The following is a 60,948-nucleotide window of genomic DNA, read 5'->3' as shown; positions in this document are numbered from 1 at the left end:
ATGCTCTCTCTCCCTCTCTCTCTTGCTCGTCCTCTCCTACACGCCCTACCACAATTCAAGCCGCATGAGCCATTGCGAATTGCGCTCACACCCGCGCGTGTATACAGTGGTTGACGTTGCATATTAATGCAGGCATAAAAATATTTACAACTTTTTTATGCAGCTGAAATTCGGCAAATTTAATATAATTTCTGACGGTTTAATGAGACCATTCAAAATACAAAAACAAAATTGTAATATGCGTACTTTGGCGTCGACTCATCAGAAAAATTGTTACCTTGCGGGCACAACAAGTGTTTCAGCTATTATGCGCTGTAAGTCCCGTTGCCCGTTGGCCAACTCATAAAAATTGGCACAACAACAAGCATTAAACATTATGCAAAGTGAGCAAAGGGGCGGCGGCGTCGTCGGCGGCCATAAAACGTCGAAGGTTGTGGTTGAGGGAAAATTTTGTCTTTTCGTTCAATTTTATTGCCCGCAGCGTAAAGACTTTTGACCACTGTGCGCCGCACGTTTTGCATAGGTCGTTGCTGAGAATTCTCTGGTTGTCTGGTTTTTGTCTTTCACTAATCCAAGTGGCGGCTCGCAAATTCCAATGCTGCTTTCTGTCATGTGCAAATGTTGTTGGGCGGTGCCATAAGCGAAAGGATTATACAAATAAAAATAAAAGCCAGCCCATGCCAGAGCTGCTGGCTTGGGCCTGGTTAGGCCAAGAGAGGTGTTATAAATTTGGGACAGCAGGTGAAAACAATTTGGTGCATAAACTTTTCGCTTAGCAGCTTCGACCCTCCGACCCCGGATATCGCACAAGCGAAACCATTCTGGACCTGACTTGTGTTTTTCGACCATTCGGTTTGACACAAAACAGTGCAAGGAAGCCAAGGAGTACAATGCTGTAAAAAGTCCTTTTGCTTTTGACAGGCATATTTTTATTTGCTCTGTGCTTGTTTTTTATTTCTTTGTTTCGTAAGCACTGCAAACTTATTGAAAAAGCAAAAATAAGTTCCATAACTAAAATATTTAAGAATGAAATATTTAAGTTGGCTAAGCCGCATGATCTGTGCGTGATTGACCCAAACCAGAGCAGAGCTTCCGGAATTAGCAGCAATAACAGTGAAAGCTCTCTGACATTTGCTAATACCCGAAAAGTACTCTTCAGAGGGCTTTTATTATTTCAATGGATCCCATGCTATAATCTAGAGTGTAGGCTGGCTACGTTAGCAAGAGTTATTACTTGGGCAGTATAAGCTGCAGCTATCGGAGCAGTGGTCTATAGGTTAAGAAGATGAAAATATAAGTGCAGATCGAAAATTGAGTAAGAGTAGGAACGATGTTCAAAACTTTTATCAAAAACTTAAGCGTTTCACAATTTTCTAGCAAGGAGCAATTGCTTACGAGAATTCTGGTCAAATTAAAGAATAAATATTAATAAGAATAATAGTTTAATAATAAATATGGTATAAGAAGATTGCTTATGAGCTTGCTGCATATCTTTGCGATGGGAAGGGCTGGGTGTAAGTTAACAGAAGCAACCTAACACTCAATAATTACATAGAATATAAAGGAGGCAGCTTAACATAGAGAGTGACGCATGCGAAAGAAGTGAAAATTGAAGAGTGGGAAAGAGAAAGAGAGAGATAGAGAGAGAGAAAGAGAGAGAGAGAAAGATAGAGAGAGAGAAATAGAGAGTGGAGATTGTATTAAGCATTACAATTACATTAAAAATAAGAAATCTTATCACCAATTTGACTTAATTTAACTTAAGCTTTTGCGAACTTCGATCCATAATATTTTCTTTTGCTTTTGTGACTGACTAGTCCGCGGTAATTTGAGAATCGCCATCGAAAATTTAATTCTTATACGACAAACCAAGTTACAACTTAAAACTTTACAAGACGTTCGTCAGGGCTAAAATTATATATATAATATATAGAAAGAAGAGTAGAGCATTCAGTAATTTTTAAAAATAAAATATGAAAAATTGTGCATACCATTTTTATTTAAATTTTCATGCTATATTGCTATATGTACTAAAAATAATAAAAGATCAATTGTGCACTTAAAGCGAACGAAGCAGAGCAAGCATTTGAAAGAAAGAGCCACAATGACATCAATTTCTTATGTTAGACGTGCTTTTTATGTGAACGGAAATTAAAGTAATCATTTTTTATTGCGCAAGCAAACAAAAGCATTAAGAGTATATTTTACAACAGAGAGGAAAAGTGAGCGCCTGCAAACACATACACACATACACAGAAGAACAGCAGCAGCCGCAGTAGCCGTTGTTGGCAGAGATGTAAAGAGTGCAATGGTAAAGCAACTAAAGCAAACCACAAAATGCGCTGAAGGACAATTGAGTGGAGAAATATGGCGCGCTTGAGAAACTTTGCAAGCGGATACGTTGCAACGTCCAAACGCAAACGCAAAACTCGAACTCGAACCAAAATCCAAAAACTAGAAACGTCCAACGGTCGCTACGAATCGGACCTAAGCAAGAACAAAGACTTTGGCAGCTGCGACAATGACAACAGCGAAATAAAAACATATAAAACCCATAGAAAATTGCATTAAAATCTATGGAGTGTGCATAGAAAACGCGGGCAACGTTGCCCCAGTCCCATTTTCAGTCCCACTACCAGCTCCAGTCAAAGAAGGAGGCAACGAGAGTGAGCACTGGAGACGCTTGCCCATTATGAACTGAAGCACTGCAGTAGATTTTTTTGTTGGTGCTGGCGCTAGCGCTGGCTTGGTTTTGGTTTTCGGAACTACGAAACGACGAATTCGTGAAAAATTAAAGGAAAAAGGATATGACGCCACATTGCAACATGAACGCAAAATTGCGATTTTATTATATTTTAACAATGCACTTCGTTACGTGATTCCCACTAGAAATTGTCCTTATCGTGCTCAACATTGTCCTCTTGCCGTACGCCGTACGCCGTATGCCAAATGCCGTAACTTGCCCCGTCTGGGGACACTCAACAAAACGTCGAGCTGAGCTGAATGGCGACTGCAGTGCCTAGCACCAATGATGGCTATGCATGCGATCTGCACTCCTGGCAGTTAACTTCGGAATAAATTCACTCACACAATCATATTTTTATTTGGCTCGAGAGTCGTAAATTCATTTCGCCTCTTGCATGCACTCTGCATATTTATTAGAACGCATTGTTTGTACAAAATTTGTTGTAATTTGTTTACCAAATTGTGACATGCTTAACATAGGCAGACATGTAGGTGGCAGGAGTTAATTTGCTCGTTGTACACGTATTCACAAATATTTACATTGATTGAATGCACTGAGACCCCCCATGGTAAAAGTTAAGGTACTACAAATTTATAATAAAAATGCAGAGAGTCGGATGCAGCCGACATGACGAGACTCCGTACATGCAGTGACTATAAGCAAGATACTCATTTAACTTATTAATAAAATAAAAATACAAGTCCCTAATAAAAAATAATTTTTAACTTTTATTGAATTAAAAAATATTTTGAGTCGACCACCAGCAAGCACTCCCTACCTTAGTTATTATATTATTTTTGTATGAAAATAAATAAAAATATTAAATTAGTTACAAGAGAGACAAGATTAAATATAGTTAACATCAAGCTGGATAAAAAAGTAACTGCAATGAAACATTTTGTGGGCTTTATTTTTAACAGAAATTGTTTCCTTAATATCTTCTAACGTATCATGACTATCAACATTACCAAAAAGTTGTGGATATACACAGACCTACATAAGTGAATACTATGTTTGGTATCACTAGGATTACAGTTACTAATAAAAATGAGAGGTAGACAGACATCGCTATATCGGACAATGGGCGATTGAGCATTCCTAGCGGAATAAGTTTAATAACTTCCAAAGTAAGCTTAATATGTCCATTCGATTTCTTTCCAGTTCTTTTTGACATCTCGCTGCTGTATACCGCATGTGTTTTGCAAAAAAAATTCATAAAAATATTTTAAAACACGCGTTTACATATATTGTTTTTGTATCCAAACTGTTCACACGTTCAGTGCATGCCTGCTGTGCATGTACACTCATTTGACTTACTTACATTTCTCTTTTTATTACCGGCTGAAATGAAATAGCTTAACATGAAATTATTTGGCAATGTAAACAAAAATGAATTGAAAAAATTATATTTCTTGGCATTTATGCTGATTAATTGAGAAGTTGAGCTAAGCCATTTGGCATAAATCAAAACGAAAACGTGTCCTGTCATTCTGCTCTATTCTATTTGTATTTTGGCAATGCTGGGCACGAGTCTGTGTTGCATGTTGCAATTTGTTTACATGGGCTCGTATTTATGCACCAATTAATTGTTTGCCAAATGCTTTAAAATGGCTGCCAGCTGTCGGCCAGCTTTTCAACTATAAATGACAAACCATGTGAGCTATAAATAATGGCTCAGGCACACACACACACACACACACACACAGAGACACGCACACACACTTGTGTATATGCACACATACTAGAGACGCATTTGCTGCACTTTGCATTTACGCTTGAAAAATTTTATTTACATTTTATGATTTCTTTATTTAACACTAATTGCTGCCTTTTAAATTTTAGCACACATTGCTCTCAGCTCTCAAGTCCAAACACGATCAAAATAAAATGCAAAATGCAAACAGTGTGGCAAGAAGAATAGAGAATATAAATTGAATATTTAATGCATATTTAAAGTATTTAATATATAAATATAGTTATTGAGCTACTATTTTTATTAAAGCAAAGAGCATAGGCTTTATCTTGTCTAATTAGTTAGCATCAACTATAGTCTAATAAATTTAAGCTGTCAACTTTGTAATCCAAGTCCAAATACACACATACAGAAGAAGCTCTCTTTACACACACACACACACACACTCACGCATATGCAGATAATATCAAAAAGTTGCATGCTTTCTTATTCTTTGGTTTATTTTTATGCGTTTGCCTCAGCATATGCTTGTTTATAGCTGTTGCTTCACTCGTTGCGTTCGCTGTTTGCAAAGTTTATTTTTCTTACTTATTATTATTATTATTATTCTTTTGACGCTGAGCTGCTTGCCTTTATACATATCGTACATATGTATGTGTGTGTGTGCTTTGACTGTTTTTGTAATTAATTTCGTGCTTCGAAACATCTGCAGCTGGATTTTTACTGCAGCATTCGCTAAATTACGCATACGCCCTGTCTAACATGCGACTGGCAGACTTTGCCCAAGCTTGATGACTTGGCTTTCTTATTTATTTTTATTCAGTATTGTATTTTTCTTTTTATTGTTAAGCTTGTTGTGCTATAAGTTTTGCACAAGCCAAACGCCAATTTGTCTAAAGGAATTTAATGCTGTAAATAAATATTTACCAGACAGACGACGGGCACATAGTAACAGACAGACATGGACCTAGACGTAGACATAGAGACAGACACACAGGCATGCAATTGACACAAGAACTTCTTCGAAATTTCATAGGCAAATTGTTGCAAAATTCAACATCACTTGGCTTGGGTTTGACTCAGACTATTTGCTACACACGGCGTATGTGCAATGCGCCGTAAGCGGCAATGGTAGGAGTGAAAACCACAGTAAAGACGAGTTCTATTCTTGGAACAGTTGTCTGCCAGCAAAAAGAGTAAGTAAATATAATACAAGCCATTGAAAATTGTTAAGCAAATTAAAACAAATTGAGAATTGTAAATTTAAAACTATGTTAAGACTCTTATTATTGAAATGCATGGTACTCATTTATCAATAATTAATTTGTCACACTATAAACTGTTAATTAATTAAAAAAGCTCAAAGAATTTGAGTAAAATGGCTTTATTATTTCTAAAAATTTGAGTAGACTTTACCCGATTTAGGATCAAGGCAACAAAGATTGCGCTATCATATGCCGAATTGCTGTCAAGCATGGTCGGGGGCAGGGTAAGGAGTAGAATGGCAACAATTGGCAGGATGCGATGCGACCGTGGCGGACTAAATCAGAAGGGGAGCTGCAGAGGCTTGCGCCGCATTCGCACTTCAATTTCCGTGCGATTGTGAAAGGTAAGAACATGTTATTGTGGCGAGAACGCTCAAGTTATTGTTGTGGCAAGTATGTGTCGTGTTGCATGTCGTTTTTGCATTTCGATTGTGTCAGTTACATGTTGTACACTCAACAAAGCAGTTGCGCATAAGCGCAGAGTAAAATTGCCAATGATTGGCAAAGGGCGAGGCTGCAGCTGGGCTGCATGGCTGAGGATGGAAGCGCCCAAGCAATTGCACATTGGGCACGTATGCAAACACCAAAGGCAATGGGCGAGGCGAGGCGAGGCAAGGCAGGATGGGGCTGGAGTTGGAAGTTGGTTTTAAGGTTTGGCGTTTGTCAGACAAAACTGTCGGCTGCAATTTTGTCAGTCGGGGCGGCATAAACAAAAACGTTTCAAGCCGACAAAAGCCCCAAAACTGAAAATGACAAATTCAGCTGCAAGGTTGCACTCTATGTTGGATTTTTGGTTTACAGTGCACCTCTCGAACAATTTCGAGCAATTTCCGTTGCATTTTGTGACTCAAAAATTGCACTCGTATGCCTAAATACAAAGTAAGCAGCAATCAGAATAGCTTCAAGGCTTCCACAGCAGAGATACAACAGCTGCAAGGGCAGGGGAGAGATCGAGCTGCTGCTGCTGCTCCTGCTGTTGTTGCGGGTTTCGCCCCAAACGTTTTGCAACGTCGAACAACAATTCCAATAAGCAACAAAGGAAGTGAGCATTGTGCAACAGGAAGCGACTGTAATTCTCATAGAATGAAAGCTGCAGCAGCAGTTCTCTCTATGCAAAGCATTTAATCATGCATACCCATAGTGTTAACTAACAAATTGCCACAGATTTTGGCCAAACATTTTCGGAAACAAAAGCCCGCTCTAGGCAAATTACTCTAACATTTGTCAACTTCATAAGCCACTCTACATAACCTATTGCTTTGATTTAAGTGAAGAATAAAAACTCTTGAATGAGCTTGAATTGTTTCTTCGTGGATCTCTCCAGCTGTCGCATTCTCCAGCTTGGCATTCCTTTAGCCGACTGCATTCTTTCACCACTAATCCTGATATGTTTTAGCGTATGTTTCTCCCACTTTATGCTTAATAAACGCATACCATGTCCACAAGCCAACAAAAACGAGTGTAAAAAGCAGAAAACACCACAACCGGAACGCGCTGTAAAATATCACACGTTGAAAACGCGTTTTGCGCCGCATTTGTGTGCCATTTAATTAAATGCATTTTTTTTGACTTGCCGTGAATTTTTTGAATCCATTTTTTTTTTCTTTTTGTAACCATGACTTCACATAAAATATGTGCTTGCGAGAAGGACCAGGAGCAGGAGCAGGAGCAGGAGCTGGAGAATGAGAAATGTAGCGCTCACTGTTGCGGGCGACTTTGCAAAAAGGTGTTAATGGTGACTATGAAATTCCATTTGCATTTGTGTCCACGTTGAAAACCAAAAAAAGAATGTAAAAGAAAATTCATATGAAAATTATAAAATTAAAATGAGCATTGTATGCGAAAAAAATTTCAAATTTTTAATGCAATCTTTTTTTCATTCTAGCATGTTGTAGTTTTTATGCCAAGGTATGGTAATTAGGCGTGGCAAAATCCATTAGTCTGGTCGTACAGGTGCCAGCAGGTAAAGCAACAGACGGCAACAATTAACAATGGTTTAGCCGGAAGCAGGAAATATGGTGAAAAAGGGAATATAATGTATGTATGCCACTGGGTAAAATATAAATAGACTGTAGCTACAATAGAAACCTAGAGTTTACTCAAAGGTACGACTTTCATTAATTGGTAATAAATTGCACTTAAGCAAAAATATTCCCAATATAAAACGAAATCAACGAAACAACAAAGATATTTGTATTCGAGTATTTTTGACAAGTCTTTATATATTTTAAAATTATATATTCTACCATTAAAATAATCACACAGTATTCGAGTAATTTTGACAAGTGTTTATATATTTTTAAATTATATATACTACCATTCAAATATTTACACAGTCGATTAAATAGTTTTTATTAAAACTTGTTATACTGAAAGTATAAAAAATACCTTAAATTATGACTGCATCTTTTTCAAAAAAACTTTTATTGGTAAAAATCGGTTAGTACAGTCGATAGAAAAGACATATACTTAGACAGTAATTTTATACGCTTAGCTAGATGAGCAATTAAAAAATATATGAGACATATGCTCTCACACTAAAGTTGCCTTTACTTCATTCTAAAGACAGAACTTGAACCTGAAACTTTTTCTTAACAAAAATAATTTATTTATCAAGACTTTCTTATTAATTTTTGTTGTCTATATATATATCGATATTTTTACAGTCTTTGTTTGCTGACATTCGCTGGTTAACTGATTAATTTCAATTAGCTTCTGTACCAATGATAACCCATTTAATGCTATGTGACTTAAGAATCACTAATTAACTTTTGCCTGGTCTGCCATTTTAAATCATCCATTAAAAGTGTGCCCAATAATTGCATAACACTTCAACTGAAAAATATGCGGTTGACAGGCGACATGTCATTTTACCACAGAAGCTTTTTTCTTTTTGTTTTTTTTGTGTGTTAAATTTCTGCTGTTGTTGTTTGCCGCTGCTCGTTGTTGTCTTTTTTTTTTTGCGTGTTCTCATTATTTTTGTACTTTTAGCTGGGATGCCAACATAATTGTTTTAAATTAATTGCAAATTGTGTATGCAAAAAGCATAAAGTGCACTTCAAATATGTAAAGAGAACAATGAGAAAAGTGCCTCAGTGCACAGCTGGTAATTTATTGACCGCAACAACAACAGATACTCGGGGTATAACAAGCAGCTTAACTCCAATATGCCGCCGGTATGCAACAAACGCAAGCGCATAAATCAAATGAAATTAACTCAAAAGCGCACTGTAAGCAAATAGAGTGTGTTGAATTTTTATAAGCCTTAAAAGGCAATGCACAAACACGCACTCACACACACACAAACACACACAATCATGCTTCATTCATGCTATAAACATGAGCAAGTCGCACTAACACAATGACACTTAAAGTAGGCTATGGAACATTTGGCTTAGACATCGACACGGCGACAATTTCTTACATTGTTTGGACAAATGAGTATGGAATAGAGGCAACAAACGAAAGCAGCAACAGCAAGTTGCTGAATCTACTAAAAGGTATTACAAGCCTGACAATGCTCTTGCCTACATAAAAGTTACAAATTAAAATTTAAACAGTTGGTTTGAATAATATAAGGCATATATTCAAAAATATGTAGCTGTTTTTCAATAAATAGAAACTAATTTAATTTATAATATTTTATTAATTAATATTTAATATAAGTGGGGGGCATGCATCTAATTTTATCATTCTGCGTGACTTACTAAATTCTTATTTTAAAGAGTTTTCGAAACTTGCAAAAACTTTCTAAGAAAGTGTATGAAAATTTTTGCAAAATAAAAAGCAAAGCACAAAAAAACAGCGAAGCGTTTTACGATTTGACATGTGTGCGTGTGCGTGTGTGTGTGGACTATAAGACGTACACGCATACAATGGCAAGTGCTGATGAGGACGCAACGTGTTGCGGGGTACCGCCAAGTTCAGCACTTTGGCGAGTCAAGTGCTTTTCATTTTCCGAGCACGTCGTCGCGTCATAAAACAAAAAACGCAAAAACGAAAAGAAAAAAAAACAACGTAAAGTAAAACGCATGAAGCGCAACGGGGCGGGCACGTTTAGCATATATATTTTCACACTTGCAATCATACTTTAAGCAGATGAATAAGCACACACATACAACCACATACTTGCACACACACGCACACACAATAGCATGTGAATATAGTGATGACAGCATTAACATTAGCATGACCGATAGTTTGACATGCACTGGTAATTGCAGCAGCGCATAAAAGTATGCTATAGAAATTTGTAGCGCATTTGCTTGCGTCACTTTTAAGTTTTCCAAATATTTAATGTTGGCAGTGGCTCCGCTCTAAGAATATGATAAAGAGCGTGCTATCTTCATTTTTGCTCGCAAGTAAAGTCATAAAAGTGCGACGGGATTGTCGCCAAAAAAAAAACTTTTGCTTTCTTTGTTTTTTCGAAAATTTTTGGTTTATTTTTTGTCTCTTCACACTGATAATAATTTTCGTTTTATTTTATTAGTTTTTTTTCCTTCATTCACTTTGTTGCGGCTGAAAGCCGCCAACCCACAGATTTTTAGCTTTATAAGATATACATATATGAGTGAGTGAGCTTTATATAGGTGTGTGTGTGTGTGTGTGTAAGCCATAATCATACTCGCGCTGTTGTTGGCGGCAAGGCTCATTTTGGCTGTTGGCGCTGCTTTAATTAAAAAGTCATAGACCGACGCGCATCATAATTAACAAAAATGACAAAATTTCAAAAATAATTTATACAAATAAATTAATATTAATGTTGTCGGCTGGCTTCACTGACAGGACAAAAGCACAATATGCTGGCAACGGCAACGGCAACAATTGAATAGACGTCGGGTTCAACAAACGAGGCTAGCGCGCGAGCCTGTTTTATGTTCATTATGTTGATTGACATTATGAACTGAATTGACTTAGCAGCAGCAGCAGCAATGTTTTTGACTTTGACACTAAAAGGATTTTGGCGTGTGACACTAATGACAGACAAAATCTGTAAATCTAAACATCAAATGAGAATTTGCTAAAATATGCGAAATAGTTTGAGAGCATTGTAAGCAACAAAAGTTCCAACACGCTGCTGCCTAATGGAACGAAAACTCCACAGCACTCACACCCACATCATCCGGACCCACCTCCATCCAATTGCCACCCAAGAGGCAACTCTTGAATGCGCTCAGCTCAAACTTTCGCAACTGACGTTTTCAGGGTTGCTGGTACGTGGTTACATCTGTTTTGGTTATGTTGGCAACTTTGCATGCGGTTTGCCTTTGGTTTTTGGCATAAACCTACAAGCTCCGTGCCTCCGTCCTGCATTCCCCCTTCGTCTTGGCTTCCTAATGATCCATGCCGCAAATGAATTGCAGGGCAGTTGCAATAGCTGCACTTGATTTGCGGTGCGACTTAATGGTTAACAATTATCTGACAACTGTTTGACGAGCTTGCAACAACTTGTGGCAGCCTGCCATGTGCCTTTAACTTTAAAGACGTTTAAGCTTTGGCACATTCGCACACTCGCTCAGCGGCAAAGTGCACATCAATCAACGGTTGCCGATTCATTTATCAATTAAGCGTAATTGGAATTTTATTTTCATTTACTTTACTTTTAGGGCCAGCGCCTGATTTTATTGCGCTAATTAAAGGCAACCTCTATTAGCTATAAAATAAAAAAAAATCTTCGTGGGGAGTACCAAAAATTGTAAAGGCGTGACTCGTTAACCCCATTTGTGATTCAGCTCCCTTTGTTGTTGTTGTTGTGCTTGGGGATAATTGCGCCGGTTTTTCATTCGCAGCAAGCTGTCAATAGAATATTTTCCTTTTCTATTATTTATGTTAATTTTATTGCAGCTCTCTCATTCTCTCGCTTACGCTCGTTTGGCTTTTGTGTGGATTTTAGAGTAAGGTTGCGCTCAATTGCTTTCGCAATCAATCAAAGTCAAAGCGTGTGAGTCACTCAAGCATATAGAGAGCTACAGATATGCAGCCAACTCATCTTGCTCTCTCTCTCTCTCTCTCTATCGCTGTTGGGTAGTTGGGATCGCCAGCTTGTGCTGGTCGAACACGTTGATTGTCATATGAGCTAGCCCCCGCTTGATGTTTGTGGTGCTGACGTGACACTTGAGCGACACTTGACGCTCGATAATTGATATTATACTGGATGGCATGGGCGTTGCGGCGATTACCTCGACTGACGCGTGCAGCTGCCAAACTGCCTGGCTGCCTGACAAGATGTTTGTAATTATCGCTGACATAGTTTGTGGCTTGCAGCATTCAAATAAAGTTCATTAAGCTAATTTAATTGCTCTTGCATTTATTCCAAACTTAAAGCAACATTTGCAGCTTTGCATTTTGCTCTCTAAATATACAATTCATAGTTAAGCTGCAGCTTTAACAGCTTTTAGCTTGCAACGTTTGCTGCAGCCTCATTAAACCTAACAGTAAACAGTCTTACATCACACACACACACGCACACAGAAACACAGACACATTCACACGGTCATTTAATGCGCAGCATCTATGTTTGTAGCTATACCTGCCTTTTGCTTTACTTTTAATTACCAACTGCAATTACACAGCCAGGCACACAAATACAAAAAGAAACACACACACACATACACATACACACACACAGATACATTTGGTAGCTATTTTGCAATGGCTAACACAAAAACGTAACAGCTGTTTGGCTTGTAGTTGCCAACAAGACTGCAATAGAGAGTTGAGAGCATGCATACGAGAGGATAGCTTGGCTGGTTGGCTGGCTGGCTGCAGTCGAGGATGAAAGCACATAGTAACCAGTTGCAACGGAGCCGAGAGCAACCGCAGAACTAAACTTCATAGCAGTCGCCATCGTTTGCTGCACATTTCATTACAATGCCATTGTATTCAAATCCTATTATAAAACGCAAAGCACTGCTGGGGAACTGGCAACGGGGCTGGCAGAGACTTCAAATTGTGAGCGGAGCTAGTGCGTGGTGGTGGGGGATAGAAAAGTAGATGTTCGTGTTTGCAGCACGTTTCCACTTTCGCACTTGGTAAACATAAGTTGGCCACGCCAAGTGATGCCGGAGCAAAGAGCAAAAAGAGCAAGAGCGAGAGAGAGCGGCAGCGACTTCATAAAATAATTACCAACACCAATGCAAGCTTAACATTAAATATTGCTCTACTTGAATTTTCACAATAAAATTTGTTTCTTTTAAAAAATATATATATAGTATATAATTAATTGCTGAACATTGTTGCACTTAACAAAAAAAGAAGATTAAACGGCTGCTCCTAATCAATATCCTGCTGCTCAATTCCATTCAACTTGCTGTCCTCCAGTGTGGCCCCCTGCAGCTTAATGAAGCAAGCCTTCTGGAGAGTGGTCCAGGGTCGAATCCAAGGTATCGACATTAGCATCATAATTTGGGATGGCACATATTTGCTGGACAGCAATCCGGGCTCGTTGTCCACGCTAACATTATCTGAAGCTCTGTCCAGCGGTTCTGCCGCTTGCACTGGCGTTGCTCTTGGCTCTGCACCTGACGTTGGCAGCTGCAGTTGCTCCTCGCAGAGCATCGAGAGCAGCAGGTGTTCGGTAAAGAGCGCACGATGCTGTCGCCGCTTGCTAACACGCAGGGCACTCTGCAGATCCAGTTGCTCCTGTTCGTGCATCCACTTTTGCAAATGCAGGCGATCGGCATCGGAGCGCTGCATCTCAGCTGGAGCTGCATTGAGAGCTGGCAGCTCTGCCGGGGCAATGGCTAATGTATTAGGGCGTGGACGTGGCTCGCCCTCAAGATAGTTGACAGCTGCTGGACTGGCACGGAATTCGGGACGTAAGCGTCGCAGCTCGGACAGTTGATAGAGCATATCGATGCCCGCCTCAGAGTCTAGGCGACTGCTAGAGCGCGCCAAGCTGCGGCCGTTGTTGTTGTTGTTGGTGTTGGTATTCGGGTTGCTGTTTGTGTAATTCGTAGTGGGCGGTTGTTGACGCCGTCGTCGTCGCGGCACGCGTGCTAGGGAATGCCGTAGAGGCGGCGTATGCGGATCCAGCAGATTTGCATGCTCGATGTGATTGAGCAGCAGATGGCGCGCTAGATTGCGTATTGCCACGAGCTCGATGCCCGGCAGGCCGGCACACATGGGACACACCACATGGAGCTCGGCCTGACGGTGCTGGCTGACAACGTGATCGATCAGCTCCTTGGCCGTGTGTCCAAAGGTACCGCAATACGGGCAGGTGTAGCAATTGGGCAGGTGCATCATGTCCAGCAGCTCGCCGTGCAGCAATATTTCGGGCTGTTGACGCTCCGGCTCCAGCCCAGGCAGCAGCTGCATCGGATGCTCCACCCGATGGTCCAGCGTCTCCACATGCTGGTCAAAGCAATAGCCACAGAGGTCATAGTTCACGCAGCGCAAGCAGTGAAAGCGACGGCCCTGAAAGTTGTGTGTCTGGCAGCCATCGCAGCAAAAATTTCGATGGGCCATAAGTAGTTAATCTCGAGTCAATCTATGTTACCCACTTCGCGCTCGACTTGCCTGTGTACTGCAGAATATCTTGCCGCGACTCTAAAATGTGAATTGAGAAAATACGATCGAAAAAATACTTGGCTAAGCGTTTTGAATTTCTATTTTATGAAATTAAATGACAGCTTGCGCATTAAATTAGTCACAAATTTTATAATGTGAGACTCTATACACAAAGATATGTAATTGTTGCAACTAATACTATACAACTGTATCTATTTTATATAGACAATTTTAATACGCATTAATATTGATAAACATTTTTAGATTTTGTTTTGTTTTGATTGTATATCGAACAATTTTCATTGACTGACTGAATACAACTTAAATACAATTTTTTTTTTAGGTTTGTTACTGACAATAAAAAATAACCTGGCAAGGATTTACTTGAATACAAAACGCATATAACATCTTGAATTTATTCCAAGAAGAGCTTTGTTATTTATAGAACTGCTTCTAAACAGAATATTTAGGATTGGACACTTACTGAACTGTTTGGAAGCCTGTGCTAATCAATTTCCACAAATGACGTCAATCAGCTTCCTATCAGGCTCAAACAATGACGGAAGGTTGAGATAACTCGGATTCTTGGAACTTGGCAGTTTGGAGCGCAGTATACAGATGATAGCCCATTCAATAGTTTATACGAGGATGATGTGCTGATAGAAGAGGAACGAATACAACATTGAGGACTGTGTTGCAAAATGGAGTCCACGAGCTTGTGTAGCAATGAATATACAAAGTTCTGGTGCATAAAACGATTCATAAGTACTTTGCCTTTATTCCTAATAGAAGACTGAATTTCCAGAATTAAGTTCTCATTGGAAATTGTACGCACGGAATTGTAGCTAACAAAAATCGAAGTAAATTAGTTGCTTAAACCAAAATAGTTGGAGTTGTTTTCATGCGTAGAAAAATATTGAAATATTCATATAATAAAATATAGAGTTGTTTATTTAATTTAAATATTTCATAATTTATATTTCATAATTTAATATTTCATAATTTAGGTTAAAAAACTAATGGGTTTATTTGAAGGTCAACCTTGAGTTTATTTTGTGTGTTCTCAGCTTTGCTTTATGAGCTTCGCTGGAGCCTTTAGGCCAATTTATTCATTTCATACAAGTGCAAGCTTACTTATACATATATTTTATATATAAGTTTAATTAAATTCACTTTTAAATACTTTATCTTTGAGCTGCACTCAGCTTGTGATGATGCTGCTCTTCCCTTTTTGCATGTGTTTATAAGGCAGTCTCAGCTTGTTTGACTTTGGGGCTGTTTAAAAATATTTTAATTACTTCATTGCCGGCGGCATTAAAAAAGTTTATTGTTGCACCATTACATACTTACTGCTGCTCTGCTGGCGCCTGCCAGCAACAGCCAGAGCGGACCAGCAACAAAAGCAGTCAAAATGTAAACACAACTCAGTACTCGCACTTATAATTATGTAGGTATAGCATAAAAAAGTTTGGCTTAGCCTTAAAGTTGGTATAAGATATATAAAAATCATTTGCTGTTAATAAATACTTGCTGCTGAACTGCTGATTCCAGCTGAAGTACATTAATTTCAATTCCTACAGCGCAAATCAAGCCCTGGCACGACAAGCAAACAAATTGTAAACATTAAAAACACGACGACGCGACGCTGTCGTTGTTACAACGAATCCCCAATTGAGGATTGCTACAATTGTAAAATCCGCAGCAAAGCTGTGCAACATTTTCTTACAATTTAATTGGCTAAGGTTTTAATTAGCTCGCTCTGTTTTGCGGCTCAACGTGCTAACCCCACTAGCCCCCCAACCCAACCCAGCAACCCACTCCGCGCTCAAAGAGATTTATGCAAACGCATCAGCTGCGTGAAATTATTTGAAAACAGTTTCCTTAACGGGTTACCCTCGTGCCGAAGTGAGCCACTAGCATTATAGCCATGGATTTGAATAGTCAAAATCCAGTCAGTTTGAGAACTTGCTCATCAATCTTAAAAGCTTATCTACTTATCAAGCTGCAAACAAAGTACACGAGTACGTGGCTTGTTAAATACAACGGGGTGTACATTTTATTTTAAAGTGGCTTTATAAAATGTTGAGTACCTAAGCTAAAGTATTTGAGGTATAAAACAAAGCTCCAAACTCCTGTTAAATTCTGAGTATTTTTATTTTACATAAATCTAAAAAGTTTTTATTTTACTTTAACAACTTTTGACTTAATGATGATTATTATGACTAGCCTTAGTTGTTTATGCGTTTTGGTATAGTATTTATTTATAAATTTACCGCAGCTTGGCAAGTTGACATGAATAAAGAGTACGGCGGACTTAAGTTTAATTAATATTAATTTAATTAAACGCAGACACGGTGGGTGATTCAAAATAAAAGTTAATGTACAGAGCAATGAGTGCAAAAGGCAGATTCAAAGCTTAAGCCATGAACTTGTTGAGGAATAGATTACCGGCTCGGGGTTTCTTGAGATTGACTATGTTCCTAATCGGGTGTGTGAAAGCAAAATTAAATACAATTATAAGCTTATTATGCCTCATACGCATTGTCAGCCCGAGCCGTCGGCTTTGACAGATAATATTAGTAATGTAAGAAATTGTTTAGTATCAACGTTGCCCTTTCGGTCGTTATTATCATAAAAACGATTTATTTCGATTTTATTTGCTTATTGTTTTGGCTTAAGCAAAATGAAAACTGCGGGGTTAAAATTAACAAGTAAAAATACCAAACAGTAAAAATGTATTATAAGTCAAAATAAGGCCGTAATTAAATTAGATTTCTTTGATTAATAGGATAATATAAAACTATTTTCAGCTACTTCTTGAAGTAAACAGAGAAAAAATCAATACGATGCTCAATTGATTAATTAAAATAAGCTTGAGATTACACCTATTGTATAATATATACCATAAACTATAGTATATAAACATATTATTATCGGATTCTCACACCCTAAAATAAGTAAAAATTTACGCATGTACAAAATTTTGTTGAGATGTGTAATCTAAAGTCCACCGATTCGAGTGATTAAACCAGTTCCTGAAAGATTTGAAAGTCTTTCGCTTCACAAGACTTCAAGATATAAATTTTTTTGTGCAAAACAACAGAACTTAAATTATATTAAATGAATGACTGCATAGCGAATCAGATGCGTTCGACTTCAATCTAAATTTTTGACTAACTACAAGCATTAAAATATAAACAAATATACAATAATCTTAGGTTCAAGTTTAAGGTTAATCACAATCGGAAATTATTTCGAAAAAATAGGTTTCGGCTGATAGTATGCCAAATTAATAAATTAAATTATAATCTACTCTATATGCAATTTAGGTTGATGTGATTGTATAAAACGGCGGCTCAACTGAAACTATTTAGTTAGTACAAAATTAAACGTGCACCAACAATATTCAATATGAAATTCCTGGTAAGTTGTGCTTAGAAAAGATCCTTGGAAATATTAATGCTTATAAAAATATTTCTGAAGATTGTTTTCGTGGCTCTGATTGCCGTTGTTGCGGCACATGGATATAGCGGCAACCAGGGCGGTCATGGCCAGCAAGGACTTGGTCAGGGTGGACATGGTCAGCAAGGATTTGGCCCGGGAAAAACTGGCCAGCAATTCGGTCAGGGAGGACACGGTCAGCAAGGACTAGGCCAGGGGGGCCATGGACAGCAAGGATTCGGTCAGGGTGGACACGGTCAGCAAGGAGGACGTGGCCAGCAAGGATTCGGTCAGGGTGGACACGGTCAGCAAGGATTCGGCCAGCAAGGAGGACGTGGCCAGCAACATGGTGGACGTGGAGGCTATTAAGTATATATGGACTGAAATCTAAATAAAAAACTAAAATCTAATATTATTCTTTTAATTTGCTGACACTTTAAACGATATTTAATGGCTGATGGTAAAGCAATATCACCATTTATATAGTTGGTTTATTGTTTATGATACTTTAATCTCTGCTATAAACATTGGAAAGACACATTCTCAGAAGAACCTACATATATGTATGCCAGACAGTCTGGTCGAAGGTCAATGCTATTTACATATGTACACATATTTGAATTTACAGATAATAATACATAACATGTGTAATATATTAGGCTGTCGAAGCGATTATCAGGAAATTACCGATAAGCTGCACTTTACGTTTGGCACTTAGGTAGAATTCTTGTGGCTTACCTGCCACTTATGGATTACTTTTTACCTAGACTCATGGCCTTAAAAGCCGCTGGTACAACTGAGCTGAGGTCATACTTGAAAATATTGTCAAAGCATGAAGTTACTACTGAGCATTGTAAGTTGCGCCTGTTTGTTAACAATTCATTGTGGAATTATTTAAATTTACTTTTTTCAGTTTTTGATCTTTGCATTGCTGGCCACAGCTTTCGCAGTTGCAGAGCCTGAGCCACAGCGTGGCGGATTTGGAGGTCATCATCGTGGAGGTCACTATCACGGTGGTGGTGGCGGCCATCGCGGCGGCTTCCATAATAGGTTTCCTAAGCGCGGAGGCTTTGGTGGACACCGTGGATAAGGCCACATGCTTCATCAAGTCTATACAGCAAGTGCAGTATTAATAAAAATAAATTCTCTACATACTTCAAGTTTGTTTTATTCATTTGGGGGGGATGCAGTGTTGGTTCTAAGCATCATTTTGATTTGTGACCTTACCATCAATCAATTGAAACTTATGTGCATCAATCACATTTTGTGCAAAAAAAAAGAAGCTACATTGGTTTAATTTTTAGCATTGATAATCTATAATATTGGCAAAAATCGCATTAAGGTAGAAACAAATTTACAAGCCGCTGCACATTTTATGGAACATATATATTATGTTTACACTGGCAATTGATTTTATCTCACAGGTTCTTTATATTTAACCATTATGAATAGTAAACAAATATTCTCTTCTTAATAATCTGTTTGTGTACACAATTTTTACTATATATGAATATGTATAATATAAAGCGAAATAATTAAAATATTTGAATTGTGTGTGCTCTAATCTCACAATGTATATATACTAGATGTATACTATTTACGCAAACAATTCATAGACTTGATAATGTCTAATCATCATTCAACATGAATATAAACGCGTATAAACTAAAGTTGGGTACAGCCGGCTTTCGGATACACCTTGACTAGGGTATAATATATCACACTTGCACATATGAAACCAAGTGAATCAGCAAGCGTCTGTTGCTGACTATATGTAAGTATAGTATATATACTTCAGTACGTTTATCCGATTAAGCGTAATCCCTTTGAATCAAGTCCGTTTAAAATTGAAGGCGCTGATTATAAGGTGCGCGAAGAAATTCGAATCTTTAAAATTAACGGATTTGCGTTGAGAGTACATATGTAAGTATCTCTTGCTGCAGACAAACGTGTCTCGTATATACTTTATAGGATCTGCTACACTTCATGCCAGTTGCACACCTTCCTGATACCCTTTTTTCATTTTATGTCAAAGTGTATAAAAATATAAACTACTTAGATGTGTCGCAAATTTGTAAACAAAATTCAATTCTTTTATAAATAATTTATTTTCTTTTGAAGTTGAAGAAAATCTAGCATTTGAGCTATAGATTTAGTAAATAAATATGCTCACATAATCTAACCTCATTAATAACTATCAAAAATCAAATAAAATTTACGTAATTTTATTTTTATTGAACACTCGTGAAACATTAATTATTGGAATTTAATAGTGTCCACCATATCCATGTGGGTTTCCGTGACCATGAGGTCCAACATGTCCTCCGTTAATGGGTCCATGACCATGAGGTCCAACATGTCCTCCGTTAAAGCCTCCGTTTCCAAAGCCATGATTGTGTCCGTGTTCGTATTGGTTGGTTCCACCATAGCCACCAATATGCGGAGATCCGCCAAAAACCACCATCGTATTGGATTGGTTCCGCCATAGCCGCCTATGCTAGGATGTGGGTTATTCCCGTGGAAGCCACCCGGACCATTCGGCCATTGTGGTGCAGCCAGAGCAACGGCAATGAGGCCAGCGAAGACAATCTGTACGAACAATCTTATGAATGAACAAATATTTGGAGACTTCACCGACAAACTTACCAGAAATTTCATTTTTAAAATGCTTAAACACACTCGATTTAGTACTAAGCGTGAAGCAACTTAAGCTTGTGTTTTTATAGCAAAAAAATGTATGTATTGTAGCATAAAAGACGTAAATAAATCTTTTTACATAATATACAAATAAATATTTTGGAACTGAATTGACATGTCAAGCATAAGCCATGGTTTTGCTCTAATCTATTTATTTACTTAACTTAACACAACATTTTATTTAACTCGTCTTTAATAAAAAATAAAACGAAAACTGATTATTTATATACAACAAAAAAATACCCCAAATTTTGTAAACAAAGTGGTTGACAAATTTACTACACTATGTAAACAAATACAATCTGTTGTTGTTGCTTCTAAATACATAGGTAATAATCTTGAAAAACAATATTTCAATTCAAATTGCATCTAAAATTTAAATAAAAACACATTCTGAAATTTCAAGACTATTCAATAATGTAAAATTTTTATATAACTCATACAATACAATCAAAAATACAAAACAATTAAAATACAATGACAACCTTTAATTTTCAAAAATTGCCCACTGTACACAGATAAGAATTTTAATCTGTTGAACATTATGTATAATTAATTGATTTGATTATTTTTTATTATTATGCTTTGTATACTGTATATACTAGAAAATTCTAATCAGACCAACGCACAAACCCGGGCTTAGACTTAAGCGAAACGTAAAGCTTAGATTACCGTAGAGGGAGCTATTTTTATCCAAGTAATTCGGCAATAATCTCTTCTTATTTGCTGACCCCCAAAAGTAACACAAAACTCAAAGCTTCCACTCAATTCCCAGGCAATAAAATTTCGCGTTTTGTGTGCGCACCACATGCGAAATCTTACTAATTAGGCAAGGTTCGCCGACCACATAAGCAGGAGGATGCCAGTACGCAAGTTATTTGTATACTTTATGTGAGTTTAATTGTTTCAGCAAATGGCACAAAATAATTGCGAGCGCTAGCGGGTATTTGTTTAGTTTACGGCACCAGGCGGCGGTGGGGGCTGACCGGCACACCAAGGCGTGCAGGGTGGATATTCAGTGATTGTAGGAGCTTCTGGTGTTGGTAGAGGTGGTAGTGGCGGTAGTCCCAGCACGCTCGCCATCAATAGTGAGAGTAAAAACAACTAGGCCAGAAAATGAAAAATAAGTTAGCTACAGTCTCTAACCGTTTAAGTCTCTTAGTACTTACGCAGAATTTGAAATTCATAATTATGGATGAGTTCTATAAAAAATAAGCGTGCTGGGCAGCTTTTTATAGTAGTTCAGCTGCAAAGCTTATCAGGTTTAGCCATTTCTATTGCATCATTGGAACATTTTGAACTTTAAAAGCAATTATCAATATTTTTTAAATAATACTTATAGAGACAGAACGTTTTAAAATTTATTTAGCAATCTTTAAATAAATGAACTGCTATTTTCTCTAAATATGTTTATTTTATTTTTAACATAGAAAATGAAGAGAATTACATTTATAGAGTTTGGTTTCAAGTAAATATTACCAAGATACTTTTTATGCTATGCTATTTAAAGTTTATGCTTAACTATTACTATTTTCTTTTATTATTATTTTTATATATATATTTTTTTAGTGTATTTAAAAGTCGACTAAGCTTAAAATGTTCTATTTTCATAAAAAGTACATGTACATTCATTTGTAAATTAGGCAAGGTCAATTTTTAGAGCTGATAACTTGAGAGATAGAAGCGTAATGGGTCATGTTTATTAAGTTTGTTTGCTTGTTGCGTATGTGTGTGTGTTGTTTTGCTCAATTTTCTTTGTTATAGCAAATAGAGTGTGCTTATGTTATATACTTTTAGTTTATTGCGCAATTCTTGAATGTCAGCCCTATCTGGCGCAATGATCGGACAAGTTAATTGCAATTGCATTTGCCAGCTACATTTTTACCTATTTACCTTTTGCTTTGCTCTAGCAGCTTGGAGAGATAGTAGTCAAGTGTTGCATGTTTATGTATTTCAGAGTTCGTATATATGCAAACAAAGAGGGGAAAAGTAATTTGTGTGCGTTTTGTATGCATGTGTGCGTTGGAGCTTGTGGCATGTTTATAAAAATGTATGAGGGGTACAAAATTTAATAAACGAAATTTGTTAACTAAATGTGTTTACATTGGCACAAAGAAAAATCACTCTGAATTTATTTGTGCGGTCATTGCATAAGGGCAGCCGGCAACTGCTTAAAGTGGCAGTTCCAGTCACATTACAACTCCTTCGACTCCAACGGCCCTTGCGCCATGTAAAATTCATTGGGTCTTGTGCTTTGCTGCTTTCTTAACATTTCTTCAACACTTGCTGCAAATGCAGCCAAGTGCAAAAGGCCACCTGGCATATCTGTGAGCTTCCGGTTCGTCACTCACAGACACACACACACACACACACACACACACACACTGACACGCCTTTTGCCACAAATTTCGATGTGGGCGAGAACAATGTGCAGCCATTGAGCGCAAATGTGCCAAATAATGACTTGCAGGCGAGTGCAATTTATATGATAAGCAACAAAAATAAATTGCAGGCAATTCATTTTACTTAAATGCAGCAGCAGCAGCAACAACAACAACAGCCAATCAACAGCGCATTCATAGGCACTCAGGTGTATAAACTGCAGGCCCCACACACACACATTGCAGTGCATGCTTGCATAAACTCAACTGCTTGTATATCATTTAAAATTTTCTGCTTGTTTGGCAGAACTCAGCTGATTTACTTGTAGGGCCTGCCTAATGAACTCAGCAACACGAGCAACCAACCAACACTTTCGAGTTGCTCGAGTTGAGCAATGCAAGTGTGCAAAAAAGCATTGCATACTTTTAAGCTGCAAACAAATGTTGGAGAAATTTTTTTTATTGGCTTAAAGTCTAATTTAAATGCTTGCGTTAAAATTGCTAATAGTATTGTTATGTTAATGTTAATAAAATTGATAAAAATTAAAAGAATTGAATCATGCCAAAAAAAATAAAAGCTCATTAATTTTAAATGGAATTTTAAATACAGATACATTAATAATGATAATCTTGTAAACATTGTTTTTTTTTTGAGATTTCATGTAAATAAAAAACACGTTAGAGCGAAGCTTGATTAAGGGAGTCTCTTAAAAACAATATCTTTGTCATAGCTTCCATACAGGCGATAAATAAAAGATCATGTTTTGAAAATAATTTTTATTTGTATGTTTTTAAGTTATTTGTCGGTTTTTCGTTTGTAAATGACTCTGTGCATATTTTAAAAGATACTTAAATTACAACATAGTCTCAATATGAGCGTAAAAACTTGGGCTGAATGTGCTCTTAGTTTTATTATAATTTAATTTTGATATTTCTTTACTGCAAATAAAAAAACTTAGCACGTCTCTCTAAAACATCTGAAGCTCGGCACTTTCAAAGCGCACTAGCAAAATGCAAATTACGCTTATTTTAGCTTGACTTGAGCGTGTCTACCGGTTCAACCTTTGCCTGCGTCGAATTTCTACGGCGCTGGTAGCTGGTAGCCTCGCTTCGTGTTGCTAATGAGCCGGCAGCTCTGGCTAATTGAGCTAAAGCTTCAAACGAAATTAATGTGAAAATTGATGCGGCAACTCAACTCAACTCTACTCTACTCAACTCAACGCTTGTTGCTTGCCGATAAGCCTGTACATTTTGCATTTTAAGGAATTTGAAGAGGTGGAGGAATAGGAGAGTGAGAGAGTGGGCAGCTGTAAAGTTGAAGTGCGCTGGCAACGACAAATCCAGTTGTCCATAACGTATTCATATGCAAAATGAACGCAGAGCCGAGAATTCTCAAATGGCCAGCAATGCCTGCACCCGGACGAGGTCCTGTTGCTGCAGTTGTTACCTGTAGCTCGAACAAGTTGTCTGCCGCGCCACGTCGCGCTCGCTGCAAAGGTCAACGAAAAGGTCTCAGAGCAAGCTGCATTGTTGAAAATGAAAAATATAATACAAAAGTTAAATAAGTTTAAGCTCAAGCAGAAGTCGCGTTGCGCTAACTAATGCATTAGGGAGCGTAGAATTGTTGAGTTTGTAATTAAAACAGAATTACAAAGAATTTGCTTGTGCGTTAAATAAATCAAATTATTAAAAATAGATATATGGGTGCTAAAATTTACATACATTTAGCAATTAGGAGTTTAAAAAAAATTCTGAATATTTTTGTAGAGCTTTTGGATAGTTCCATATGAATGACGCATGTTCAAATGTCCGATGCTCTGGTTGCAGTGCAGCATATCCGTTGACCCGACAGCTACAGCAACATTTCCTGCTCCGTGTGTGCGCCAATCCGTGTGTGTGTGTGTCCTTCGTTGTTGAAAGCAGAACCTTGGGAGCAATCAGTGGATTATACGCTGCTTTACAACTCATGTGCCAGTCACTGCACTCTTTCCCTTCCCCTCACCCCCCTCTCTGTCTTTGACTTGCAGGCGCCCTCGCAGGCGCTCTCCTGCCATGTTATGCTGGACACCAGAGAGTGATTGGGAGTGAGCGAGCGAGTGCGAGTACGTTGCATGCAACACTTTTTTGCATTCATTGTTCGTTAAGAGTTATGCATAACTGTATTTGTATGTGCTTGTGTCTGCGTGTTAAAACATAAATTTAACTGAAGGCATGGGCGCGTGTGACAAGGCCACAGGAATTCAAAACAAAAGTTGCAACAAATACCAAACACGCCATAAAGACAACAACAACAGCAACAACTAGAATAAACCAGCAGCAACATAGACATAAATTGCAGCCTGGCCACACTCGCTGCTGGTCGCTCGCTCTCGCTCTCGCTCACTCTCGCTGCACTCCCCCAACACTGTGTCTGTGTGTCTGTGTGTGTGTGGCGAAAGAATGACAGGAAACCGGATGTGAGTGCATGCCTTTTGTGCATGCAACGAATTATTCAGTTGACATACAGGATGTGTGCTTTGCTGTTGTTGTTGTTGCTGCTGCTGCTGCTGTTGTTGTTGTTGTTATTGTTGGTACTGCTGCTACTGACTGCCTGCCAAATTGCTCCGCAGCTCTATGTAGACTTACACCCCCACCCAACGCTTTTTGTTAATTTCATTTACATTAATTTTTCATACAGCGCGCCCGCAAAAAAATTGTTGTTAAACAAATAAAAACATTTTGTTTGCTTAATTTTTACGCTTCACCACGTGCTTGATTAATGCTCTGCACAAAAACAAAGAAATTTGACTTAAAACTCTATAAACATTAAAGACTCTGCTCAGTCACATTTATATATTTGTTATTAACATTAAGCTTATATTCTATGATGTGTGTGCTTTATGATTATTGTTATTATACCGATGTATGTGTGTGTGTGTGTTTCCTTTGAGTGCACACACACACACATTTTTGAAGCAATTTTTCAATTTTATGTACGAAACTCATAAATAAAACCTGCCCAAGCTGTGTGTGTGTGTGTTTTTTTTTGGCGCTCACTGTAATCAAAAAGTGCGTGCTAACTAAATTGTTATTGCTTTCAAATGTCACGTATCATTATCATAATTTTTTCGCTTGACATTTTTAAGTAGCTGCCATAAATGTTTATAACTTTTACGTCATTTTCTTTTTGGGGGTGTCGAGGCTTTCTATTAACCCTGCAGTGCCAAAACGCCTTGGGCGTCCTGCCAGGTCCTTTATTGGACCCCAGAGAAAACTTCACATACACCTTGGAATACACATACATATATATATATTTATAATTTATGACTGCATTTGCCGACTGCCTTTTATTATGCTTGTTGATGAGAGCGATAAGGCAAGGCCACGAGCCAGTAGCAAGAGAGGTGTGCTCAAGGCAGTTCAACATTACAATTATGATGAAAACATTTTTAATAACAATCTGTTGACAGTCGGCGCAGGAAAAATTGCGGTGAGCGCTGAACAGCGCCAAAAGGAAATAGCGTAAGCGTGACTTTTAATGAGAATATTAAATTTCTAGCAAATTGTGTTAAAAATAGATGAATATTCTTTATTAATTATTATGATTATAATAAAGTGTGTTTTCAATTCATTTAAAATCTTTATGCATATAATTAAATGTAAATCAAAATTTAATAATTTTGAATAAAAACGTGAGTGAACGAAATAAATAAATGGCGTCATTTAGATAGATAGATTTGATAGTGATAGTTACGATTAAGTTGAAATAGTTAATAAGAACAGTTGAATATTATTTTTAAATTATTATGATTATATATAGATAAGTATGTCGAATCATTTTGCATAACATAATGACGCTACTGGATAGCTCCGATAGCGATAGTTTCTTATATCGGGTATATGTACTCTTAGGGGTTTTTCTTTAGAAAACTAATTTATAGAATTAACAATTAAATTGGCACCATGAAACGTTTTTCAAAACTTATGACTACAATTAAGTATATTTCAATTTATTGAAACGCTTTATGTGTTAAATTAAATCGAATTCAAATTATTTTAAATAATATAATAATATTACATAAATATAGTTTAATTGCGAAGCTTGATATTGATGATAACGATAGTACAATCGAAGGAAACTAATTTAGAAACTAATTTTGAGTATTAACAATTTAAATTACTTTTAGAACTATAAATGTTTTCGTAATAAAGCAGAATTTAAGAAATTGGTAGATATGCATGTTGCATTAATAAATTATGCGTCTGCCACATTTAGGCAACATTTAAATTTGGCCCGCGCATTGTTGGCAAAATACGAACATAAGTGATTGTCGACTAAAATATGTAATAGAGAGATTCCAATTGCTGTTGCTGTTTCTATTGTTTTCATTGTGACAGAGCCTGCTGAAAATATATATACCATATATATATATATTTGTATATATAGATGCTGGCATAATTTGCATAATTTCATTGGAAAACATGTTGCAGTGGGTGGTGTGTGGGGCATAATGAGTCTAGACATTTGTTTCAATTTATGAAATTGTTATTTTATGCAATATGTTTGTGATTAGTTGGCTTTTGCATAAATATGCATACATTGTGATTGTGTGTGCTTTGGCAGCGAGGTCGAGAGAGAGAGCTCAGAGGGCGTTCAGAGGGCCTATTATATATTTACGATGCGGCTATAAAGTTTAACAAAATGAAGTAAAATGCAAACTTTAGAAAAATTACTGAGTGCTCTGGCTGCGAAAAGAAATCGGCACAAACTTGCCTCACAAACATTAAAAACTAATCAAACTTTTAAATACACTTCAACCGCAGCCAGCCAGCCAGCCGCCTGTCGAAGACTTAAGATGCCCATGAAGAAGCTGCGGCAACACTGAGGGCGTGCGCGTGGTGGGCGTGTTCATTCGTATGGCACAGAACAATTCGACAGGCGTACTAAAAAGCGACGTCGACTTTGATTTGTGTGACTGTGTGTGTGTGTGTGCCACTGTTTTCACAGAGTCCCCACTCTCTCCCGCTCCCGCTCGCTCTCTCTCTCTCGCTGAGCGTCTTGTCTTTTGGTCTTAACTTTGGCCGGACTTTTGCCTTGTTGTCAACGTCAACAGAAATTGATTGCTCAACAAGCGACGCATTCTTTCTCGCTCTCTCTCTCGCTCAACATGTCGTATACTCACTGACTTGCCCGCTCTTGCAATTCACTGGGAAGTGAGAGTGCGGTTGGAATCGCTTTTGGTTGCCTCTGTAGCATTTTCATTTCATTCAGTTGAGCTCGGAGTTTACTTTGCGCAAAAGTTTTGAGCTCGTCTCTGGCGGCTGCCGCCAGTGAATTATCCTTAGCCAGCGGTCCAGGAAGCGCTCTGTCCCGCTTGCGCTGGATCTGCCTATGCTCAACTTTGACACAGTTTAGAAGCCAAAAGTTTAATGGAATTTGTCTATGGCGTTGCCTTGGCGGTCGGCGGAAATATAAATAAAACAGCATTCAACTTGTTTTTGAAGCAATTAAAAATTCTTTAAGACGCCTTGCCCCTGGCTCACCCAAGGGCTGCAAATTGAGTCGTCCACTGATCGCCTGCGCGTTCAGCTTCAAATGTAAACACAACTCATCAGCCAGCCAGCCAGCAAGTAATAAGTAAAAGTTTTTAATTTCAAAACGATTTATGTTTGTTCAAATACTTTTGAGCAATCTATCGAACTGAGAATGAGATTTGTATAAATGCAGTTTCTGTTCGACTGGGACTTATGTGTTTGCTTAAGCATTTAAATCGTTGGGTAAATACTCGTACTATAATTGCAATCTAATTTAATTTGCTTGCCTGTGTGCTACATGGCGTATGAGCAATGCCGCTGTTTATGGCTCACGCTCCCTACAAAGCGGCGACTGGCACACATAAAACGCACAGTACGCTATTGTTTATACACACACACACACATACATAGACTTGGCATCATTATCAGCACTTATACACCCACAAGAACAAAGCAAGCCAAGCAGCAAAGCAGCAGAGCAGAGGCAAAACGTTGAAAGTTGTTGGAAAAACTGCCCTTAACTACTTTCTGCACGTCTGCAGATAAAATCGATAAATTCCTTTTCGCAAAACGAATTAGGAAACTAATTGACTTGGATTTCGCTTAAAGAATCTCACATAAATCGTAAGCTTAAGCGTGATTCTGGCACTTGGCATTAGTATTGGTGTGGCATGCCGCAATGCCCTGACTACACTGACTGCGTAAACTTTTCGCCAAGGCAAATTTTCAAATGCCATGCGTAGTTTTCTACATAGAAGAGCACTTGGGTGTGTGTGTGTGTTCATTTCTTTATAATTATTTGGTATTTTTAATTATGCTGCGCCGCCTGTTAAATGTCATTAAATGTTTCAGCATGTTTCCTCCCCCACTCCTCCTTGCTGCATGCATAAGTGTAACTCCAACTTGCCTCTTGGCCAACAAACAAGCTGCCGCAGTTGAGCGGCGCTCTCATCATTCAAAGCCAGCCAAGCGTTGGCAAACTAACAAGGCGCAAATATTATGCTCGTGCTTTCAATTTAATTTACCACACATAACATTTCTGACTGGAAACATTTATCCTTACTGCTGCTCCAGGATCTGTCTCTATGCGGGCATTTTATGCTCGGCTTATTTGTAGCGCATGTCTCAACGTGAAAACACTTGCTGCCGTGCTTCAAAAGTATTCACAGCTGATGAGCTTTAACCCATTGGTGAGTTGATTTATTTAAGACGAAATCAATTACAATTCAAAGTTTTTGTGTTCGTATTGTTCGCATTGCTTTGCAATACTTTTAAAGCTTTTTAATTATAGTTTCTTCAGCCTTTCTAGGGTTAATGCATTTCATAAAATTAATGCAGGCAATGTCCATGCTTTGTTAATGAGACACTGAGCCGTATTCCGCTTCATATCGAGCAAAACTTGAGCAGCAAGTTAAATGTTGCAAGTTGACAAAATTGCGTTTCATATTTATAAATTCATATGCAATTGCCATTTTTTGTTGCTGTTGTTGCTGCTGTAGTTGCTGACTTCGTGCCTCGCTCAAATTGCAACAAACATGCAAATATATAATTTTAATAAACTCCAAGAGTTCTTCGTCTACCTAGGTGGCAGCTACGAGTACAAGTATATGCAACATAGCTGTGATGTTGTAGTTGGAGTGCTACGTGCAGCTGGCTCATCAAAAATGCCAAACCAAGAACTGCCATGGCAAGTCATTTGGCATAACAACAACAACTACAACAACAGCATAAGTTTTGTTGTTGCTGTTGCTCCTGCTGCTGCTGCTGCTGTTGCTGCCATTGCTCATTAGGCAGGTGAGGGGAGACGAGAGGTGGAACTGTCGTAGCAGTGTTGGCACTTGATATGCCCCCCAAGAGGCAACGGCGGCTGCAAAATGTAAAATATGAAATTTATGTAGTACCAACAAAATATTTTCCATGTAGATTTCATGCCGTCAATGAGTGCAATTTATATGCAATTTGTTCGTCAACACAACAGCAGCAACAACAACAGCAACAACAACAACATCAACAATTACTTATACTGGATTGGGGCATAATCAGTAAGCAAATAGAAATACGGGAATTTAAGCTTACACAACTCTATCTAAAGAACTATAAAATATAATCAGCTAAGCCAATTACGAGTCTTCTTTGGCACGAGAACAAACAACTGATACAATTTAAGAAACACTCAAAGATTCACTGAATGAAAACTAAAAGCAAGTTGCTTGTTCTAAGTCAGTGTGATAAGAACAGTTTAATTCAGTGCCAGAGCAAATCGATTTTTACACGACGCTCTCACTTTTTTATTCAAACGCAACAATCATCTGACATAAGCACCTAGACTGATAGACTTTGACACATCAGAATAAGAGGTAACAGATAAGGGGTAACACCAAAGAAGGAATTTGAACCTACGGCGGAAAAAAAAACACTTAATCTAGATAAGTACAGCTCGAGAATGTCATACGGTTTGAAAATAAAGTCAAAATTTCACTCATTATCAGGACAGTTTTTCGTCCATTAAAATAGATAGATTTAATTTTTTAAAATCCTACTGTGATGTTACCCCTTAATATTTGCCCATAGCACTGTCTAGTTTATACAATGTTAAGTGGAGATGAAACCATTAGCCGAAAAAAATATATGCCAAATCATAGATAAATAATTTGTTAATGTGAATATTTCCACAGCGACAATTTTTGTGTGATCAAATTAAGTAAAAGAAAATATAAATTAATTTTTTGTGTAATCAAAAATACCTTGAAGCTCGTAACACTAATTTTTTGGGATGCTTTGAAGCTTGATAATCTACCTATAGTCAAAAAAAAAGACCATTTTAAACATTTTATTTTTATACACTTTAACATTTCTTATAAAAAATGAAAAAGATTATTACGAGAATATGCAAGCGTATGAAACATGGAGCAGGAGGCGTGACAGACCCCATAAAGCAAGTAATGGCAAGCTGAGTCGATATAGCAATGACCTCCTGTCCGTCTGGATGTATGAGCATCACAATCTCAGTAACTGAACACAATCTAGAGCAGATAAGTTTATAATTACTTATTTTAATTTTTGAAATCATTTTCTTATCTTATCATTGTTGACATTAAATAAATATAAATTCATATAGGTGCTTATTTCAATTCAATAAAATCCAACACAGCGACTAACACTTGCGCTGAATTCTAATATGAATATTCTAAACTAAACTTATAGTATCGACTATGAGTGGCCGATAAATTGCTGGTATCTTAGGGTGATATTCAGGGCCGGCTATTTTACCAACTAATAACATATCCAGACAATTTAAATAACCTTTAGTCTGCCAAGGATTAACTTTCAATGGAATTTGATTGTAATTAGATATGACAGCCTTCGATGATAAAATTACTTACTCGATACATCTTAATTAAAATGCAATTAAATATACATTTTTATTGTTCTTTAAGAAGCTTATTCAATAAACTGAAGAAGTCTTCTCAGAGTTTAGCTCTGGTAAAATATAATTCTTTTTATCAAAAATGTTTCCGTGTTTGTAAAAGTTAATAACACATAATCAATGTGAGTTGGTAGCTTACAAAACTTTATAGACATTTTACCCACTTGAATTGCTACAACGCTCAACTTTTGCATGCCTCAACACTTTGGCCAATGCTTGGCCAGGTCAAAGCACTTGCCAACTGGACACGGATACTCCAAAAAAATTTATTGTTTCAATAGAAACACGCAACACATGCAACGTGCCGGAGCAGGCGCAACTAAATAAAAAATATATCGTATGTAAAAAAAAAAAGGCAGACGAAACTTGCTAAAAATAATAGAAATTGAATTTCTATTGAACTTTTGGCAGCATGCAAACGACAAAGTTTGCCGGCCAACTTTGCTCACACACACACACACACGCACACATACGTAGAATATGTGGGCCCTGAGGCGACCACGCCTACGTATGACCGCTCGGCGTTCAAGGGCCAGCTGCTGCAAAAGTCAAGTTGTCAAGGAGTTAAGTAGCCAATCAGAGCGAGTTTCGGCAACACTGCAGTGCCGTCTTTTATGTGACACAGACACACACACACACACACACTTACATAAGTACGTTACATGGATACTTTCGCTCTGTCCATTGAGCAGCGGTGTCAACACGTCGACTTTTGTTGAACGACGTCGCCGCCGCCGTTGCTGTCGCCATTGCCGTCGCCGCTGGCGACGTTGCTTTTGTGCTGTCAGCAGAATGTCACATCTTGCAGCATGCATGGGAATTGGCCATGCATCGCCAGTGTGGCGTTAACTCAGCTAACCCGCCCCGTCCCAGTCTCAGTCGCAGTCTCAGTTCCAGCCCAGTCCTCTGCTCTTTTGGCCAGCCAACATACGTACGTACCCTATTTGCTTTTATTTTTGCAAGTCAATAGCTTTGGCTTTTAAATTTATCGACTGACGTTTGATGCGCTTCATTTAACTTGGAAACATTTTTCAACTCGGCTTCGCTGCTTGCTCTGTCTCTCACTCTTGCCCAAAAGAGTGTTGCATTGCCGGTTGCTGCATTAGTTTTCAGAAAATACATGGAAAACTCCACTCCACACAGATACGTTTTGTGCCTGGGCAGACGTTAAGTGTCATTAAATTTTGTCGCACAATTGTTGCAGTTTCGCCAAAGTTTAAGCACAGTTTGGCATGGCTATAATGAACGCATTGCACATGCTTTGAATGCAAATTACATTTATTTAAGAAATCTTTAATAAATGTTTCACCAAATTTAAAGCATAATTCTAGGTTGAGACAGTTTGAAGCGCCCAAGCCCGTTGGCAACGTGTGTCGAAGGCCTAGGCTTAGCCTAACACACACACACACATACAGATTACATGTATGCATGTAAGTGGTAAACGAATGGAGACAAATGTTAGCTCTGGCCGACTGGTTGACTGGCTGTGGACCTGGTCTATAAAGCAAGTACATTTCGTATACAAAAACTCAATGGGGCTACTTGAGCGCGAAGCGAACGAGGCACATTCCATGCGACTATGCCACACTGCACTAATACTAAGTGTGGCGAGCGGACCAGGGGGGCAGGACGGCAGTTGACCAGCAGCAGCAGCAGCAGCAGCAGGAGCAGCAGCAGCAGCAGCAGCCGTGCTGGGTAACAAGGCAACCATTTGGTTATTTACCAGGCAGCCGCACTTCAAAACATTTTTACAACCCATGCACAAACACAACAGCAGCAACAAATACACTGAGTGAGGAGGTGAGTGGGCGGGGCTTTGGGGGTGGGGGGTTTGGCAATATGAAAGAAATTGTTGCTACAATAACCAAAATGCACTGAACTGCAAAACATACAACTTCACGGTTATTTTCTCTTTAGTGCGCTGCAATTTTTTTTGCTCTCTCAGTATTTTGTTGTTGCTATTTTTATTTTGCTTGCTACGCTTGCTTAGGGCTGCTAGCTGGGACAGTGATGGGCGTGGCAAACTGACCCAGCAGTCACTTAACAAATATCAACTAAAATGGCTTTATATGTGGAGATAATAAAAATCCAGCAGCTGCAGCTGCAACTTCAATTTCAGAAGACTCTTCATTCCACACTTTACTCTCAGCTGTCTATGTGTGTGTGTGTGTGTGTGGAAGTTATGTGCCTGGTTGCACTTGAGAGGCAGCACTGAGTGTAACAAACAGCTTTGTCAGCTTAATAGGCGCATAAAATATTTCTAAAATTTCAATTAATTAAATGTAAGAAGTTTATTCTTTAAATATTTAACACATTTACTATTGACTATGCAATCAAACGTTTTAGCTTGTGTCTTATATTTCAGGGGCAATTATAAAGCAAAATTACTTTAATTTTAATGGCAAGCCAACTGTAATAAAAGTAAGGTTAAGTGCTCTAGCAAAGTTTTGCCACATGGCCAAAAACAAGCCCAAATTGGCCAATTGAAATTTAAACCAAATTGGCAATTACCTGCACTTCGTGGGCATTTACAGCAAATAGTAAAAGCAGTCAAGGCATAAAAGTATTAATAAGCATAAAACTTGCATAAACTCGAATTAAACAAATGCGCAGACGGACGGACAGACAGTTTTTGTGCTTCGTATACCAGCTGCCACTTTCGCTGCGACACACACACACACACACACATGCATAGCATACATGCAACAGAGACAGGGTGGACATTCCAGGCATCGTTTTGCTAATGAACTTATTTCTCATTTTGAATTCAAATGCACACAGACTCTCCAAATTGGCTTATTACAATCAACTGCCATTAAACAATCGATGCAGCTAATTGTACGTAAAACGAAGGCTGTATACCCAGCCAGAAGGCGTGGCACTTTGTAATGCTGCCACACAGCCACTCTGCCAAGCGCAATCCCAATGAGCACATTAATTAATTAAAGTTTTTATGAGCAAAGTGCTATACAAAAAAAAAAGAAAAAAAAATATATATAAAGACAAAAAAAAAACAACAGCTTCAATTAAATTGTATGTACATTGCTTTTAGTCGGATACTGTGGATACTTTTTATAGCTGGCAAGTGCAAAAGATAATAATAACACGATTTTAAAGTGGGGAAAATGCTGATAGAACTGCAAGATAAGCTCCAATTGGCAGCGAAAAATGATTTTTAAATTTAAATTTACCTTGTTATTATCAATTTATGTTTGCATTATTGAGTGTATTGAGTCAAATGGCACATTAATAAATTGAATTTAAAATATATGTATTATAATCGTAATAAATAAATGAGTTGCGAGTTGCAGCAATAACAATTCAGCTAACATTTCTCACAGCATGAAAGTAAATATTATATATTATAAAATAATATTAGACCAAGATAAATTTATATGATGGGGTTTTCACATAAATTTATCTAACTAACAATAACTTATGATTAGCTGGAGCTTTTTTTGCCGTTGGTTAATAAAATCTATTGAGGAATTAGTCTTGGTCTTAAGTTTATAGGCTGATAAAAGGAAATGTGAGCTACAGATTATTGTCAATCTTTTGTAGCTCCAATATTTTCTTTACGTATCTAACCTATAACTCCAGATGAGTTTGAGTGTTTTTTTTTTATAGAATAGATTTGCTTTCCTTTAGCGGACAATTCGATATATATACTATCCAAGTATAAGGTTTGGTTTCGTCAAATATTTTTTATTATTTATTCGATTGATATTGATTCTTCACCTGCGGCTGCTCAAGCTCCTTATGCTATGTTAAGCTTCTATACTGGTCAAGTACGTCTAACCGCATATAGAGCAAGCTGAGTGGAATCGAAACTAAAAATTGAACTATACTTCAGGCATACTGGACACCAACTAGCACTTTTAAGAAAGAGTCACATATTCCATCTAGCTCATCGAAAAGAGCAATAGTTACAAATTACACAAATTGGAAGCAATATAAATTAGACAAAACTATTATTAGATGCAAACTTTATTGGGCTCTGGCTGAATATTGGACTATCGCTGTTTGTTTTGTTCTGAGGTGATGATTTTAATTGAATTAATTATCTATAGATAGCACGGTGGCTGGCTGTGAAAAGCTTTTGCATAATTGACATTTGCAGAAGCTTAAAGAGCTCATCAGTGTCTTAAATGGACAGCTCGATCAAAGCGAGCTGATTATGCCAGTAGCACAAAAGCCGTTGACAAAAGATAAACCTTTGACTTGGTTGCGTTCTATCTGATGCCCCGCATTTCGGGCTGAGTAGCTTGCGCCAAGCTTTGGCTAGACAATGGCCAAGTGCTGAGCATAACGGACATGGACTACACACACGCATGCATGGCTGTGTGTGTGTGTGTGTGCATATATTGGAGATGCTGTTGGGTGTTCAAGGGGCGTGGCCGGCTTGTAATAACTCACGCCTTTTGACACAGATTAAACCGACATAAAGACAATGCCAGTGGAATTGTAGTAGACGGCGGAGTGGGGCACACGGCAATGAGTACGTCGACGTCGACGACGACGACGACAACGCTGACGACGATGACGAGAACAAAAGCAAACTTGGCCAAAAGGATTTTATGACCCTCCCCAGTATGCCTGTTTGTGTGTGGGTGGCCTGTGTAAATGTTATCCTTTATTGTTTGCCAGGCTTTGCCATGCAGCCTGCACATGTCACGAAGCGAGACTTCTATGAAGTTATTCCTTAGGCCCCTCTGAACGAACAGACGGACGGGAGGACGGTACGGATGGGCGGACGGTCAGTGCATTACCAAGAACGCGCTTGCTGCCTGGTAACGCTTCATTGTAGGTGACAGCATCTATTGTCCTCTGGCTGCAGCAACTCCTGCCGCGTTAGCAACTGCATTTTTCGGCTTTGAACGTCATGTTATGCCCGCCCACCAGCCGAACACCGCATAAACCACAAGCATATCCAAATTGCATGCAACAACCAGACGCCACATCTACCTTGCCACACTCGCCGCTGCCGCTGCTGTAACTCATAAATTTGCTGGCTATTCAAATACATGGCTGCAACAAAGGCAAACTGACATGCTTTCATTATTTATAATCAAAATAAACTTTATTCTTGCATGAATTGTGACAATTATTTTGACAAACAGTTCGCAACGACTTTAATCAATCACATGAATTAATTGGTTGCTTGTAACTTTTTAGTTGACATTAATATAAAGAATATGTATATGTTAATTATAAGCATGAAATGATTTGAGTTTGTAAACAGTTATAATTTATATGGTATGCGATATCAGATTGTTATCGATCTTCTTTACATTTCTAATTGTATTGGTTGGTCTAATTGACTATATTGGTACAAAAGAATAAAGAGTATGATAAAGGGCCTACGACTTACATACAGGACGTCCCATGATTTTTTATGCAAACGAATATATGTAAGAAATAGTTGTGATCATAAGTTGTGTTTTGATCATGGCTATAAAGCTTATTCTTTGAAGTGGGTCTTGCTTAAAATGAACGCACCTTCTTTAAATGTATAGCCTATACTTTTAATTAAAAAAAAAAATTCAAATAAAATTACGTCACGATTAAAATAAATCAATATATTTTTAAAGGAACTACAGAAATAGTCCACAAGCTACTTTCACGTAATTTTTATTGAAAGTACCTGCAATAGTGCATTATTTTTAAAGTCAAATAACTCAAAAAATTATATAGCCTATCGCAGCTATCTCGCGAATTGGAATTGAACAAACATTGGCCACGCAGTATATTGCAATTTGAATACAAAATTTATGTTAAGGCCCTAATATATTAATAGAAAAAAGTAGCAATATTTACAGCTTAACAAAATGAATATTTTTACAACAATATACTAGAATTAAGTCCACTAAAGAGCTTGAACACTTAAAAGGGATTACAAATATTCATATTTTGAAAAAGACTAGCTAACATTTTACAAAATAGATAAGTAGTAAATTTTGCATAAAATTTTGCATTTTAGATAATTATGCTTAATGACTTTATTATAATAGTTTGTGAACAGGCCTTGTATTAAATTTAATTGCAACTTATATGAATGGTAATTTAAATTAATTGCCCACTTTTAGAGAAGAAAGGCAATTAAATATTCGTGGAAAATATTTAAAATATTCATTTCGTTTGTTATTGCAGTAAGGCCATTGTTGTTTATCTTTTATGGTTGCTGTTTTGGTTGGTTTGCTTGTTGTTATTATGCGCATTTGTGTGCGTTTGTGAGTGTGTGTGTGCGCACTGTTTGTTATTAATTAAATAGATGAATGTTGCTTTGTTTTTTATGCTTGTTGCTGTCTCAGCTCGCACACATGGAGCTGTAGCACAATAAATAAAATTGAGTTGAATGACTTGCATGTTTTTGACAAACACAAATAGATACACACACACACACACATACACGCACACGCAAACACTAGCAAAAGACAAAGACTGTTCTGTTTTTAGCAATATGTCAAGGCAATTTCAACTGCAGTCTACGCTGCTGACCCAACACAACTCGCAACTCGACCTACATACAGACATAACCATACATGCAGCTTAGTTAACAATAACAACTGTAACTGCAACTGCAACTGCAACTACAACTACAATATTTGCTTAGATTTTGTATGGGCCACAGTGCGTATGCGCTATATATTTGTTGCAAATTTATGGCCAGCATTACAAACGATGCGCCGCTTTGCCTGTGCCTCAGCAATACAAATTTTATTTATTTGCTTTTCATTTAGCAAAACAACAGTTTTTGCCCAATAGGGGAGTGAAAGAGAGCAATAGAGAATTGTGTGAGCGAGCAAGCTTAAGTAGTGTGAATATTCAAGCCCAGAGATTAGTTTCGTTGACAACATGTATGCAAATGGGCTGATTGGCAATTAAGTTAATGATACAATGCTGATCTTCTTTTGGATTTATAAATGTTAGCGTTAGTCTCTACTCTGATTAACGCAACTAACTCTAAATTGATTATTTTGTATAGTCACAAAACAGATTTAAAATAAATATATCAATATAACATAAACTTTTTAAAAAATATACCAATTCCAAGCTTGAAATTAAAAAGTTATACTTTTCTGAAAGCAATAGATTTCAAATGTAATAATAATAATAAATAATAACGCATTACTTTTCAATTATTTACAATTGAACGGATAGTAATGATTTTTCAACAATAATTTTGTTATTTAGTAATGATAATTGAGATTAAACAGGTATGGCTTTGTTGTATTTTGTTCAATTTGTTTGCTATAATTATAATAGTTAGTCAATGTTATCAGTTAAATATGCAGTTGTATTTGTTTCTATTTTTTTTTGTTATCATTTTCCCTTTGATAACAAGAGACGCACATAACATAAATTTGACTACAACTGCTTTGTAGAATAAAAAGAAAATTCTATGCATTTTATATGACGCCATTGCTGGTGGCGATATATATGTATGAAAATGTGTAGAATATAGATACATACAAATGCAATGTACTGTATATAAATATGCAGATCTTCTCTGGCATTTGGCGCAAAACGCATTCAGGCATCTTTTAACATGTCGCAACTACAACACACACACACACACACACAGATGGCGACGTGTAAACAAAAGGTCACCCACTTACACCTACTCTGTGGCGATTTCGTAGCTGCCCCACACACACACACAGAGAAGGGCACACACACGCGTAGTCAAACCAAATGTGCACTCAGCACGCGCTCATTTTGATGCGTGGAACGCAAAAGAGTTCAACATGTAAATAAGCCAGCAATCAGTAACTAGAAAGGGAGTTGGTTGCAGCGAGGGACGCGTTGGTTGGCGGTTCACATGCATAAAATATCTGCACCGCCCTCCAGAGATGCAAAATAGTATCTCAACGTGTGCAGCAGCAAGCGGGTGCACAAGTTAGCCAAAGTGCGTGTCAGCCGAACTGCGAACTGGGCAAGGACAAAGTGCCCGGGTATTTGGTGTGTGTTGCCATCTCGTTTTCAATAAAGCTTGAAAAACAATTCTAATAAACAATAGAAATAATTTCGATGCACTTGCTAGTCAAGCAGCAATAACAATAGCAAGGAAGACACATGCGCCCGCAGTTTGAAATGCAGCATAAGTGAGAGCGAACGAGGGAGCGAGAGCTGTACAAAAATGCAACAAAACCATCGCATAGTTGACAACAAAAGTTACGTGCAACGTCGACCCCGGTCATGGAAAAACTTTCAGTGGCAGTGGTACGAAATACAAAATGAAAGGTTAAAGAAATAAATAAAATAACAATTCCAATAAAACATATAGGGCAAATGTAATTTATAATTGCTGACTTTTGCATGCACTAAAAATTAAAATATAATAAATATAATGAATTTTAACCCATCATGAGTCCATTTGATTTGATTTTGTTGCCAATCATAGTAATATATTATATTTAAATAGAAATACCAAATACCTCTATGTGAGTCTCTGTATGCGCTTCTCATGATCTCGACCATAGCCTAGCTTATATGCTCTTAGCAGTTACTATTGCCTCCTGTCTCACTCTTTCACTATTGCCGTCATGCTCATATAGCATTGAAAAAAATAGTTGAACTTTGGGTTGCTTCGACTTGGGCAGCGTTGGCTGCAAGTGCTGTTTTCAAATTGGCTTATTTGGTATTTTTATGCGAAACACACACACACACACACACACACATACACTGCTGCCGCCTTGCTCTTGCCCCAGCTGTTGCCAGCCTTTGTTTTGTAATTGTTTTGAAAGGGGACGACAGTAGGCGGCAAAAGTTAACGTCATTGTCGTTGTTGCGATCCCGGCGACATCAGCAGCAGCAGCAGCAGCAGCTACAAGCAGCAGGACGAACGTGCAGTGCGACATTAGCGGCAACTGTTTTGAGTGCTCCTTCCCGTTCTTTATAGTAGTCGACTAGCGTCTGTTCTGTTCGTGCCACGCAGCGCTCCCGCTCCCCGTTCTCCACTTTCTTGGCTTTTCGAGTGGCATTCGAGTGGCAGCCATTGTGCACATTATGACGGAACTTTGTGTCGCAAAATGCAAATATTTGAAAGGTAATTGAATTTGAACTTTGCCGCTCGAGGTTGGTCCATAGTTCGCCTGGCCTCGCCTGTTGTTAGTTGGTTTCGTTCAGTTTGGTTTTGTTTACAACAGTTTGCCGTGGTTTTTGGTTGGGAGGCAGTCCGGACTGCCGACTGCCGGCAGACTGCCTTCCGGCCAGCCTTTTAAAGTGCCAATATATCGCGCTTGGCTGCTTAAAGCATGCCCAATCAAATATTTGCCAATCGGCTTACATGTTTTATTTACATGAGCCAAATGGTCAACAGCAACACAAACAAACCAAATGTGCTGCTCTCGCTCTCGCTCTCGCTCTCGCTCTCGCTCTCGCATCTCCCTTTCGCCTCATGTTTGTCCTACAAATTATACAGCATTAACACTCATACACATACCGCCCTAGAGCGATGCCAATTGCACCAGCAACACCAACATCACCAACAACAACAACAAATATTGAGCTGGCATATTTTCAAAGCCAAAGGCAACAAATTTTCAAAAGGCTGTACAAATGCAATGCATTTTGTTTGGCATTCCCTATAAATTTCACTCAGTCCTTGGCTTTAGCTCTGCCCGTCCGTTTGTCTCTCCGTCTGTCTAGTCAGGCCACAGGTGCGTTGAGCAATAAATTTTCTCGAAAATAAACAATTAACCAGGCTGGCATTTAAGAGCTACTATACTCACTTTCAACTGCCACTTGAACTGTTATTTGTCTAAAGGATTTGTACTTTGGCTCAAGGTCAAATAACTGTTTTAATTAATATGTTTGAAAAGGCATAAGAAGTCTAAGAAATTGCATTAAATTGAAAGTTATTTAAATCGGCTATGCAGGAATTGATATTTATTAATAAAAAAAATGTGTTTATGAATTTAAGATTTAAGCTTTTAAAGCGTAACTCAGTCATAGAAGTCTCTGCTGCTCGTTACATGCAGTCAAGCAATATTTCTACTTTCAAACGACATAAAACGCAAAAACCGCACTTAATTAGCACAACAACAACAACAACAGCAATAACAACAGCCATGCCGCCCTACTGGAGTGGGCGTGACCAACATGACGTATTGCAGCATTGTCTGTCGTTGCTGCTGCTGCTTCTGCTGCTGTTGTTCATGCCTCTTGACTGTGGCTAAGACCTGTGCCCTGGCACCATGTCAAAGGCGAGCTGCTAAAAGCTTTTGCTTCTGTTAATTTCCTGAGGCGAGAATAAAAATTAAATTGAAATTTAATTTCGCACATTGATAAAAATAAAAATAAATTTAATGGCAACAAGAAATATTTCCATTTTATATGTGATAATTATATAGCGTGCGCATTTATTTGATTCGCAACCAAGCAATGAGCAAACCACGTGTCAAGAGCAGTGACAACAATTAGCAAAAAGTAAAATAAACCAAACTATTTTTAAATCTTTTCAAGCTGGCCAGCCTATCTTCTGGCAATTTTAAATATTTAATTTAAATTGTTCATTATAATGTTTAAGCTTGCAACTCAGCAATTGGTGATGCCAATATTTGCTACAGAGCTTAAATTTGTTCCTCCCCTCTCCTTATTTATTGTTTCTTACCGCCCATATAAGAATCAATTGCGTATACGTATCGTATACTTTTCAGTATTTTTGATTACTCCCGCAGAAAGTAGAACTATATTTCTTGAATTTAAAAAACAAAGCAATCATAAGTCTGCAATTAATTTACCAACGCTGGAAATTATAGAATTAGCTTAATTTCGTTTATTCGAATTGCAGTTTATTGTTGAAAAATAGGAAACAAAGCAAGTAGAATGTTTGCAGATGCTGTGAATCGGCTACTGCCAATGACATGTTAATTTCGTCAATGGGTAGCGAAGTTATAAGGTGTTCACCAGTGGGCAGTGCTAAAGGCACTTCGCATTTTTTTTGTCGAGCGTTAATCATTTACTGCTGAGTGCATCACAAACACATATACATGGCCTGCTACCTTTTTTATTTTTATGACTATAGGCGTGGCCTAATTGGAGGCTTGTAAATTTGACAGACAGATTGATTTGGCTCTGAGCGACATTTGCCGCTCAGTTTTAATGGCTTTGAATTGTTTCGGTGTGTATATGTGTGTGTGTGTGTGTGTGCAGCTGGCGTCGAGTGACAATTCAAATAGCGACGCATTAGTCAAAACATTGACAAGTTCTGGCAGTAGACATCATCCATTGAAAATCCAGCTGCGGCAACAGAATTTTGATTCAATGTGTCGTTGTCTCTTTTTTTTTTTTTTTTTTTTTTTTTGTTTTTAGCACTTTTTGTGTGTTTGTTGCACGCACAGTGAACGTTGCAACGTCCCCTAAATGCGCGCCACGTACTCAACCGCCAATCGGGCCGAGAGTGTCGCTGGATTGCAATTAAAATCGATTTTCTACTTTGATCGGCGGCACTTTGACTGTCAAAGCTGTACCACGCCTCCACTGCCTGCCGTTCTGCCACTCTGTTGCACTAACAGGTCTCGTGTATTGACATCTATTGTCGATTTGTGTCTGTCAACGTCTGGGTCACGTTATGGACGTCCTTCCACTCTCGTCTCTTGCTTTGATCAACGCTGCAAACAAATTTTAATGAAATTAGAAAGCGTCAAACTGAAAACGATGCCCGAACTTTACCTCGCCGTGGCATGCCCCCTGATGTCGAAGTGCCCCATTACATGTCAATTGCAAACATTTTGTGATTTTGATTGCCAACATATCTGGGAAATGCCATTCACGTGCCGATGCTGCTTCTCAAAAAGGGATTGTGACGATAACATTTATGGACTAGCTGGCAAATAGAAAATGTGCTTAATTACTTCGATACATTCATTTGAATTTTTCGGACTAAAGTTGGCAATTCGTATGAACTACGAAGCCTGTGAGGAACTTTTGTTTTATTTTCGTTCAACTCGAAGCTAATATTCGTGTGAACTTTTAGCAACAAATATTATTAGCAGCAAGCAGAATTCCTAGAATTAAATAATCAAGTCTTATGCTGAATTCTTTGACCTTAACTTATATTTGAGCAATTGCAGGCAATTTGAGCAATTTGAAACTATTCCCTTATATATAAGTATGTATATACCAAATGAGCTATTTTAAATCCATTTGAATAAATCAAACACAATTTGTAGTGCAAACGAACTTATCAATTTAATGCATAATATTAAATCGTTAACTTGGCTTGTTTGAGCTACAACCTTTGACAACTTTGATTAGCTCTTTTTCTATTACTAATCTGAACTATAAGTTGTTTTGTCAAGTGTGTAAACAAAGTGCAATGCATTTGGATGTGTGTGACTCCATTGCGGAGTTCTTGGAAACGTGTATTTGAAATTTAGTAGCTTTGCTGTTTGTTTTGCTCTCCACTTGCTGCGGTTAGTGTGGGAGGTAGCAAATGGCCAACGAGCAGGCCAATAAATTCAACTAAAGCGAGACATCAATAAACCGTTAAATAGCGGTAACAATTTCTTTGGCTTCCATTTTTATTTTTTTTTTTGCCATTTGAAGGTATGTGCTGATTTATGTGTCTCTCTGATGTCGGTGATTTTTCAGCTACTGGTAATTTGATTTTTGAATATTTCTCGCCAAACTAACCAAGCCAATCTCCGCCCAGTTTGCCCACAATCAACGATTTTGCACACTCTTGCATTATATATATGTATGTATGTATGTAGAAAAAACGCCATTTGGCATTTGGCAATTTGATTTGTATCTTGGTAATGGAATTTCGCATTTGGCCAGCTGCAGATACGCGAAAATGTCTTCAGACAGAAACTCAACAGTGCGAAAATTGTTGCCAGTTGTTAGACCACCTGGTGGTCCTGGTAGAAGGAATGCATTTAACAAGGAAATAGTTGTGAAAATCGATGGAGTATAGCAATTGTGAATAATGTACTTGTAATAGATACATTTAATTAAATTGCGAAATAAATGGATTATTATTATTGCTCTGAATTGTGAATTGGTAATTAATGCAAAAATATTTTAGCTTTGGCTTTTCTGATGACTGCTACGAGTAATAATGTTGTTCTAGTGATGACTCTAGTCAACACAGTAGAACTTTAATAAATAAATTTAATTGAAAAATATTATAGAATGTCCATTTGTCTTTTGCAAATCCTGTCGATAGACTATCACCGTAAAGTCCATTCCGTATCTGACGAATAAAAACCTACAGTCTACACGCATATATTTTATCTTATCTATTTCACTTGCGCGACTATAATCTTGAATTTTGAGCGATGTTCTCTATCCGTATTACTCGCCGCACCACGATAGAAGAGAACCCGAGAGATCGAGAGCCAGTTAGTTTTATGCTCAAATTGCTTTCCCAGTCTGTACGGGCCACACCAGGAACCCGAGCCCAGAGATATTCATTCTAAGGACTAATGTTCTATCAGGACCATGTCCAAACTCTTATACCCGCGTGTTATAACGACAGTGGTGTGAGCCAGAAAGTATTCGCGAGAGTAGCACTGCGGTATATATAGAGAGAAATGGCGGCCACGAGCGAGGCGAGCGACGAGAAGGCGGAGCGAGCACCGTGATGATTTCAGAGACACCGATCACTATATTTGATGTATAGCTCTTATAACGAGACCGGAGCGAGAGATAAACAACAAGGACTGGAAGCGAGTGGTACTGCATATTAGGAGAGCAACGGAGAGAGAGAGCAGAGCGCACAAAAAGTACAGAGTACAAGATGTCTGCAAAGATAAGATCGACGTCATCATGAGTGATCACTGGGTGGAGGATCAAATAAACATTGGGAATCACATAACTGGCTCTGACATAGTCGAGATCAAAGCGATAGTAGAGGCTTCATAGAGCACACCGATCAGATGACGCGCAGCGAGAGCGAGGGAGTAGATCTACACAGCCCTTGTCTGCGAGAGTAACCTCATAGTACGCTGCTGCAGCAAGAGCTTGATGCCGAGCTGAATTTCAAGAAGTGCAACTCTGGCGGCGCCTATGTGCGTCGCATTATCGAGGAGATTGGCGACTATCATGTGAAGAGCGGCAATCTGCAGCAGGCCATCAAGTATTATGCCCGAGCGCGTGCCTATTGCACCAACAGCGATCATGTCATCAATATGTTCCGCAATCTAATCAAAGTGTCCATCTACATGGGCAATTGGTGGCATGTGCTCAGCTACATAGACGACGCCAAGCAGTATGCCATCGGCTTTGAGAATATGGCCAGAGAAGTGCCCGCTCGACTTAGCTGTGCAGCCGGAGTGGCCTACATGTGTCTCAAGATCTACAAGACTGCCGCGCATTGCTTTCTGTTGGTGCCATTTGATCGCTATGACTACGACGATATTGTGGCGCCACAGGATGTGGCCTACTACGCGGGTCTCTGCGCCCTGGCCTCCTTCGACCTGACCATGCTGCAGCTGGGCTGTCTCAATGCCGAGAGCTTCAAGCCTTTCCTCAGTCTGGCGCCCAAGATGTGGGACATTATGCTCAAGTTCTGCAGGGGCGAGTATGGCAGTTGCATGCACATGCTGCATGACATTGAGGCGCATATTAGACTGGATGTATACCTGGCGCCGCATGTGGACACGTTGTACCAAAATATCAGGGCAAGGATGCAAGAGCTGCAATTGGGTGTGGGCCAATTTGTATCTCGCAAGCAACTTCAATTGGAAATTTAGCTTTTTGTTTCAAACAGACATATACATGTGTCAAACCCAAGACAAATGTTTATAATGTATCTTCAAAGTTAGCTTATTAAATAGGGAATAAAAAATTTGTGGTCCAACAATAATAATGTGGCCCATATACTTTTAATAAACAATAAATGTTGTATAATATAAAAGAATCATAGATATTAATAATATTATTAATGACTGTATAATTCCAGGTGTACAAATACTAATTGATTACAAATGTTGTGGTGGATTGGATAAAGTTTCTTCATGCTGTAACTAAGTGCTCTAACTAATTTTCCTTAAACTATTTAATCATATCAGATAAGTGATAGAGGCGCCTTTCTATTGTTTTTGATAATTCACGCGAAGACACTACTGTTGTAGCGAACAGTGTTGTATACTGCTGTGAATGTTAGCACTTAGAAAAAAACTAGATTGAGGAAAAAAAAGCTTAAAGCAGGGGAATCGCAGTATTAAAAAGATGATAGTAAATTGAGTGAATAAATGCGAAAACCTGAGAAATTTTTTGCTTTTTAACGACTTTAACAACTTTTTCGGAGGGTTTTACAAATATTATTATCTTCCAACCTTCTCCTGTTAATTACCTAAAACTAAAAATATATTTCAACCAAATCGGCCCAGCCTCAAGCTCTCAAGTCACTACTTGATATAGTAGTAGTATATTATAAATACATTGTACATATATTAATTATTAAAGAGTGTTCTTTTTTACGTATTCGTTATTAAAAATTTGGAGCTTCTATCAGTGTCTAAAATTCTTAAGGAACTCGAATACCACGAGCAAAATTGGCTAGAGCTAGTTGCAAATATTTTTTATAAAAATATTCGCTTAATATTTAAATATTTCATTGTGAGCTGTCATCTATTTTCATTAGTTGTGGGCCAAAATATTGCAATACAAAAGTTTGAACAACAATAAACAAGCCGAGCGAAGTTGCTGCAATGCAAAGTTTTTTGTATTTTTTGCCGTCTGTTTTGTTGTTATATGGTTGTTGTTGTATGTTGTTGCACCTTTTACAGTTTTTGGCACTTTTCTTAGCAACTGAGTGCGTGGCGTGGCGTGCAGACTTTGCTGGCAGAAATTTCCATAGACATTCGCATATTTTGTGCCAGAAAATAGAAAGTAAGCCAGGCAATAACTACGAACATGAACAAAGTATAGAGGCAAGAGAAAAAAACTAGCTGGCTTCAGGGTAAGTGATAAGTGTGGAGCATGATGAGCGAGAGAGATACAACAGAGTTGGAGTGGGGAGGTGGAGGCGCAGCTCTGAAAATATTTTTATGAAAAGCGTGTGATTTTCAGGCAAAACTTTTTATGCGCCGCTTTTGCAATTGTCAACTGACTTTGTGGTGATGCTTACCAAATTTAAGGATAACTTGCAGTTGCACATAAATAATAATTAAGAATAGTAAAATATAAATGTTGAATTAACATTAATAAATTAGTATATTTAAATTGGTTTAAAATATATGCGAGTAAATTTATAAGTGTATTTGAGCTTCAGTTTATCGAGAGCACGCAAAGTTTCCTTTGGCGTTATTATTTTTTCTAACTGTGACAAAAGTCGACGAGTGAAAGCTGCATCAGTCGCAACAAAAACAGCAGCAGCAGTAGCGACAACAAGAATAACAACAACACAGTGAACGGCAAATAACATAATTAAATTTTCGTGTGCTCAGTGGAACGAACGAGCGAACTTGACGCTCACAAAGAACCTGAAGTAGGCTAAGGGACCGAAAAAAAAATGTATTCTGACGCAGGACAAGGCGCACAGTCCGACCACGCCCACATGCAGTTTCCCCCTCAGAGCTCAAAAGATTGACACAAAATCATAAAATATTGCACAGTTGAAGTGATTTTTATGAATTCTTGAAAAGCAGCTTGGCAATGCAAAAAGCGAGTCCAACGAGCGAACTAACGAGCTTAAAGTAAAAAGGCGCATAGAAAGTGGCCGACTATGAACTTGACAGGTAAGTAAGGAACAACAACAAGTTAATCAAATATTTTATATGCATTTTCAAGTTTTTATTAAGCGTGCACTTTTTAATTTAATAAATATTTTGTCTGCCTGGGTTAGCGAGAGCTGCAAGCCGGACGAGCAGCCCAGCTTGGCAGGCAGGCAGCTAACTTTGGGGCCAGACAGTGTGTTGAGTAATTCTTTTGTAATGCGGAAGGAAGCCGTGTACAAAACAAAGCACAGCGACTTCCGGCCAGCTACTGAAATTAAGGTTGAGTATGAGGTATGAGAGGGAATGGCAGATTATACAAGTTGAAAAAAACTTTAAAACAAAACTGACCTACGCGCGCTTCACTGAACCCAAAAGTCCAGCTCTTGACATAGAGGTTAAGGCGCGGGCGCTTGTTGGGTGCGGGAATAGGTCGGGTGCGGGGGCGGGGTCTTAGGCAAGATAAATTGCTGCAATGTTTAGTTAATACTTGGGCTAGCCAAAACAGCAGTCTGTACGCATTCAATACGCCGGAGCAACCGCACAACGAACAACGGGCCAACAAGAAATAGCAGCTGGCTGGACAAGTTTATCTTTTGTTACATTGACTTCCGCTAAAAGATGCTAAACTAGAAAACAATTCGTTGCCTTATTTTCTTTCTTTTTCCTGCATTTTTTTATTTTTTGTTTTACTGCTGCCAGTTGCCCAATGCAAAGCAAACAGGAAAAGTTAAACAGAAATTAAGCGCAGCTGGATACAGTTGGTGGTAAGAAAAAAATTGCACTGCAAGAAATGCATGCAAAGTGGACGAGTCACTTCAAGCGGAGTTTACAAATTTCCGAAAAGCTTAAAAAATTCGAATGACTTTCGTGTTTAGATACTTTAGTGACGTGGCAACTAAGCTTTGGCTCTGACAGAGCAAAACTTAAATCGCGTTTTTAGTTTTTTAGTTTTATGCGCTAAACTATCATTTCTTTTACATTGTTCAGGTTGAGAACCGTTAGAGTTGGGTTAGGTTACGGCACCGGGATCGTTAGAGTTTTTATACCCTTATCCCATTCTGTAATCTTTTGCTAGGGGACAGAAGAGGCAATGCGTATTTAGATACTTTAGTGATATGACTTTTGTTTTGACTAACAAAGACTTAAATCGCTTTTTTCGAATCGATCTTTCTGTTTTGTCAGGCATCTTAACTAAGCCAGTTTCTTAAGCAATTAACCAGTCCACACTGGCCCAAAAAGCTTGGGGAACTTACAATTAGTAAGCTTATGGCTTATACTAAATCAAGACAAATATTCAGAAATCAAATGGGGGTATGCATATTTATTGGCCGTACTTCTTTATGAGTTTTCTCTTTCATACTCGCCTATGTTTCTCTGATTCAATAGCATTTACTATCGAGATTTATCTAGCATCTTGAACTATTGAAAAGAACATCTCTAGCACAGTATGCATCGATAGCGATATACAAAAAGAGCTTTGCTCACATGCAATCTGGCAACTCGGTTATGATGCTGAACCTGTTACGATGAACGACTAACTCTTTCTCTTTTTCCTGTGAACAGCTGAGGCAACAAGACGTGTATAAAAGAAAACAGAAATATAAGTGCAACAAAATATAAACTATAAAGGGTTAATTAACATAATAAATCTAACAATATACAAATTGATGTGCGCTGACGTGTTGAGTGACTCTGGACATTGATTAGTTCCTTTAAACTTAAATAATAAGCTTTTGTTTTATGTTTTTCCTTGCGTGCGCCGTCAGGTTGCTTGGAGATTTTATTCATAGTTATTTGCTCAGCAATTTGCTTAGAATGGAGGCGCCTCAGCATGCAACTGCCTGTCAGATTGTCATCCAACTGGCGAGAATCGGTGTAATAGCCGCTGTTACTTACTACTGCGCCAAATGGCTGGTGAGCACCATAGATCCGACCAATCTGGCCAAGAAGAAGGCCAAGGAGCTGGCCAAGCTACAGTTGAAAAAAATCAATAAGTTCGCCAATGCGGGCAAAGAACTGAAGCTATGCGACTTCAACTGCCACGAGCTGATGATAGCCTCGCATTTGGTGGCGCCCAGTGACATTGAGGTCTGCTGGGCGGATATAGCCGGCTTGGATGGTGTGGTACAAGAGCTGCGCGAGTCTGTGGTGCTGCCGGTGCGTCATCGGAATCTCTTCAAGCACTCGCAGCTGTGGCGGCCACCGAAGGGAGTGCTGCTGCATGGGCCGCCCGGCTGTGGCAAGACGCTCATTGGCCAAGGCGATTGCTAGAGATGCGGGCATGCGCTTTATCAATCTCGATGTGGCTGTGCTGACGGACAAGTGGTATGGCGAATCCCAGAAGCTGGCAGCTGCTGTCTTCTCGCTGGCGCACAAGTTGCAGCCCTGCATCATCTTCATAGACGAAATAGAATCGTTTTTGCGTGTGCGCACCTCGGGCGATCATGAGGCCACGGCCATGATGAAAACGCAGTTTATGATGCTCTGGGATGGGCTCGTCAGCGACGCCAGCTGCTCGGTGCTGGTGCTGGGCGCCACCAATCGGCCGCAGGATCTGGACAAGGCCATACTGCGACGCATGCCAGCGCAGTTTCACATTGGACTGCCGCAGGAGCAGCAACGCTTGCAGATACTTAATCTCATACTGATGCAGGAGCGGCTGCATCCACTGGTGGATCTGCCTAAGCTAGCCGCCATGACGCCAGGCTATTCGGGCTCTGATCTGCGTGAGCTTTGCCGGCATGCCAGCGTCTATCGCATGCGCAGCTTCATGCGCGACATTATCAACAGCGCTGAGGGGGGCAAAGCCAATGGCGAGTGCCTGTTGCTGTCGAGTGAGCTCTGCATAGGCATGGAGGACTTAGTCAAGTCGCTGGTGACCATGAATGCCTCCAAGCTGCAGACAGGCTGCGGTGTGTTGGGAAAAGCTCCGGACTTGGACTAGAGCATAGAGTTTGAGAATCAAATATTTAGGCAAGAGTGAGGCTGGTTTAAATTGTAAATAATGTTTTTGGCAGATAAAATGTGCTGGCTAACAGTCTATTTTATTATAGTGTTTTTATTTTAAAGCCAAATAAATGTAAATAGAAGCAATCCGTTTATTCTTAATTGCTGCTTCATACTTGAAATGCAAATGCACTACAATTTGTTTCAAGTGTACTATGGCTTATCCAGAGCTACTTCGCTGGCCTTTTCTGGCTCACAGCCTACCCAATATTTTGCACATTTCATGGCATGCATGAAGCGTGCTCGCTCATGAAGAGAGAGCCACGGGGAGTGTGGGAGGCGGGCAAGTTAAAAAGAAATCAAAATAACAACAGCTACGACAACAACAAGAATCTTTTATGTAAAATTGAATATTCATAAGTTGTTTCACACAGTAGAAGCCAGAGGCAGCCAGAGACTGAGCAGCAGCCACGCAGCGGCTGAAAGAGAGGGGGATAGAGAGTGAGAGAGAGAGGGAGTGGGAGCTGTAGAAGCCTAACTGCTGCTGTTCTTGTTGTTGCTGCTGCTGCTGCTGTTGTTGCTGGTTTTGTTGGACGGCACTGGCAGTTGATTGTTTTTGTGTGTAGTTTTTGTTTGGCTGAGTGAACCTGCAGACGCTCACACACGCATACGTGCGCACACATCCCCAACACACAACACACACACACACATACATGCAAAAGTTGCCGTTGTTTGCTATTTTGTCATGCAAATTGTATTTATTGCGGCGAAACAGCAACAGCAGCCACAACAACAAAGACTGAGAGATAACGCCGCGCTATTGTAATTGTTTGCTATTTGTCATAGTGTGTGTGTGTGTGTGCTTGTATGCATGTGTGTGTGTAGTACTGTAAACAAGAAAATTGACTGCCGTTGGCATAGTGGCCTGGGAAACACGCAATTCTCACAATTCTATGCAGCAGCCAGCAGCAGCTACAAACAACAACAACAACAACAACAATATCAGCAATACTAACAGTTAGAGCCAAAGCTTGATGGCAAGTCAAGATGGCTTCTATATCGATCAAATATGCAAAACTAAACTCATTCTTATGCAATAGCGTTAAAAACTTAGCTGCTAGCAACAGACTTGGTCTAGTCACACATACATTGGCTAATAATTGCATTAATAACACAGATTTGCAGTCGAATCAGTGACATAAGCGATATATTACAACAGACAAAGTGGCTAGTGGCTAGTGGCTAGTAGTGACCAAAGTATAAAGAGAGATACCAATGAGCTGCATAGTTTTCTTTGAATGATTGTATGAATAAAATTAAGCAATATCTATTTGCTGAAATTCATAACTTTTCGACAAGCCCTAAGACTAGGCCAAATGCTGTCCGGATACTCATTAAATTTAAATTGGAGAAAAGGCTTAAAAGGCAACATAGGTATAGACTAACAAGTACTAAAATATTAAAGCTTCTAATATTTAAATGATCGGATTAAAGTTAAAAATGTATTAAATGGCAAATGAATATCAAGCTTTACTCGAGTTCAGCCGCTTGATAATAAGGACTTGGTTGATATAATAATTTTTGATATATTTGCTATTTGCAATTGAGCAGGGGCTGGCTTATTATAAGGCAGACTGGGCCTGATTAGGTTAACACCATTTGGTATAACTTTTTATTCCCTTGCCACTTTTGACTTAATTGTCAGCTCAAGTTGTCATTTTATTTAAAATTATTAGGCAAAGGACTTAGGTATTTGGTGTGTTCCTTGATTTTTTCTTTAATTTCCTGTAGGTATTTTTCAATAAATATGTTTATATTTGTATGTACCTTCGGCTAGTTTACAAATATAAGCAAATTTATCGCTACTTCGAATTACGAAAACAAAGCTCACTTAAAGTTATATGAAATGTATTCTCAGACCTACATTTATTAATTAAGTAACAAAGTAAGACATACAATTTCTGATGTTCTATGAAAATTAAATACTTGTTGATTGACGTCGATTGATACAGGGCCAATAATCCTTGAAAAGCAGCGATTATCTCTTGACCTACGTTGCTTTCTTCTAAGTTATTTTCTACAAGCAAGCAAAAATAACATTGCTAGCTAATTACACCACTTGTTGCATAAAAGTTAAAAGCAACAGCCTTGTATTGCAATAACAGTCGTGTAAACAAACCATGAGTGGCAACAGAAAATGTGGACAGATATATATTTTACTCTGGAGCTGCACTAATTTGATTTGCAGTCGCAAAATTTACGATTGCATTGTGGCCACTTTGGGTTTATGGTTGGTGTCGTAAAAAACCCTAAAACCCGTTGGCCAGATGATGCCACTCAAGTTGCCTGCTAAAAGTCATAATTGTGCGAAGACAAAACTTTACGAGGGCTGTTTGAGCTGTGCTGAGACAGAGAGTGCTGAGCACATAACCTAAAGCCACAATCAATTTACATACCCCGCACTCATATAGACGCTCAGTCGATAAATTTTAATGCAGCGCACGCAATGAAATCCTTTGCAGTCTAATTCCGAGCTGGCTATTAACATAATCCTGCGCCAGCTCAAGCAGCGACGGCAGCATACAAATCCATCAAAGTTGTCTTCTTCGCACTGACGACGGATGAAGATGACGTTGCCAATGAGCGTGCCACAACGTGTGGCAAATAAAACTGGGAATCGTAAAAAAAAGCAAAGCCACGATTCTTGTTTAGAACTAGCACACAAAAAATTTATGTGCGGCATTCAAGTAATGATTGAAGTCAACTGATGTTTTAACCATATCATTCAAATGACAAAGAGCTAGTCAGCGAAATAACTCAAATGATGCTTTAGCAAATTGAGTTAAAATTGGATAGGTGGATAGGTGTGCGTGAGCAACGACAACTATTAGATTGGATTCGTTGTTTTATGGCAAATAAATGCAAAGGTTGTTGTTGTTGTTGCCATTGTTGAGCATTTGCAGCATGTTTAATTAAATACAGCGCTAGGCTAAAAGCTCTTTTTGCTTTAAGCTCTCATAATGCCAAGTGCTTAAATGCGATTTACACATGTGCATATCTTGAATAATCTGCTGGCAAATCCAAATGTGCAGCTGCATGTTAGTTGAAATAAAAAACGAGTGCATAATTTATGTCAGTGCGTTATCTCTATTTGTGCATGCACTGACATCAATTATTTCGAATACTTTGAAGTGGTTTTGTGCTTAATGCAATTGGCATATCAAATTGGATATAAGCTGTATAGAGTGGAAGAATTTATAATTTTTGTCTACACAAGAGGATTCTCCGATTTTCAATTGATTTAAATGTTGTGGCTGCCACACAGCCGTCGCCACCGCCACCGCCACCGCCGCCGATTGGCTCGCTTTGGCTTAGAATAATTGCTGACATTCAGCATTAATTAAACCTTGCAATCAAAACTTTAAATGCTCATTTTGTTTTTAATTGTGAATGTCACTTGCGTTCTTTATTATTATTAATATAATTTTTATTTGTTGCCGCTTGCCGTGCATTGTTGTTTTACAACTAATTTTATTATTGCACATTTATCATGTGCCGCCTGTTAATAAATATTAATGGCCAACAGCCGCCTAACAGTACCAGGCAATTGCTAATTTAAGCCATAAAATTGCAACAACATTTGCATTAAAAATACGCTGATTTATGGCCTACAACAATGCGCAGCAGCACTAACAACAAGTTCATTTAAAAAACGCCGCAAAAAATGATCAAAAAAATAAATATTAAAAATCACAGCAGCATGCAATGCTGACCCAACGCAAAAAAAAAAACAGCGACTATAAATAGCGATTAATTATTCGGCAGTTAAATATTTGAGCAAGCGAAAACTGGAAGCATTTTCAGTGCACTACCAATAAATGTGTTTAAAAATTTTTGGAAAACTATTTGAGAAATTATTTAAAATAAGAGGCAAGCTTATAAAATGTTTTTGTTAATTTATAGTAGATATAAATATATATATATAATTATATATTCAACAATTAGTCAAAACTATTAACAAATTATTCAAATGATTTATAAAATATGTTTGGTCAATTAATTTGCGCTCTTAGTAGAGTATTTAAGAGCACTCGCTTTATCGGAGACTCTCTGGGCCATTTCATGCATTTGTTGCATGCAGACAGAGACTTGGAGGCTGTGATCATAAAATGCAGCTGGCTGCATCATATAAAAAATACTACAACATCGTTTCAAAAGACACTTTCAGCAACAAAACCAGCAGCTTCAGAGTGAACAGAAAAAGAAGCGCAAATTGCATTTAGCGGGAGTTACAATTAAAGAGAGAGGCGATGAGAAGGCGGACACACAATACACAAAGAGCAACAAGCTAAGCGTATTACAATATATAGAAAATATGTATATTTTGTTGTGTAGGTGCTAGTTCCGTTTTTGAGCTATTCTATTTCCTTTGGCCATTTCAAAACATTTGCATATTTCATGCCACAATGTATAATATTCATATTTATAAATCTTTTAACTGCACAACACACAAAACCGGGTTGCATCAAAAAGCCAACTGGATAGCAGTGAGAAATGTGCAAATAGGAAATGAAAATGCTCACAAAAAAAATTCATATATATATATATAAATAAAAATATAAACAAAAAAAAGAGAATAATAATAACGCAACGAGCTAAAAAGCAAATAGAATAAACAAAACAAAAATATATATGTATGTGTGTGTGTGGCAAGAAGCGACCATTCGCATTCACACTTTGCGCATAAAAAGTAGACATAAAAATGTGTTGCGACTCCGCACTGAATGAATGAATGAATGAATATGACTTTGCCACACAGGCAGGCAAGCAGGCAGCATGCAGCAAGTAGCAAGCAGTCAGCAGCAGCACACAATAAAAATACTTTGCCGCATAGTTATGGGCAAGCTGAGTAGTCGCTGGGCACGGCGCTGTGATTTTTCATTTTGGCCAACAGGCAACCATTTCGTCTTGCTCTCTGTCCATGTCCATGTCCGTGCCGGTGTCCGTGCCCGTCTCCGTCTCCGGTGGCCGTCTGCAAGTGCTGCCGGACGGCCAGAGCGGGCAACAGTTGTGTCAACGCCAGGCAAAGGCGCAAAAGCCAAAAAGCCAACGCGTGCCGCATGCAACTATAAAGTGCCACAGTAGACGACGACGGACTTGCAGCTGCATTTATTAAAAAAATTTTGTTTAGCTTTTTTTAGACACATGCAACTTTCCACTTCAACTTTGACTACTACTTGCTCTACTTATTTTGTTTTTTGAACTTTTTATTTATATATTTTGGGCATATGAATAATAAATATAGCTTGTTAGTTTTGTTGTTGTTGCATATAGCATTGTGTGTGCTTAACATTACAATAAACGTAGGCAACTGCTGAATGCCCTAACTGGAATTATTTGTCTCAGACAAAAGTCGAGGAATCGCTTTAACCTATATTTAAAAATAGCATGGCATACTTTTTTGCGCAAATGTAAGCCAGAACTAATTGTGATAATAAAAATAGTTTCAATATAAATGAATAATATCAATTATTTTGTATCGTAATCATTAAATGATTGAGTATATAAGTAATAAATTAAAAATAATCCTATTCATATTAATTACAATTACTATACATTATCTAAAAGCTGTCGCATTTGAAAATTTATTTTATTGCAGTTACTGCTCAAATTTCAATTGCTACCCTTTAATTATTATTAAAATTATGCACCATATTTTATACGTATTTGAAATTCAAAACAATTTTTATTACTATGCATAGGCAACTGCACTTAATCGGCTGCCTGCTGGGTTCGTGCAATTTTTTTTATTCCGATTTCAATTTTATTTAATTTTATTTGCCTTTGAGCTGGGGCCGTTTTAATTTTAGCTCGGCACGCGTCGCTGACGTTGCGTGTGACTTTCTACCCGCTGCTGAAATTAGCGTGACATTTACGCAAACTTTCGCACACACACACACACGCGCAGCTACAAATTTGCTGGTGTCTATGTTGGAGACGTTGACGTTGCACTTTTCGCGGCAAAAAACTGCCAGACCAAAGAGCAGCAATGCCTGTTAACAGTTACGGGTGTACCTCAGCCTCAGCCTCAGCCTCAGCTCCGTTTTGCCAACTCGACTCTAGTTTAGGCAGTCTATCATCAGGGTGCGCTGGCAAGCTACAAATTTATGCCAGCGCTGCGCATGATGTATGCTGGCAGAGTCCTTAGTCTCTGCCGGCTGCCTAATTAGCATCCATCGACTTGATGCAACTACTGCTAGCAGCTGCTTCAGGTTTTTTCCCACTGCCACTGCCGCTGCTGTTGCCTCTGCCAACTGTCGACTGTCGACTGAAAGCGACGCTTCGTTAAGTGCGCATGTGACATTGTGTACATGAAACAATTATGCAACATTTAAGTGCTGTCATAAAATGTGCGAGCTGTGTGTGTGTGCACAGGAGTTACAACTTTATAAAAATTTCATGCTACAGATCTAGAGCGCGGGCGAAAACTTAAAGCAAACGCTAAAAAACAGCTAGCTATATAAATATATTTCGTTGGCTGTAAATTGCTTAAAGAAAAAAGAAAAGAAAAGATTGCGAGCGAAAATTAAAACGAACTTGCATAAAATGGCGCGAATTTAATGCATATCCCCCTAATGCTGCCACCCACCGCCGTCAAGCAGCAAAAGCCGCATGCACAGCACAAAATTTTTGCGCTGACTTCATTAAAAGTAAAGAAAGAAAGCGAAAAAAAAGAGAGAATGTTACGACTTGCCAAAATGAATGAGTCTGGTCATAGCGCCTGGACGCTCGTTCTGCCTTCGATTGAGTTCAATGATGTCTGGGCCACCATTCTAAACTGGCCACACACCATTACCATCAGCTAAGCCAATAATCAGAGCTGGTGAGAGACGAGGGCGAACGGTCTGCCTGCCCGCCTGGCCGCCTGCCTGGCTGCAGCTAATTTATTACGAGCATTTAACAAGCATACTCCAGGGAGGCTTTGGTCTCCTCACTACGGTCACTTTGATTTATTAGGTGTGTGGCTTGTTTTTTTCTACATTTTTTTTTTAAAGGCCAGAAACGAAACTTTGGCGAAACAAGCAGCAGGATATGCCGAAACACTAATGTGAATGTAATTTGTAGTTAATGTGTTTGCCAAGACTTGTGGGCGGGGTGCGCAGCTCAACACGGCGCTGGCGTTTTTAATTGCTCAAACGAAATCAACGCCTGTCCAACAAAAAAGAGAAGCCTGGACAGTGTAAGACGCCACATCAAAGTGTCGGAATGAAATTTATGCGGCACCAAACATAAATTTAGCATTTGACGCAGTGGCGAATTTAGCATATAGCTTGATTTAAAAACCAAAATAACGGCAAGTCTATAGTTTTCTTTATTGTTTATACTCTCGCTTTAATTTATAAGAACTTTTGTGTTAAGTGTAGCGCATGCTGCATTCGTTTATTTATTACTAACAGCGCATCAATTGCAACCTCTCGCTTCTCTTCAGCTGTGCGCTGTTAAATGTTAAATCGCATTGGATGCTTCGGAAGTCGTCAGTCGAGCTTGTATTTTGGCTATAGCACAGACTCTTGCTGCCTTTGGTTCTTTGCCATGCGACGGCGACGCCATTAAAGACCATAAATCACAACATAGCATAGAAATAAATCAACCCTTTATTATCAACACATCGCAATGTTTGTTATCGAAAGGGTTATTTATAGTGCTCTGGGGACGGCGGGGGTAGCAGCAACAGCAGCAGCACCAGCGAAGCATTGGCAGGCAGACAGTCAGCCGCTGACGCTTGTGGAATTTCCAACCGGAGACTTGTTAATGTTAACGGAATTAAAACCTGGCTTACAGTTCAAGGTTGCTGTCCACATTGCATACTTTCGAGGGCAACCACAGGCTTGCCATAGCTATGATTGGTGTTCATGCGTATGTGTGTGTGTGTGTGGTGCTGTGTGTTGAGCAGCTCATTAAGCAAATCGTATTATTTGCTCATAAGAATACTAAGGCAGTGCTCAATGCAGTAATTCAAGCACGCTCTGACAGTCTCAGAAGTGGTAGCTTCATTTGCTCGCATTCGAAGCCATGAAAGAAAAAAATGCGCAATGTCAGGCGTAGCCGACCATTTGATACCCACTACAAAGTATGAATATAAGCATGTTATACATTAAATATAAAAATCAAAAAAGATAAGAAAAACTAGCGACAAAGTCGGGAATCTTACACTTCTCCGCAGTTAAAAAATGCGGCAGCTCAATTTTAAAACTTTGCAACTTCTCATATAATCTATTGACAAAATAAACATTTTATAACCACTGGCTCAGTAGTTATGAATAGTTTAGATTATGTGCTATGGATATACTAAATATCAGGCTAATTTCTTGAAAGACCCCATGGGGTCTCTAGCTCTTATAGTTGCAGCAATCTTGGCGCTTATATAGACTAGCTGACAGAAATGGCTATATCTTCATAGGCTGACCAAGAATATTTGTATTTAGCTTATGAAATCGACTAAGCACAAGTCTCAATTGTATTATCTATAAGACTGTTTCTACATTTTGATGTAGGAGGTCTTAAAGCGAGCAGGGAAATGAATACATCATTAGCTGCATAAAATGTCCTTAGAAAAACACACACACTCGCACACACGTGAGAGACAAACAGTGTATAACAAACACGCTTATAAGTGGGCACAGCCAAGCAAGTGGCCTCGATTCGTTGCTCTGGTTGCTCTTTGTGCGGGTTTCCATAGCTAGGGAGTGCTACTTATACAGCTTAACTTTCAAGTGCTTATGCAAGTTGTTAACCAATTACGTGCGCACTAGCGAAAGTTGATAAGTTCGCTAAGGCATTTAAACCTATATAAATACGATTCGATGCATAATTACAGAGTTTGCTGTCAAAAAAATAATAATTCTTTTGTAGACAAATCTATAAAAGTTCAATGCTAGCATACCAGCCATTTGATAAGCAGGCACACACAGTTGTAGTTGGGCATGCATGGCTATGATAATTCAGCGTGTTTGTTTTATGAGCGTCTTAGAGAGTAACTCACATGCTATTACGTTTTTTGGCAAATTTCTGTAATAAGTTATGAGCCCCTTGCTGACAGGACAGATGATATCACAGCTTGCAGTCGGCTTCAAGTTGTGCAAGTAAATTTACTTGTGAGCAGTTTGTTTGATTTTCAGCTCTGACTTGCATTTGCATAAAATGTTCATTTCTATGAATTTAAAATGTATTTTAAATTAAAATTCGAACAATATGTACACATATCGACGCAAAAGTATCGTAGCCGCATTATTGCTAGTATCGCTCTGAACAAACTTCTATCATTATAGCTATAGGGAATATAATTATAATTAACTTAATCAGTTGATGAGCGAACAATTTTGCATTAAAATATAAATTTGGATAAAAGTGACATTCGGTATTTTTGCGGAATTGCGTCGATATGTATTTATTAAAAGTTTATTACATACGTTTTGCTTAGTTTTCTTTTTTTTTAATTTTTACTTAATTTTAAATATTTGTTTGCACATTTAAAAATCATTTCTTCATTTGTACTTTGACATGTTCTGGAAAATTTTAAAAATTGTAGAATATAAATATTTCGTTGAGTAGAAAATAAAATTATTTAAGGGAAAAATAAATAAATCTAAATAGCTG

At 38.4% G+C, this 60,948-nt stretch overlaps 6 protein-coding genes across 6 annotated transcripts; 3 read left to right on the top strand and 3 right to left on the bottom strand.

The window, feature by feature from the left end:
• Positions 1-12,930: 12,930 nt before the first annotated feature.
• On the bottom strand, positions 12,931-14,332 carry LOC108594489 (E3 ubiquitin-protein ligase KCMF1). The gene has a single exon (XM_017989332.2). It carries the CDS (start codon positions 14,171-14,173, stop codon positions 12,977-12,979), a length of 1,197 nt encoding a protein of 398 aa, XP_017844821.2. The 5' UTR covers positions 14,174-14,332; the 3' UTR covers positions 12,931-12,976.
• Positions 14,333-17,550: 3,218 nt separating this feature from the next.
• On the top strand, positions 17,551-18,058 carry LOC108605463 (spidroin-1). Its single transcript, XM_017995152.1, has 2 exons — positions 17,551-17,638; positions 17,699-18,058. Exons 1-2 carry the CDS (start codon positions 17,627-17,629, stop codon positions 18,023-18,025), a joined length of 339 nt encoding a protein of 112 aa, XP_017850641.1. The 5' UTR covers positions 17,551-17,626; the 3' UTR covers positions 18,026-18,058.
• A 1,854-nt stretch (positions 18,059-19,912) lies between these two features.
• On the bottom strand, positions 19,913-20,325 carry LOC108594481. Its single transcript, XM_017979671.2, has 2 exons — positions 20,303-20,325; positions 19,913-20,245 (listed from the first exon to the last, which is right to left on the bottom strand). Exons 1-2 carry the CDS (start codon positions 20,312-20,314, stop codon positions 19,913-19,915), a joined length of 345 nt encoding a protein of 114 aa, XP_017835160.2. The 5' UTR covers positions 20,315-20,325.
• Positions 20,326-21,259: 934 nt separating this feature from the next.
• LOC108606093 (proline-rich protein 12) lies at positions 21,260-21,542 on the bottom strand. Its single transcript, XM_017995941.2, has 2 exons — positions 21,523-21,542; positions 21,260-21,457 (listed from the first exon to the last, which is right to left on the bottom strand). Exons 1-2 carry the CDS (start codon positions 21,538-21,540, stop codon positions 21,305-21,307), a joined length of 171 nt encoding a protein of 56 aa, XP_017851430.2. The 5' UTR covers positions 21,541-21,542; the 3' UTR covers positions 21,260-21,304.
• Positions 21,543-45,216: 23,674 nt separating this feature from the next.
• LOC108601925 (COP9 signalosome complex subunit 1) lies at positions 45,217-46,505 on the top strand. Its single transcript, XM_033294153.1, has 2 exons — positions 45,217-45,263; positions 45,627-46,505. Exons 1-2 carry the CDS (start codon positions 45,217-45,219, stop codon positions 46,375-46,377), a joined length of 798 nt encoding a protein of 265 aa, XP_033150044.1. The 3' UTR covers positions 46,378-46,505.
• A 3,580-nt stretch (positions 46,506-50,085) lies between these two features.
• On the top strand, positions 50,086-51,430 carry LOC108601065 (ATPase family AAA domain-containing protein 1-B). Its single transcript, XM_017988960.2, is given in 2 exon segments — positions 50,086-50,598; positions 50,600-51,430. Coding segments are annotated over 2 exon segments (1,203 nt in total). The 3' UTR covers positions 51,290-51,430.
• Positions 51,431-60,948: the final 9,518 nt, after the last annotated feature.

Source organism: Drosophila busckii, chromosome 2L (genome assembly GCF_011750605.1).
Source record: "Drosophila busckii strain San Diego stock center, stock number 13000-0081.31 chromosome 2L, ASM1175060v1, whole genome shotgun sequence".
Lineage (NCBI taxonomy): Eukaryota > Metazoa > Arthropoda > Insecta > Diptera > Drosophilidae > Drosophila > Drosophila busckii.
Note: the sequence above shows the minus strand (reverse complement) of the source record. Positions and strands in the feature narration are given on the sequence as shown.

Coding starts and splice junctions, on each gene's coding strand:
- LOC108594489 (XM_017989332.2), bottom strand. CDS start 14,173: ATGGCCCATCGAAATTTTTGCTGCGATGGCTGCCAGACACACAACTTT.
- LOC108601925 (XM_033294153.1), top strand. CDS start 45,217: ATGGCGGCCACGAGCGAGGCGAGCGACGAGAAGGCGGAGCGAGCACC. Junction 45,264..45,626: donor GAGAAGGCGGAGCGAGCACC/GTGATGATTTCA, acceptor GTAACCTCATAG/TACGCTGCTGCAGCAAGAGC.